The sequence below is a fragment of the Mobula hypostoma genome, chromosome 12, assembly GCF_963921235.1.
Source record: "Mobula hypostoma chromosome 12, sMobHyp1.1, whole genome shotgun sequence".
Taxonomy (NCBI): Eukaryota; Metazoa; Chordata; class Chondrichthyes; order Myliobatiformes; family Myliobatidae; genus Mobula; species Mobula hypostoma.
In genome coordinates this window covers 17,167,697-17,239,785 of record NC_086108.1, presented here as the reverse complement: position 1 = coordinate 17,239,785, position 72,089 = coordinate 17,167,697, and the positions used below count along the sequence as shown (strand labels likewise).

The following is a 72,089-nucleotide window of genomic DNA, read 5'->3' as shown; positions in this document are numbered from 1 at the left end:
AGGGAGGCAAAAGGCAGAAAATCATAGACTGTCTTTCTCGTGGTTGGTAAAATGTTAGAGCCCATTATTAAGGACGAGGTTTTAGGGTACTTGGTGGTACAATAGAATAAACAAAAGTCAGCATAGTTTCCTTAAGAGATGTTGATGATAAATCTGTTGAAATTCTTTGAGGAAGTTACAGGCAGGAGTAAAAGGATGTTATTTATTTGAATTTTCAGAAGCCCTTTAACAGAGTGGCACACATGAGACTGCTAAACAAGTAAGCAGCCTCCAGTATTACACAAGATATAACCATAATTCTTTAAGTGTGATTTTAAATACATTTCATTATGTAATATTGTGATATAACAATGTGATGTGATCATGTGATAATTCATAAGATCATAAACTACATTTCACATGGTAAATCCCCAGAAGAAGGCCTGAATACAGTGGATGTGGAGAGAATGTTTCCAGTAGTGGGGAAAGTCTAGGATAAGAGGGCATAGACTCAGAATAAAATAATGCCCCTCCAAGAGGAGAATGGCAAATCTGTGGAATTCATTGCCACCAACAGCTGTGGAGACCAGTCATTGTGTATATTTAAAGCAATGGCTGACAAGTTATAATGCAGTAAGCGTTAAAGGTTACAAGGCAAGAGAATGGTGTTGAGAGTGAATAATAAATTGGCTGCCTGGCCATCTCTGGCCCCCTCCTTGTGCACATTTCTCCCAATACAAGTGCAGGGCAATCAACAAGATACGTTGCAGCAACACTTAAACAGTACACACAAACATGCAAACTCCACTAGCGCCAGGAAGTACAGAGAACTACCCATTTCAAATTCCCTTACTGTGCTGACTTGAAAAGAGACTTTAGACTGGAACCCTGGAATTTCTTACCGAATAGTGTTGAGTTTATCTGCACTGTAACCACTTCTGTAACTCTCCACCAGCACCAAAAGGGGAATTAATACTGACTTTGCAATGTCCACAGTCATATACAAATAATCAGAGCTACCTGTATCTAGCTGACTCCCCACATGTATGAACCTGATCAGAGACTGGATGGGCAGGAGAATATGAATCCTCAGCCATTCCTGACAGCAGTTAGTCATAGTAAACAAGTCCCAACAGTGGTATTGAGCACCACAGAGCCTCGGCAAAACTTGAGCCTTTGACCAGCCGCCAAAATTGGAAAATAGGATCTCAGTTTTTACTGCTAGAACTGGGCATAGTCAAGTGTCAGATGTTCCCTCTCTTGACACACATAGGGGCACGGTGGTTTGGGGGGGAATCCCAATTACTTTGATCCTGCTGAATAAACCTGTGTCATTGAGTAGGTTATGGACAGCAGATGTAGTCCCCATCCAGGGAATGAAGTGCACAGTCCTGACTGAAACCTGGAGCAGAGGGAACCAGTGGCTGAGACAAACCTTCAGAAACCCCCACTTGCCAGCATGGTTGTCACCAACACTGGTAGGAACTTTCTTTGAGTACTCAAATCAGCTGATTTCCTCCCACTGCAAGGCAGTAAGTGATAATATAAAATTGGGAAAACCAGGATTTACAGTACAACCCCCCCCCCCAACCAAGCATCAAGGAAATCTGATCACTTCTCAGTGCTGTCAGAATTACACTATGTCAAAATTAGCTAACTTATTTCCTTGTGTGAAATACAATTCACATATTTTATTGATCTCATGTCTAGGGCATACCAAGATCAATTATAACCCAGAGAGAAATACAGTGCAGAAATAGACCAGTCAATTCATCAAATCTATGCTAACTATCAAATATCCATTTATAATAGGGGTCCATGGCATGAAATAAGTTGGGAACCTGATTTACACAAATTCTACATTGCCATCATCTGCTCTCACACCTCACCACACTCCCCCCCCCCCCCGAAATTAGGCTCACCAGCACACTGGGAGACTATTTACAGTGTGCAATTAATTTCCACATCTCTGGCATGTGGGAAAGAAACCAGAGCATCTATCAGAAACCCATGAGCTCACCAGAAGATGATGCAAGCTCCCACAAACCACCATTTGTTCTCCTGCCACCCACATACACCCTGTAGCTCCAAGTTGCCAAGCCTGTTAACTGATTGGATGCAAATCCTGGGGTAAGTTCAGTTACATGTGAACTCCAGATAGTGCCAAGGTCAGTATCTTGATTGGTTGGAATAGAAACACCAATGCCCAAAAACAGAAAAACAGTGGCCGATACAGCCAAGTTAATCACAGAAAACCATCCCCGCCATTGAGCACATCCACAATAAAGTAGCATCCATCCAAGAACCCCTACTGTCCCAACTAGCTTTCTTCTCACTGCAGCCATCGGGAAGGAGGTACAGGAGCCTTAGGTACACACCACCAGGTTCAAGAAGTTATGTCCTACCCTTCAATTGTCAGGCTCCTGAATCAGCATGGACATATTCACTTAACACAAAACTGAGTCAATCATTGAACAGAACCTCTTGACTAACTTTTAAAGATTTTACAACTCACATTGTGTTATTTATTTATTATTATTTAATTCTGCATTTGCACAATTTCTCAGTCTGTGTGGTTTTTCTATTAATTCATTGCACTCTGTTCCACCATGAATACCTGCAAGAAAATGAATCTCAGGGTAGTATTTAGTGACATATACATACTTGGAGAGTAAACTTACTTTGAACCTTCAAGTTTATTGTAGAAGTGAGGCAGCAGGTCTAACAGCTATACCACTCTGCTGCCCTAATCTAGATACCCTTTCACCAGAGGTCAGGATTAAACCCCAGTTTGCTGAAAAGTGAGGAAACGCAGCTCCCCTCAAAGCAGAAACATGTTATTTCATTGAATTACTCCAGCTCATTCACATCCACTTAGCCTCATTTCTGTCTGTTCAAATAATCAACTCTAAGCCAGGGCAGATTCTGCCCAGGTTTTATTACAAAAAAAAGGCATACTTAACTCCTAAATGGACAGCCTCCAACTCTTGCTCTTCTGAACAATTTACACTTAACTCAACTTTCAGGCTCACCAACCCAAAGGCTGATTTACATCTTCGAAACACCAAGCCCTGAACACATTTGACAATACAAAAACAAAATGGTGGAATCTTGGATTCAGGAGGATAATCAGTTGGAAATATGGGCTGTGGTCATCCTGCAATTTGAGAGGGAGAAGCTAAAGTAGTCAGATGTATCAGTATTACAGTGGAGCAAGGGAATTATTGAGACCAGCCAAAGTTGATTGGAAGGGGACACTAGCAGGGATGATGGCAGAGCAGCAAAGGCTGGAATTTCTGGGAGAAATTCAAAGGCTGCAGGATACATACATCCCAACATAGTATTCCAAAGGCAAGATAACATAGGCTGACAAGTTAAAGCCAACATGCAAGCAGAAGATGGAATATAATAGAGCAAAATTTGGAGGGAAGTTAGAATATTGGAAACATGAAAACCAACTAAAAAAGCCATAATGGGGGTGGGAGTTGAAATATGAAGGTAAGCTAGCCAACAATAGCAAGGGAATACCAAAAGTTTTGTTTCAGATATTAAGAATAAAAGTAGTGAGAGCAGATATTAAGACTGCAAAAATGACACTGGAGAGATAATAGTTTTGGATAGTAATGACAGTCAAACTGAATAAGTATTTTGTACCACTGTGGAAGACACCAGTGTTGGAGAGTGTATGCCAGAAGTTTGAGTATGTCAGGGGGCAGAGTGCTTGCAATTGCTATTACTAGGGAGGAGGTGCTTGAAAAGCAGGTGTAAAGAGAAACAAATCACCTGGACCAGATGAACCCCCAGAGCTCTGAAGTAAGTACCTGAAGAAATTGTGGAGGCATTAGTATTGATCTTTCAAGTACTAGATCCTGGCATGGTTCTAGAAAACTGCAAATGTCATTACACTGAGACACAGAAGGAAGAAAATTGTAGGCCATTTAGCCTGACCTCAGTGGTTGAGAAGATGTTGGAGTCGATTGTTAAGGATGTGGTTTCAGGGTACTTGGAGGTACATAATAAAATAGGCCAAGTTCAGCATGGCTATCTTGAGAAAATCTTGCCCAACAAATCTGATAGAATTCTTTGAGAAAATAAGCACGATAGACTAAGTAGAATTGGTAGATGGCTGCTTTGATTTTCGGGGCTTTGACAAGGTGCCACACAAGCTTCTAAATAATAGAGCACTGATTGGCAGGAGACAAATGTGAATAAAGGGAGCCTTTTCTGATTGTCTGCTGGTGAACTAGCAGAGTCAGTGCTGGGACCACTTTTTATGTTTTATATCAATGATTTGGATGACAGAATGGCTTTGTAGCAAAGTTTGTGAACAATACAAAGATGGGTGGGTGGAGGGGCAAATAGTGTTGAAGCAGGAAGGATGCAGAAGGACTTGGATTAGGAGAAAGGGCAAAGATGGAATACAGTGTAGGGATGTATGGTCATACAACTTAGTAGAATAAAAGTATAGACTATTTCCTAAATGGGGAGAAAATTCAAAAATCTTAAGTGCAAAATGACTTGCGAGACCTTGTGCAAGATTTCCCAAAAGTTAATTTACAGGTTGAGTCATTGGTGAGCAAGTAAATGCAATGCTAGCATTCTTTTCGAGGGGACTAAAATATAACAGCAAGGATATAATAGACTTTACAAGGCACTGTTGATGCCTCACTTGGAGTATTGAGTGTATTTTGGGCCCGTTAGTTCATGAAGGATGTGCTGACATTTGAGAGAGTTATTAGATGAGGAGTGATGATGGCTTTGGGCATGTACTCTCTGGAATTTAGAATAATAAGGGGAGATCTCATTAAAAGCCATCAAATGTTGAAGGCCTCAATAGAGTGAATGTGGTGGTGTTTCCTATGGTAGGGAGTTTAGGAACAGAAGACAGCTTCAGAATAGGGCTGTACTGAGAGAACAATAGAGAAAGGTATTGTCAACATTTCAGGTCAAAACCTGCATTGGGATTGAGGTGGAAAGCCATTTGTAGCTGTACAAAGCTTGGTTAGGCCACGTTTGGAAGATCAAAATTTAATCAGCCTGGTCATTTCCCTTTTACAATTTGTTCCTTGTATTTTTCTTGGTTCCACACAAACTACTGATTTTGAATTTTTTTTTACCCTTAGAAAAGATGTTTTCAAAATCATGTAATCACCTTACACTGTATTTAGAACAGAATCAAAATTATCTACAATTTCCCCAATGTGTAAAAAACTATAGCCACATTATTTGCAGGGCAAAGACCCCCCCCCATAAACTTTAAAATACCCAAAGCCACTGGAGCATGTATGGTGGTTAACTAGTCCTACTGCTGCAAACTCCATTTAAACAAGCCAGCATTTACAATTGATCCAGCAGGAAAATTATCACTAACCAACAAACCAAGGATCAGAACTAAAAAGGTAGCCATCATAAAAGTCAGGATTTTCACTTACAGAAAAGGGGCAACTTAGTGAAATTCTACACGGGTCTGAGGCTCCCCCACTATAGGAAACATCCTCTCCACATCCACTTTATCTAGGCCTTTCAATAGATTTGTGAGATCCCCTCATTCTTCTGAACTCCAGCGACTTCAAGCCCAGAGCCAGCAAACACACATATCACGAAGCCAGTGATCTGAGGGGGAGAAGGCAAGAGAAACAAATTCAACTGAGTGCCCGGCTTTCACCTGGAATGCATTACACAAGCATCAGGCACCAGCGAAAACCCCCTGCTTGCTTGCTCTTGCTCTTCTCGGCATCCGCTCAGCCACCAAGCACTGCCCTCTTACTTCAGTTCTCCCCCCACACACCCCACCCCCGCACAACTCGAGGCTAAACAGCAAAGATTAAAGTAAACTAGCAGCTTTTTCTTGGAGAGGGGTGGTGGCGGGAAATATGTTGGACCGCCCTGCTCCTGATCACTTAGGCAGGATATAGTTTCAACTCGACACTGACGGAATGGAAAAGTCGGCCAACTTTTGGTGGGGGCGGGGTTGGAGAGTACAAAATGAAGGAAGTAAGTGGTTACACTTAAACCTCCATAGAAAAGTCACTCAAGAGCCAAACACGCCAACTCTGGGCGGGTGGCTGTGTTTAAAATACAGTTGCGGTTGGAACTGGGTGAACTTTACCCTACTTAGCACAGACAAAAGCAGCACTGTCTCTTTAAAAGAGCCCAATGCATTCCTCCCAACAATAGCCACAAAGGAAACGCCCCTCCCCCAACCGGCACAACGGCAGCGGAGTTAACCCATCGAGGTCCAGCGCGTAAAAACAAGCCAAAAGACCAAGATTAAATTAAAATAACTTTTAATTCGTGTAAATTATACCATTAATACAATGAAAACAGTATTACAAAAACGGATAATCGAACACATTTGATGTCTTTATAAAACAAAGACGTTAAATAACCCGCACAGCAATCTAAACTGCTCAGTACGAATGCAATGCATATTAATATCTGCGAAAGGGCGCAGAACAGACGGGAAAAAGGCAACTTAATCAGCAAGTTGTATCTGGTTTCGATATACTGAAAAACTTTGAAATACTCTTGCTACCTTTTCAACATTTACCCAGGTCGCACTATTAAACCAGAAACAAAATCCACAGGAACTCCCAACTCGAAGAAATGTCCTCCACCCGAGACTGAACACGCCTGTCAGAGGCCACCTATCCTCGCCATTTCCTCATTGAGAGGTGGTGAATGAAGCTGCTCTCCACGTGATGCTGAGGGCGCCTTTTGAGAGGTGCAGGATGATACGAACCAAACCTCCCCAGTCGTGGCACATGCTCCAGAAATGAGAACCAGTCAAAGCCGACAAAGTCCTGGTCTCCATCTCTACTGTCCCAAAGGGCGAAGCTTTCAGAAAGCGACAATCGCCCTGTTCCAGGAACCCATGTTCCCCAGTACTTGATCGCAACAGATCTGCCCGCTCTCGCCGTCACTCTCCTCCTTACTCAGGAGCCCTGAGAAACTGGAGCCAAAGATGTTGATGAGGCTGGAGACATTGGAGGTCTCCATTTCCTCTTCCTCTTGTGGGGTGGCAGTCGAGATGATCAAATGCTTCTCGGTTCTGGGCCTTTTGAACAGACTTTCAGGCTCGGCTTCCCCTTGCTCTCCGCTCCTCTTTTTACGGACGCAGCCCGGCTCTCGAGTCCCCCTAGCCTCCAGCTGCTGGGTACAAGTCGCAGGGGGCTGGCGGGGAACACGCTGTTCCTGCGGGGCCTTTGTCTCCGACCCTTGCTCATTGGAGGGCGGGCATAAAGTCCTTTCCGCCTCCGCCCAACTTGGCGCCTGTTCTTGAGGTTCAGTCCTTTCCGCCGCCTCCGCCCGGGCAGGCCCGTGTTCCCCGAGGCCCTCGCCAGCAATCCTCGCCTCCATCTCGGCCCAGCTGGGAGGCTGCTGGCCGCCCATTGCCGCCGCCACCGGCTGGAACTGGCCTTGCGCCCGTAGGTAGGACTCTTCCTGCTCGTTCAGGTAGACCTGCCGGGCGCTCCTGAGCACCAACGACACCAGCAAGTTCTTGTGTAGTTTGATGCCACCGCGCTGGACCCGGGACGAGTAGATCTTGCCGAGGGAGATGGTCATAATGCGGTGCGCCTCCACCTTAAACTCCATGATCCGGCTTGCAAACTTTCACTCCCGGGAATCGAACGGGGATTTGCCAAGGAAGCAGACAAACCACCCAGTGGGAAGCTACGTGCAGTTGGATGAGGGATTTTCCCCCGACTAACTGGTACCAGCAAGGAGCTTGCGAGCTCTATCTCCCAGCCACACAAAACCACCACGCCGCTTCGGGATAATAGTAACCGTTTAAAAATAGCAGTACTTTATACCGCCCAGCCGACTCAACACTGTCCAATCACCATCGCCACAGGCGTTCCAAAGAAAACGCAGACCAACACATCTCAGCCAATAGGCGTCCAGGCCCACCTCAGCTTTATTTGAATAAGAGCCGTCACCAAACCGCTCTTAAAGCGGCATGATCTACATTTTCCTCAGCATATTGTACTGAATTTCAGGTGCACACCTTAAAATACAATGAATCCCGAAGAGAAGAAAGGCGATTACCTCCCTTTTTCGTTTGTTTGTCTCCATTATGGGAACAGACATTATTCAGTTTGCTACAATGTCCAAAAATAATTGTGTGTTTAATTTCAATTTCAAACTGGGTATCTTTCTTTGTGGCTTCTCACTTTCAATTATAGACTCAAACCCTGTAAAAATCAGTACAGATTCTGACTCTCCTTGTTTGCATTGAGGTAATATCTTTACCACTGTAAAAGAATTTGAGACCCAGGAACTTCTATCAAAGTGACCAAATCCTCAAATGCATGTGTACCTGCCCCTTGCTGAAGTCAATGACCAGCTTTTTCACTCTGCTGATATTGAGAGGAAAGTTGTCATGGCACCATGCCACTAGACTCTCTACTTCCTTTCTGTACTCTAACTCATCACTATAACCCACTACTGTGGTATCATCTGCAAACTCGTAGATGGAATTACAGTAGAATCTGGCCTTGTCAGATTCAGGGAGTAGAGTAGCGAGCTGAGAAGATAGATTTGTAGAGCACCACAGTTGCTTCCCATTTTATTTATATCTCAGTCCCACAATCCTGGTTTCCTAACAGTCAAAGGACACCCCCCCCCCCATCTGCCAAAGTATCCACTAACAGGAAATGGAAGCTCGCCATTTGGAATTCATTGATTCCCTTTGCCTCTCCCAAGGCTGTGTCAGCTCTCTGAGAGAGAGGTAGTACATCACTTAGCAAACTCCAGCTCTTCTATAATTGGTGAGCATCTGAGATACTCAATTGCAACAATTCGTAGAATATAAAGCTTTAATTTGTGTTTTAAAGCAGATATTAAGACAACATAAGAAGTGAAGAAGAGCACAGACCTATAATTTTTTATCCAGTAAACCATCATTTAGTCATGTGAAACTGCAGATGCTATAATCTGGAGCAACAGCCAAATAAGTTACATCCCAAATGCACAATAATTGAGATTTCCAATTTTAGATACCCCACCCCATTTTTCTTTTTTCCCCTTCTTTCTGTTGTTCCCTCATTTCTGATCCTCTTGTCCCCCCATTTTTTATCCCCTTTCACTCAGCCACTCCTTCACCCAGCTTCGTCTCCTTTCCCTTACTGGCTATATCCACCTACTTCACACACAGGTTTTCTATCCTTTCCTCCTTTCCTCCCACCACCCCCCTCCCATCTGATTACAACCCTCCTGATGAAAGGTCTCAGACTGTTGATGCCGTCTGACTTGATGAATTATGTGTGTGTTGCTAATGGTTCTCCGTCTCACCTCCTTTACTTATTGGAATCCAGTACTGGTGGTGCTTTGTATCCTTGTTATCTCCCTCTAGCGTCTTCACACTCCCACCTTGCTTGTTTTTTAAACTAATTCTTCTCTCTGTCTACCTCAATCCATCATTCACCCACTACAGTCTCCCAACTCCACCCAATCACCTCCCCTACTTGGTAATACCTGTCTGTTATCTTACAGCCCTCCTCAGTCCACCCCACCAATCGCCTTGGATTCTTTCGTGCCACTCCTCATCTCACTGGCTATCTTGCCTCTCCACTCTCTGACCTTTTGCAGGGTTTCGAACGTAAAGATTTCTTTCCTCCCACAGATGCTGCATGGCCCACTGCATCCTTCCTGCAAATTGTTTACTGATTGAAATAAGAAATATTGTTAAGCGTTTCAACATAAAATGAACTAAGACAGGGATGGGAGAGTTGTTGCGATGGAGGTGGGTGCAGTTCTACCTGGGAATATGGATCGTCTGAACCGGAAGTTCAACTCAGAATCCAAGACAATTCCAAAGTAGTGAGATGGCTGTGAAATATGGCAAAGAAAATAGCCAATTTGATATTATTTGAATGAAACTACTCTTCGTCTGAAAATGAGTTTCAGAAATACAGGTGATGAAACACAGGTAATGGAGGAATCATGAGTGGGAAGGTGCAAAAAGATTTAAAGAGAATAGTTGGAGGATTTCTTGGGTCAAATGTGTTGTCTGAGGATATTTCTCCCCAAAATAGAGACATAAGATTTCATAGAAATGTACAAAATCATAAGACCATAACCATAAGACATAGGAGCAGAATTATGACATTTGGCCCATCGAGTCTACTCTGCCATTTCATCCTGGCTGATCCATTTCCCCCTCCGCACCAATCACCTGCCTTCTCCCTGTAGCCTTCCATGCCCTGACGAATCAAGAATCTATCAGCCTCCACCTTAAATACATCCAATGACTTGGCCTCCACTGCTGCTTGTGACAATGAATTCCACAGACTCACCACTCTCTGGCTAAAGAAATTCCTCCTCATCTCTGTTCTAAATGTGCATCTATTTATTCTGAGGTTGTGTCCTCTGGTGGGCACATTATAAAATCATGATGGGTTCAAAAAATACAGAGAAACTGCCCTAACACTTGGTCATTCATAGATCAGGGGACATAGATTTAAAATGACAGGCAAAAGGTACACAGGGATGTAAAAAGTATTGTGGTTTCACCCATAAAGATGTTAAAGAAAGTTTCAATCTGAGCTTTCTAAAAGGAGTGTAGGAGCTGAGGGGAGAATAGAAGGGGAGTGGACTTGACTGGCAAGGACTGGACAGTTCAAATGACCTTCTTGATTGCCCTGCTGATGGAATGGGATCATCAGTGGAACCCACAGTGTGAATTCAAATGATGCTACCAAGGATCAGCAGGGTCGATAAACACTAGGCAGGAGTCAAGGACACATCCTAGGTGGATCCATATAGAAAGCGGATTGGAATGAAAATCAGGCACAAATTTGAAAGGTGATAAGGAAAGCTGTAGTCAAGATGTTCCATTGATTGTCACCACATGGTCCGTGAAGTGTAGTGAGAAAGAGTTGGAAGCCAGGTTACTATGAGTTGAATGAGGCATTTTACATTTTTAGAAGTTGATCCAGTGTCCCAGCAAATATTTATGCTTCGGCAAATGCCATTGTCATCATCTTACCTTCTGGGATCTTGCTGTGTAGAAATTAGCTATTGTGTTTCCAACATTGCAACGGCGAGCTTACTTAAAATTCACTTCATTTTGTTGTAAAACTTTTTTAAATGCATTGAGATTGTGAGAGGGATCATGTAATCATGTCCAGAATGCTGCCTGGATTAGAGGGCGTGTGCTATAAGGAAAGGCTGAAAAAACTGGGTTTGTTTTCCCTGGAGCAGCAGAAGCTGTGGGGGACTTTATAAGACTACCAGAAGCCAGTATCTTTTTCCTAGGATTGAAGTGTATCATACCAGAGGACATGCATATTAAGGTGAAAAGAGAAAGTTCAGAGATGATGTGTGGTGCAAGTTTATTTTGTTTATGTTTACATACAGCAATGTGTTGCTGGAGGGGGGAGGTGTACACAGATGATAAAGGTGTTTAAGAGGCTTTGAGATAGGCATATGAATATGCAGAAAATGGAGTGAAAGGCAGAGGGGCTTCACCTCTGTAAATTAATTACTGTATGGCACAGCATTGTGGGTAGAAGGGTTCTCAATGTAATTTGGTGAGCTATTGTCAAAGGAATTAGTTAATCTTAAATCTGAATTAACTTATTTTTATAACGAAAGATAAAGGAATTCGAGGGAAAATAAGTTGCACGTGCAATCAGATATGATACTAGCGGATAGTTTGAAGGCCTAACTGAGTGGTTCCTGTTCCTGCAGACACACGAGGCTATGGACAGTGGCGTCTGGAGCATCGTGTTCCTAACTTTCTAAAATAAAGGAGCTACTTTCGAGTTAGGTCTTTACACCGTCTACTAAACAAAAATCTTACTTGTGCGTGTGTGTGTGTACCCTTCTCCTCTACCCACGATGCCCCCCTTTAAGAGTAGTGTTTTGATAAGGAATTTCCGCTGATGTAATGTTTATTGTCAGTTTCGGTCAGTCATGTGCTAAGGAAGAGGAGGGGCCTATTCAACATTTTTAATTAATTAAAAATAAAATTATTTATTGTAGTTTTTAAAAGGTTGATCGAAGTATAACACTTGGGCTCAAAATTTCATGGTACGTGAACGAGCGGGATAACACAGGAGATCAGATTTGAAATTTTTGCCGCAGTACTTTTCATTCCGGATAGTTTACCGCAAAACAAATTTACAAACTTGGCGCCGCCGAAGTCAACCAACTTTTAACTTGCATCACTGTTTTAAAAAAAGTCCTGGACAGCTGAAGATCGTCTTAATATTCCTGTCTACAACCGTTTTAACTCTGGCAAAAAGCAATACCTATGTTGTTTGTTGTTTACCTATTCAATTTATTTCGATTTGCTTGTGTGTGTGCGGGGGGAGGTAGAAGTGTGCAGGGAAGAGGGGCGTATTAATCAAGGGGTGCATCAAGGTGTATAATCCATTGAAACTAAACTGGGCGTATCCTGTCTGGCACCACATCACCTGACAATATTAACGAAATGACAAACACGATGTGAGGCCAGAGGCTGGTTTCTGTAGTCCCTACGTCATGATTCGTGTTGAAAGGCGTAACTTTCCATTATTTACAATGCAGGAGTGCCAGAACGCATTTGGGAAATGGAAGCGAGTATCTTTATTCACTGACGCATATGCAACGGCAGCCGAATATTATTTTTTTTGCCATCCTAAATCGTAATGTACACGTTAGGAATTTCATTTTTAACTGGGAAAGCCTATGGCTGAGGTTTACCTATGGTGCAGGGTTGAAATTATCGTATCATTGGAACCTCTTCTGGGACAGGATGCACTTTAACTGGAGGGGAACGCTACTATTACTGGAGAAGGTTTAAACTACCTTGTCGGGGATGGGAACCACAGCAACACGTCAGAAAGTGGGGAGATTGAGAAGAACGTTCATATCATAGGCAGGGGCAGGGTAATGGAGAAAACTGGAAATGTTTAAAAGTCGAAGGATGTGTACGTTAATGATAGGAATATTACGGGTCAGGGTGATGAACTTGAAGCATGAATCAGTATATGGAACCGGCCTTATGTTGTGACCATAACAGAGACAGAGAGACAGGAATGGTACTTAATATTCCAGGGTTTCCATGTTTTAGGAAAGATAGAGAAGAAGGTAAAACATTGAAGGGGAGGCGAGTTGTACTATCAATCAGCTACAATTTCACAGCTGCACGCAGAGGGGATGTAATGGAGGGCTTATCTGCTGTGTCTATGTGGGTAAAATTCAAAAATAAGAAAGGTCTAGTCACTCAGTTGGGATTATACAACAGGATCCCCTCTCCCTTCTGAGTTCCTGCTGAATTTCTCCAGCAGTTTGTGTGTTTTAAGCATCTGCAGAATTTCTTGTGTTTATGATTCTGTGATGTACTCTGCTCGCAGACCTTTACAAGCTTCAAAAACAAGTAAGAGAACTTTAAAATCAATTCTAAAAGATACAGGAAGCCAATGCAGAGTAGCAAGAATGGAAGTAGCAAGAATGTCCCCTCACACTGGTTTTGGATAAACGCCTACCAGCGGTGTTCTGAATAAATTGAAGTGATCAATGAAAGACCAGTAACAAGTTCATAGCAGTACTGTAATCTAGTCTGTTTGGTATAAAGACATGAATTAGTTGTTTTGCATCATTATGTGACAGAAATAAACATACATTTGCAGTATTTCTTAAATATAGAAATGCTGCTCTGGTGGGATTTAAAATTCAAATCTGAATCAAGGATAACACAAGTTTATTACTTCTGACTTTACAAGGGGAGCTAAGTTCCCAGGTTTATCAAGACATTTATCTTTTTTAACTTTGAGACAATCCAAAACTATTTCAGGTGTGTGTAAGGTTTAGGAAGCTAAAATCAACATAGCCCTTGAGGATTATAAAGAAGGCAGGAAAGAGCTCAAGTGGGAAATTGGGAAAGTGAAAAGTCCTTGGTAAGTAGGATTAAAGAGAACCTCAAGGCATTCTATACATACATCAAGAGCAAGCATCTACTAGGGAGTAGATAGGACCACTCAGGGATAAATGTCAAACATACGTTTGGAGGCAGAAGATGTAAATGAGGTCCTACCATCAGCAATTACTGAAGAAAAGGACATGGAGGAGAGAGAAATCAGTGTGGGGCATACTAATTTATAAGAGCATTTTGGGATAAAGAAAGAGTTATGTAGGGTCACAAGGTAGATGAATCCTCAGGGTATATGGGATACACTTCAAATTATTGAGAGAGGTAGAGGATGAGGTTGCTGGGGTCTTGACCGATATCTTCATCTCTACTCTAGCCACAGGTGAGGTCCCAGAGGACTGGTGAGTAGCTAATGCTGTTCTATTGTTTAGAAAAGAAACGGGGATAACACTGGGGACTGGTGCACAGGACCAAAAGAAGCTGCAGGGAGTTGTAAATTTGGTTGGCTCCATCTTGGATACTCGCCTACAAAGTACCCAGGACACCTTCAAGAAGCAGTGTCTCAGAAAGGCTGCGTCCATTATTAAGGACCTCCAGCACCCAGGGCATGCCCTTGTCTCACTGTTACCATCAGGTACAGAAGCCTGAAGGCACATACTCAGTGATTCAGGAACAGCTTCTTCCACTCTGCTATCCAATTCCTAAATGGACATTGAACCCATGAACACTACCTCACCTTTTGAACATATATTCTGTTTTTTGCGTGATTTCTAATCTATTCAATATACGTATGCTGTAATTGGTTTATTTATTTATTATTATTCTTTGTTCTTCTGCATTATGTATTGCATTGAGCTGCTGCTGCTAAGTTAACAAATTTCACAACACATGCCGGTGATAACAAACCTGATTCTGAATCTGATTCTGATTCTGCTGAGTCTCATGTCAGTGGTAGGGAAGCAACTGAAGAGAATTATTAGGACCATCACATTGACAACAATGAATATGCAAGATCTGTGACTGGCCATGTGGAGAAAAGCATTGAAGACATTGTCATTATTAAACACATCTCTGTGAGGGTAAGTTAGAAGTCATGGCTGACAGCAGAGATACAGGCACGGCTGAGAGATTGGAATGCTACCTTTGATTGGGGGATAAGACGGCTCTGAGGTCAGCAGGATCTGCATCATCAGGAAGACAAAACGAGATTATTCACAGAGAATATACAGCCATTTTTGGGACACCAGAGATATGAAGCATAATGTGGTAAGGAATTCAGACCATAATGGACCACGTCCACCCTGTGCATCAATGATAATGAAGGACATCCATTTAGAACTGAGATGCAGAGAAATTACTTTAGTTAGAGGGTGGTAAATCAGTGGAATTTGTTACCACGAGCAGCTGTGGGGACCAAGTCATTGGATTTATTTAAGGCAGAGATAGATAGGTTCTTGATTAGCCAGGGCATCAAAGGGTATGGGGTGAAGGTAGGGGAGTGGGGATGACTGGAAAAATTGGATCAGCCCATGATTGAATGGTGGAGCAGACTCAATGGGCTGGATGCCTACTTCTGCTCCTGTATCTTATGGTCTTATGGACAATGCGCCTTTCTTCCTGATAGTCTGAACGTCTTTTACACTCGGTCTGATGGGCAGAATGATGTGCCAGTGAGGAAGGCCTCCTTTCCCCCAAACAGCAGAAACTCTGGCCACATCTGATGTGAGGAAAACCCTAGCCAGGTAAAGCTGCAGGGTCTGATAACATACCCTGGTCTGTTGCTGAGGTACTGTGCAGCAATGTTAACAGAGGTTCTAACAGATACCTTCAACATCTGTCTGGAATAGCCCACTGTCCTCTCAGGTTTCAAGGTGGCCACCATCGTCCCGGTGTCCAAGAGGGTGACAGTAACCTATTTCAACAACTATTGCCCAGTGGCATTACCCTCAACAATAATGAAATGCTTTGAGCGATTGGTTATGGATCGTATTAAACCCCATCTCTCTGCTACATTGGGTCCTTTCTAGATGTCCTATCACTCTAATTGGTCCACTGATGATGCCATAGCCTCTGCACTCCACTCTGTCTTGTCCCATCTGGAAAATAGTGCCTCATAGCCAGGATGCTCTGTATTGACTTTAGCTTAGCATTTAATACGATAATTTCTCAGAAGCTGCTGGATAAACTGACCTTGTTAGGTCTTAACATCACTCTCTGTAACTGGATCTTGGACTTCTTGACAGGATACTGTCAGTACATATTAGCGGAAACATCTCTATTTCCATCATGCTGAGCACCAACGACTCCTGCACCAGCACTGCTGTTCATGCTGCTGACACACAACTGTAGTAATAGATCCAGTTCAAACCAAATCATCAGGTTCACTAATGACACTGTAGTGGTTGGCCTTATCAACAATGACGATGAGGCAGTGTACAGAGAGGAGGTAGAGTGGCTGGTAGAATGCTGTGAGTACAACAACTTGAGTTTCAACATGGACAAGATCAAAGCGATGATTGTGAATTTCAGGAAGATGCAGGCTGACCACTTCTCCCTGCACATGCATGGTTCCTCCATGGAAAGAGTTAGGAGCACCAAGTTTCTGACAGTGCACATAACGAACATTATCACCTGGTCCTCAACGCCACTTCTTTGGTCAAGAAAGCACAGATGCATCTCCACTTCTTGAGGAGTTGGAGGTGAGCAAGGCTCCCTCCCCTGCCCCATTCTAAACAATTTTTACAGGAGCACCACTGAGAGTGTCCTGACCAGCTGTATCACTGTCTGGTACAGGAATTACAAGGCATCTGACCACAAGTTCCTACAAAGGATCATGAGGACTGCTCAGAGAATCATCCACCCAACACAGATATTTATCCAGAACACCGCGTACACAGGGCCCTTGGCTCTGTCAGTGATTCCTCACACCTGTCCCATAATCTTTTTGACCCCCTACCATCAGACAGGAGGTACCGTAGCGTTAGGATAACAACTGTTAGTATGGAAAACAGCTTCTTCTGTGTATGTGCAGTGAAAAGTGGCCAGCCTGCATCTTTCCAAAATCCACAATCAATTCTTTGGTCTTGTCCATGTTGAAGCTGAAGTTGTTGTACTTGTACTGTTATACCTCCTCTCTGTATACTGTCTTGTCAGTAAGACTACTGAACTCTCTGCCATTGCCCAGGTTTCATCATGTATGAAGTGCCAGTAGTGTTTTACTGTTTACTTCTTAACTCGTATCATAAGTGCACTTCTTATTTATCCATTCCCATTCTGACATGTCTATCCACGGCCTCCTCTACTGTAAAGATGAAGCCACACTCAGATTGGAGGAACAACACCTTATGTTCCGTCTGGGTAGCCTCCAACCTGATGGCATGAACATCGACTTCTCTAACTTCCGCTAAGGCCCCACCTCCCCCTCGTACCCCATCTGTTACTTATTTTTATGCACACATTCTTTCTCTCACTCTCCTTTTTCTCCCTCTGTCCCTCTGAATATACCTCTTGCCCATCCTCTGGGTCCCCCCCCCCTTGTCTTTCTTCCCAGACCTCCTGTCCCATGATCCTCTCGTATCCCCTTTTGCCTATCACCTGTCCAGCTCTCGGCTCCATCCCTCCCCCTCCTGTCTTCTCCTGTCATTTTGGATCTCCCCCTCCCCCTCCAACTTTCAAATCCCTTACTCACTCTTCCTTCAGTTAGTCCTGACGAAGGGTCTCGGCCTGAAACGTCGACTGCACCTCTTCCTACGGATGCTGCCTGGCCTGCTGCGTTCACCAGCAACTTTGATGTGTGTTTGAATTTCCAGCATCTGCAGAATTCCTGTTGTTTGCACTTCTTATTTGTTAATTTATTTGTGGTAATATTACTTTATGCATTTTGTGTGTGTGTATTGTGCACCTTGGTCCGGAGGAATGTTGTTTGGCAGTATGTGTGTGCACAGTTGGATTACAATAAACTGAATTTGAACTTGATGGGATTAATGATATTTGGAAAATCGCCACCTAATTAAGGACAGACAGCTTGGCTTTATGTGGGGCAATGACTTGGCCATTTGGGTTCAGAATTGGCTTGCTCTTTGTTGATGGGTATAGATGATGTGACTTATCCAGCTGGAGGTCTGTGACTAATGGTGTTCCACAGGAACCTCCGCTGTTTGTGATATAGATAAATTACCTGGATGAAAACTTAAATGGATGGGTTAGTAAGTTTGCAGACAATACAAGACTGGTGGATCATGGATAGCACAGAAGCTGGGAAAGAATACAACGGGTTATAGATCAGTTGCAGATGTAGGTGGAGAAATGGCAGATGGAGTTTAATCTGACGGAATGAGAAGTGTTGCATTTAGGGGAACAAATGTAAAGGGACAGGACATTGTTAAAAGCAAGACCCTTAACAGAGTTAATGTGCAGAGGGATCTTAGGTTCTCAGTCCAGAGCTCCCTGAGAATGACTACACAAATTGATGGAGTGGTAAACAAGTGATATGGCATATTCAATGAACTGAGTTAGTCAGAACTTGTGATGCAGCTTTATAAACCTCTAGCTAGACCTCATCTGGAGTTTTGCATTCAGCTTTTTGCCTCATTATTGGAAGGATGTCAAGGTTTATGAAGAGGTTTATGAGGATGCTGGCAGGATTAGAGGGCAGGTACTATAATGAGAGGTTAGACAAACATGGGTTGTTTTATCTGGAGCACCAGAGGCTGAGGAGAGATTGGAAAAAGACTTAAAAAATTATGGGAGGCAGAGATGCAGTTGAAAGCCTCTATCTTTTCCCTGGGTTGAAATGGCTAATACCAGAGGTCATGCATTTAAGATGAGAGGAGTTAAGTTCAAATGAGATATGTATGGGACAAGTTTGTGTTTACACAGAGAGTGGTGGGTGCCTGGAATGTGCTGCCTGGGGTGGAGAGAAGGCTAAATCATTAAGAGATGTCCAAGAAGCTCTTAGATAGGCACACAAATAGACAGGAAGTGGAAAGACATGGATGTTGTGTAGGCAGAAGGTATTAGTTTAGTTGGGCACTTGATTACTAATTTATTTATTTCAGCATAATATTTTAGGCCAAAGGGCCTGTTCCTGTGCTGTATTCTACAGGAGTCAATCGAGGTCACTGCTAGCGGGCAGTAGTTTTTGTACGAGGGGTGATTGATAAGTTCGTGGCCTAAGGTAGAAGGAGATGGATTATTAACTTCAACCTTTCTGCATAATCACTGAAAGAGTTGACCTGAATGTGCATGTAACGAGAGCTGTATAACTCATCTCCTTCTATATTAGGCCACGAACTTATCAATCACCCTGCTGTGGACCACTTTCTGGAGGTCCAAGATCCGTATGCTCCACAACCGCTGGACTAAGTGTGTAAATGTAGGAGGGGACTATGTTGAAAAATAAATGTGCTAGGTTTTCTAAAATTGACTCCTTCTACCTTAGGTCACGAACATGTCAATCACCCCTTATAATTAGATGTTGTTCTACACACACACACACACACAAATACACACGAATGCAATCACTGTCCATAGCAAGAGTACCTGCCTCCTCTGTTTACTCATTGTAATTACCCTGAAAGCACAATCAGTTTCTGAATGAAAAGATTCTATCCCTACTCTGGATTTCAAAACCTTAAACATTAAAAGATTTACAACCATATGTTTTTAATCTCATTTTTAATGCTTTTAATATTAGTGAGAAAAAATATTTGAAATGGGTGAAAATGTATAATACTAGAGGACACGCAGTAAGTTTAAAGGAGATGTGTGGTGACAAGTGTTTTTTTTACACACTGAGTGGTGGATACCTGGCACCGTCAAGGACATTAGTGGAGGCAGATAAGATGGAGGTATTTAAATAGTGCCTAGACTGGCCCGTGAATGTGCAGAGAATACACCACGAAAGAAGTGTTTTCATTTACGTAGGTGTTTAATTAATTAGTTCAGCAAAAGATGGAGGACAAAAGGTGCTGTACTGTTCTATGTTTTATATGGGGGAATAGCTGATTGGTAAAAGTTGGGAGGATAGAGATACAGAAATTTGTTTGGGTTCTTTGAAAAATTGTACCAACATTAGCAGGACAAGGAGGAATTATATATTCAATCCGCTTCTGTTGAATGATTTGAAGAACCCCCCACAAAGACACGCCGTTATGGTGTTGATCACAGGGTCATGGAGAGGGAAAAGGCTTGTTAATGACAGAGGAATAGGTCTGCAATCAAGAGAAAATCTGCAGATGCTGGAAATCCGAGCAACACACACCAGATACTGGAGGAACTCAGCAGGCCAGGCAGCACCTATGGAGAAAAAAGTACAGCCGACGTTTCGGGCCGAAAGCCTTCGGCAAGACTGAAGAAAAAGGAAGCTGAGTAGATTTAAGAGGGAGAGAGAACCATCAGGTGATAGGTGAAACCTGGAAGAGGAGGAGGGATGAAATAAAGAGCTGGGAGGTTGATTAGTGAGATGAGGTGGGGGGGGGGGCGGGGAGCATTACCGGAAGTTCGAGAAATCGATATTCATGCCATCAGGTTGGAGGCTACCCAGACGGAATATAATGTAAACAACAGGAATTCTGCAGATGCTGGAAATTCAAGCAACATACATCAAAGTTGCTGGTGAACGCAGCAGGCCAAGCAGCATCTATAGGAAGAGGCGCAGTCGACGTTTCAGGCCGAGACCCTTCGTCAGGACTAACTGAAGGAAGAGTGAGTAAGGGATTTGAAAGCTGGAGGGGGAGGGGGAGATGCAAAATGATAGGAGAAGACAGGAGGGGGAGGGATAGAGCCGAGAGCTGGACAGGTGATAGGCAAAAGCGGATACGAGAGGTTCATGGGACAGGAGGTCCGGGAAGAAAGACAAGGGGGGTGTGACCCAGAGGATGGGCAAGAGGTATATTCAGAGGGACAGACGGAGAAAAAGGAGAGTGAGAGAAAGAATGTGTGCATAAAAAGGAGTAACAGCTGGGGTACGAGGGGGAGGTGGGGCCTAGCGGAAGTTAGAGAAGTCAATGTTCATGCCATCAGGTTGGAGGCTACCCAGACAGAATATAAGGTGTTGTTCCTCCAACCTGAGTGTGGCTTCATCTCTACAGTAGAGGAGGCCGTGGATAGACATGTCAGAATGGGAATGGGATGTGGAATTAAAATGTGTGGCCACTGGGAGATACCGGAATATAATGTGTTGTGCCTAAGTGTGGCCTCATCACGACAGTGGAGAAGGCCATGGATGGACATACCGGAATGGGAATGAGAAGTGGAATTAAAATGGGTGACCACTGGGTGATCTCGCTTGTTCTGGCGAACGGAGCGTAGATGCTCGACGAAGCGGTCTCCCAATCTATGTCGGGTCTCACTGATGTACAGGAGGCCACACCGGGAACACCGGCCACAGAGTCAAATCCGCTAACAGTCAAGTGTCGCCTTGCCTGGAAGGACTGTTTAGGGCCCTGGATGGTAGTGAAGGAGGAGGTGTAGGGGCACTTGTTCCGCTTGCAAGGGTAACAAGAGGAAAATCAGTGGGGAGGGACGAATGGACGAGGGAGTCGCATAGGGAACGATCTTTGCCGAAAGCACAAAGTGAGGGGGGAGGGAAATATGTGCTTGGTGGTGGGAGCCTGTTAGAGGTGGCGGAAGTTTCGGAGAATTATGTGCTGGACGCGGAGGCGGTGAGGACAAGAGGAACCCCATCCCTGGTAGGGTGGCGGGATGATGGGGTAAGAGCAGACATGCGTGAAATGGATGAGATACGGTTGAGGGCAGCGTGGACGATGGAGGAAGGGAAGCCCCTTTCTTTGAAAAAGGAAGACATATCCTTCGTTCCAGAATGAAAAGCCTCATCCGGAGAGCAGATGCGGCGGAGACGGAGGAATTGAGAAAAGGGGATGGCGTAGTAGGGTGGGATGAAGTGTAGTCTAGGTAGCTGTGAGAGTCCATGGGTTTGCAGTAGACATCAATGGATACGCTGTCTCCGGAGATAGGGACAGTAAGATCGAGAAAGGGGCGGGAGGTGTCAGAAATAGACCAGGTAAATTTGAGGGCAGAGTGTAAGTTGAAGGCAAAGTGGATGAAGTCGACGAGTTCAGCACGGATGCAGGAAACAGCACCAATGTAGCGCATGAAAAGTACAGGACGATCACCTGTGCAGGCTTGGGACACAGACTGTTCCACGTAGCCAACGAACCAACAGGCATAGCAGGGACCCATGTGAGTGCCCATGGCTACATCTTTTGTTAGAAGGAAATGGGAGAACCCAACGGAGAAATTATTGAGAGTGAGGACAAATTCCGCTAGGTGAAGGAGAGTGGAACTGGAGGGGAACTGGTTCGGTCTGGTGTCCAGGGAAAAAAAACGGAGAGCTTTGAGGCCTTCCTACAGGGGGATGGAGGTGATTAGGGACTGGACATCCATAGTAAAAATGAGATGATGGGGGCCCGGGAACTTGAAATCGTTGAAAAGATCAAGAGCGTGTGAGGTGTCACAGCTAGGGAGGGTCAGAACGAAGGGGGATAAAACAGAGTCGAGGTAAGCCGATATGAGTTCAGTGGGGCAGGAACAAGCTGAAACAATGGTTCTACCTGGACAAGCGGGTTTATGGATCTTGGGTAGGAGGTAGAAACAGGAGGTGCAGTCTGCGGGAACTATGAGGTTGTTGGCGATGGATGGGAGATCCCCAGAGTCAATAAGGTTGGCGATGGTGTGGGCGACGATGACCTGCTGTTCCTTAGTGGAGTCCTGTTCGAGAGGGAAGAGAGTTGACGTTGGGCCTCCGCTAGGTAGGGATCAGGACAGCACCTCCCTTATCTGCGGGTTTGATGGTGAGTTTAGGATTAGTGTGGACGGAATGGAGAGCAGAGCCTCGGAAGGAGTGAGGTTGGAAAAGGACTGCGGCAGGCCAATCAGAGGGCGCTTCCCCTCGTAACCAGGGCAACGCGCACCCTCTGACCCGGTAGTGCTTGTTGGCGGCCGGAGGTGGCAAGATGGTGCTGACGGGCAAGTACTGAGCGGAGATCGGCCGTGGGAGAGGCGGAGCCCAGCCATCAGTCGTCGACATGTCGTTGGAAGATCCCTTCTTCGTTGTGAAAGGGTTAGCAACGCCGTCTGCTGAAGCGGATGGAGCTCGAACCGGCCTCAAAGACCCCAGCACCCTTCCTTCATCCCTCATCCCTAACCACGTCCCTACCCACAACAACCCCAACCTTCCTTCTCCCGCAACAATCCGTTTCCTCACACCATCGCTCCCTTCGTGATATCCTTCATCGGTAATCTCCTACCCGTCCAACACCGCGATCCACACCCTCACACCGTGATTGTCGCTGATACCCTCCCCCACCGCACCCCGCCTGTGATCCCCTCCCCTATTATCCATTCCCCCGTGATCAACCCACCCCCGTGACGCCCTAGCACCCCCTTCTCCCCTAGTCCACTCCGAAAGTGCCCTCATTCCCAACAGCTCTCCCAACTTCCCCACCCTCCCCAAATAGTTTCTTCCTAGCCAGTCTCCTTCTCCTGACAGTCTTTTCCCTACCAGTGTACTCAACTCTCCACCTAAGTTTCCCCGAAATCCTCCCTCCCCTCAAATGCCCTATCTCCCTCTCCCATGGACTCCTCTCCCCTTATGTAGACTTTACTGTTTGATAGGTGCCAAAACGTATCAGTTTACTAATGTATCCTTGCAGTGAGGTACAAAAAGCAGTGAATACGTCCCAAGGACTGTACCAACGATGGACTGAACTCCTTACTGATCCCTCTTCAGCCAGCAAGGAAGAGTGTGACTGGACAACCAATGAGCTGAGGAACAGTCTTCGTAGTATTGAGTGGGACTTGGAGGATCTTGACGAGACCATTAATATCCTTTAACTGCAGGTGCACTGTTTTTGATATTCCCTTTAGTCACTTATAACATCATTCTGTCAGTTTTGATTAATTAACTAAATCCGCTAATGACCAGTAAGAGTGTTTGTGTCAAATCCATGTGTTTCTACCATAGACCCCAGGTTGGGAACCCCTGCCCTAAGGTCCATGGAGTTGTTGCCTGTCAAAGCCTCTTCAAAGGCTGCTGATGTAACTTGCCACAGAAATGCAAATGATTTCAGGTAGCAAGATTTTCACTATAGTTTATAATTCATTGAAACATCTCAAATTTATTGCTTTGTGGTTTCCATTCAGCTGGGAAAAAAAATTGCCATTTCAGTGAATTCCTCTTCTCAGTTATTAACCTGTAGATGACATTGCATCAAATGCAAATCCAAGAATATTTCATATGTGCCAGGAGTTTCTCTTTGGATAAGGAAGGTAACCAAGCTCTGAGTTAATTTTTTTTCCTAGATTGTGCACTAGTTCCACCATTTACCTCAAAACTACAATACTGTACAAAAATTATATAGCTAGGGTGCTGAAGACTTTTGCACAATACGGTGCTAATTTTATGCATTGCACAGTACAGCTGCAAAAAAAAAATTCATGACATATACAAGTAAATGCTAATAAGTCCCCTCCTTTATTCCCTGTATACCCATGACAGTTTTAATCTGCTAATTAAGAAGAGACGACACTACATTGATCAGCCTAATCTCAAACAATAACGAGGTGGCCTACAGGGAAGAAGTCATCTCTCTGAAACAGTGGTGTCAAGAAAACAACCTCTCCCTCAATGTCACAAAACAAAGGAGCTGGTTGTGGATTACAGGAGGAATGGAGATGGGGGTGAGAGGGTAAACAGCTCTAACCTCAGCATCCACATCACCGAGGACCTCATGTGGTCTGTACACACCAGCTGTGTGGTGAAAAAGGCACAACAGCACCTCTTTCCCCTCAGACGGTTGAGGAAGTTCGGCATGGGCCCCCAATTCCTAAGAACTTTCTACAGGAGCACAATTGAGAGCTGCATCACTGCCTGGTATGGGAACTGTTACTCCCTTAATCACAGAATTTTGCAGAGAGTGGTGCGGGCAGCCCAGTGCATTTGTAGTTTTGAACTTCCCATGATTCAGGACATTTACAAAGACAGGTATGTAAAAAGGTGTGTAGGGTCACTGGGGACCCGAGTCACCCCAATCACAATCTATTCCAGCTGCTACCATCCGGGAAACGGTACCATAGCATAAAAGCCTGGACCATGTTACATTGACTGAGAACAATTGAAAATAGAAATTTATTATAAATTACTATGATTGCACATTACACATTTAGATGGAGACATAATGTAAAGATTTTTACTCATGTATGTGAAAGATGTAAGAAATACAGTCAATTCGATTCAATAATGACCCTGACTCTGATGTGCGTCTCTATTGGTCGTGGGAGGTGGGGGGGGGGCAGGTGATTGAGGGCATCATAGTTGGGAAAAGGGAAAGGGGGTGGGAAGCACCAGAGGGACATTCTGTAATGATCAATAAACCAATTGTTTAGAATCAAATGACCTTGCCTGGTGTTTCAGGGGTGGATGTGTCTGCACTCCTTCCCTGCCACCTGTCCCACACCCCTCCCACACACTCCACCCTCACCATTCCCAACACTTTTTGCTCCCGGCAGATTTATAAACTCACGCTCCACTCCACATTGCACTACTATGCAAATGTCCTAGGCATCCCAGCTGTATGTGCCTAAGACTTGTACTGTACTGTATGTCCTCTCGTTGTTAAGCATTCTGCACAGCCCTTACTGTTGATGCCACCTGGGTGTCCTATATTGTTAAATAACTTAAGTTTAAGTAAGGCTATTATCATTCAAGTTACTGAATTGGCATAAGTCCCTTCGCAGCAGGCGGACGGAAAAAAAAGTCTGATAACTAGATTGCTATTGAAAGAAAAAGAATAATCTGGTTTATTCTTACCCCAGGCCCATCTCTGAACTATTTTCTCATTTCAGAGGCAGATTGGGATGGACAGTAAATGCTATGCTGGCAGCACCTTTGCATCTCATGAACAAATAAGAAAGCATCTCATTTGTCTCTTTCCCAAAGCAAACTAACCTCAGCCAATTATAGTATAAATTAATTTTTCCAACACTGTGAACATTTTCATAGATCTTCACAGTATTTGTATTGTGCAAAAGTCTGACATATATATTTTATAGCTAGGGAACTTAAGACTTTATAAATGTAGAGTGGAGATTGAGTTTAAAATCTGGTGGGAGCAAAGGATGTTGGGAATGGTGAGGGTGGAGTGCCATGGATGGGATGTGGGACAGGTGGCAGAGAGTGCAGATACACCCAAGTTTGAAACACCAGGCAAGGTCATTTGATTCCATACAATTGTTTTATTGATCATTACAGAATATCTTTCTGGTGTTCCCCACTCCCTTCCCCTTCTCCCAAACATGATTTCCATCTGCCTGCCCCCTTCCCACTCAGTCCACAATAGAGATCCATATCAGAATCAGGTTTTTCATCATTCACATATGCCATAAAATTTGTTTTTTGTCGCTGCAGCAGTACAGTGCAATACGAAAAATTACTATAGTACTATGCAAATGGCTTAAGCACAGTATTGTAGTATACCATAGTGCTAGAAAGTTTGTGAACCCTGTATAATTTTCTCTACTTCTGCTAAGTATGACCTAAAATGTGATTAGGTCTTCACATAAGTCGGAAAACTAGATAAAGAGAAGCCAATTAAATAAATAACACAAAACATTATACTTGTTCATTTAGTTATTGAGAAAAATGACCCAATATTACATGTATGTGTTGAAAAAAGTATGTGAGCTTTTGCTTTCAGTAACTGGTGTGATCCCGTTGTTCAGCAATAACTTCAACCAAACGCTTCCAGTAACTGTTGATCAGTCATGCACATCGGCTTGGAGGAATTGTAGGCCATTCTTCATTACAAAACTGCTTCAACTCTGGGATGATGGTGGGCTTTTTTGCATGAAGTTCTTGTTTCAGGTCCTTCCACAACGTTTCTATAGGATTAAGGTCAGGACTTTGATTTGGCCTTCCAAATTATAAATTTTCTTCTTCTTAAACCATTCTGTTGTTTATTTACTGTTGTCTTTTGGATTATTGTCTTGTTGCATTATCCAACTTCTATTACGCTTCAGGTGACGGACTGCTACTCTGACATTCTCCTGTAAAATATCTTGATACAATTTTGAATTCATTGTCCCCTCGATGATTGCAAGCTGTCCAAGCCCTGAGGCAGCAAAGTAGCCCAAACCATGTTGCTCCTTCCACCATGTTTCACAGTTGGGATGAGGTTATGGTGTTGGTGTTTGTGTGCAGTGCCTTTTTTTCTCCAAACGTAGCAATGAGCATTTCTGCCAAAAGTTCAACTTCTGTTTCATCTGTCCACAGAATATTGTCCCAGAAGCATTATAGAACATCCAGGTGGTCTTTTGCAAACTTCAGAAGTGCAGCAGTGTTTTTTTGCCAAGAGCAGTGGTTTCCTCTGTGGTGTCCTTCCATGAACACTAGTCTTGTTATGTGTTTTTCTTATAGTGGATGCACAAACAGATACTTTAGTAAGTTCTCAAGAATTTTGCAGGTCTTTTGCTGTTACCTTTCGGTTCCTTCTCACCTACTTCAGTATTGTACATTGTGCTCTTGGTGTGATCTTTGTAGGATGCCCACTCCTAGGGAGAGTAGCAACTGTACTGAGTTTCCTCCATTTGTAGACAATTTCTCTTGCTGTGGGCTGATGAACATTCAGGTCTTTCAAAATGCTCTTGTAGCTTTTTCCAGCTATAAATGTACAATTCTATTAACATCCTCTGAAAGTTGTTTTGATCGAGGCATGGTGCACATAAACAGATATTTCTTGAGAAGAGCAGGCTCTGTCAATAGCCTGACTTTGTGTGTCTCTTTAATAGGGCAGGGCAGCTCTACAACCCACACCTCCAATCTCATTTTATTGATTGAAACAGCTGACTCCAAATAGATTTTGTAGAAGGCATTACTTCAGAGGTTCGCTTACTTTTTCCAACAAATACATGTAATATTGGATAATTTTTCTCAATAAATAAATAAATGAGCAAGTATAATTTTTAATTTAATTTGATTCTCTTTATCAAGGGGGAGCAATATCCTTGCAGGCAGGTTTGCTAGCATGGTTCAGGAGGGTTTAAACTAATTTGCAAGGGGGATGGGACCCAGAGCAATAGAGCAGTGGAAGAAGTGCATGGAGTAAAGCCAGATCTAACATATAAAGAGGCTTTGAGGAAAGAGAAGCAGAATAAAGGGTGTAAAGGTAGTAAGGTAGAAGGGCTAAAGTGCAAGAAGCATCAGGAACAAAGGTGATGAACTGAGAGCTTGGATACATACATGGAATTATGATGTAGTGGCCATTACAGAGAATTGGCTGGCACCAGGGCAGGAATGGATTCTCAATATTCCTGGATTTCAGTGTTTTAAAAGGGATGGGGGGGAGGGGAGGAGGGGTGGAATTACTGGTCAGGGATACTATTACAGCTACAGAAAGGGTAGGTAATGTAGCAGGATCCTCTTTTGAGTCAGTATGGGTAGAAGTCAGGAATAGGAAGGGAGCAGTTACTCTGTTGGGGGTATTCTATAGGCCCCCTGGTAGCATGGGAAGCAGATTTTGGAAAGGTGCAAAAATAACAGTGTTGTTATCATGGGTGACTTTAACTTCCCTAATACCGATTGGCACCTGATCAGTTCCAATGGTTTAGACAGGGCAGAGTTTGTTAAGTGTGTCCAGGACAAATTCCTGTCACAGTATGTTGACAGGCCGACTAGGGGAAATGCAATATTAGGTAACAAACCAGGTCAGGTCACAGATCTCTCAGTGGGTGAGCATCTGGGGGACAGTGACCACCGCTCCCTGGCCTTTAGCATTATCATGGAAAAGGATAGAATCAGAGAGGACAGGAAAATTTTTAATTGAGGAAGGACAAATTATGAGGCTATAAGGCTAGAAGTTGCAGGTGTGAATTGGGATGATTTTTTTGCAGGGAAATGTACAATGGACATGTGGTCGATGTTCAGGGATCTCTTGCAGGATGTTAGGGATAAATTTGTCCCGGTGAGGAAGATAAAGAATGGTAGGGTGAAGGAACCATGGGTGACAAGTGAGGTGGAAAATCTAGTCAGGTGGAAGAAGGCAGCATACATGAGGTTTAGGAAGCAAGGATCAGATGGGTCTATTGAGGAATATAGGGTAGGAAGAAAGGAGCTTGAGAAGGGGCTGAGGACAGCAAGAAGGGGGTATGAAAAGGCCTTGGTGAGTAGGGTAAAGAAAAACCCCAAGGCATTCTTCAATTATGTGAAGGACAAAAGGATGACAGGAGTGAAGATAGGACTGATTAGAGACAAAGGTTGGAGGCTGTGGAAGTGAGCGAGGTCCTCAATGAATACTTCTCTTCGGTATTCATCAATGAGAGGGAACTTGATGAAGGTGAGGACAATATGAGTGAGGTTAATGTTCTGGAGCATGTTGCTATTAAGGGAGAGGAGGTGTTGGAGTTGTTAAAATACATTAGGACGGGTAAGTCCCTGGGGCCTGACGAAATATTCCCCTGCTGCTCCACGAGGCAAGGGAAGAGATTGCGAGCCTCTGGCTAAGATCTTTATGTCCTCGTTGTCCACGGGAATGGTACCGGAGGATTGGAGGGAGGCGAATGTTGCCCCCTTGTTCAAAAAGGGTAGTAGGGATAGTCAGGGTAATTATAGACCAATGTGCCTTACGTCTGTGATGGGAAAGCTGTTGGAAAAGATTCTTAGAGATAGGATCTCTGGGCATTTAGAGAATCATGGTCTGATCAGGGACAGTCAGCATGGCTTTGTGAAGGGCGGATCGTGTCTAACAAGCCTGATAGAGTTCTTTGAGGTGGTGACCAGACATATAGATGAGGATAGTGCAGTGGATGTGATCTACATGGATTTTAGTAAGGCATTTGACAAGGTTCCACATGGTAGGGTTATTCAGGAAGTCAGAAGGCATGGGATCCAGGGAAGTTTGGCCAGGTGGATTCAGAATTGGCTTGCCTGCAGAAGGCGGAGGGTGGTGGTGGAGGGAGTACATTCAGATTGGAGGATTGTGACTAGTGGTGTCCCACAAGGATCTGTTCTGGGACCTCTACTTTTCGTGATTTTTATTAACGACCTGGACGTGGGGGTAGAAGGGTGGGTTGGCAAGTTTGCAGATGACACAAAGGTTGGTGGTGTTGTGGAGAGTGTAGAGGATTGTCGAAGATTGCAGAGAGACATTGATAGGATGCAGAAGGGGCTGAGTTGTGGCAGATGGAGTTCAACCTGCAGAAGTGTGAGGTGGTACACTTTCGAAGGACAAACTCCAAAGCAGAGTACAAAGTAAATGGCAGGATATTTGATAGTGTGGAGGAGCAGAGGGATCTGGGCGTACATGTCCATAGATCCCTGAAAGTTGCCTCCAGGTAGATAGGGTAGTTAAGAAAGCTTATGGGGTGTTAGCTTTCATAAGTCGAGGGATAGCGTTTAAGAGTCGCGGGATAATGATGCAGCTCTATAAAACTCTGGTTAGGCCACACTTGGAGTACTGTGTCTAGTTCTGGTCGCCTCACTATAGGAAGGATGTAGAAGCATTGGAAAGGGTACAGAGGAGATTTACCAGGATGCTGCCTGGTTTAGAGAGTATGCATTGTGATCAGAGATTAAGGGAGCTAGGGCTTTACTCTTCGGAGAGAAGGAGGATGAGAGGAGACATGATTGAGGATAGACAAGATATTAAGAGGAATAGATGGAGTGGACAGCCAGCGCCTCTTCCCCAGGGCATCACTGCTCAATACAAGAGGACAAAGCTTTAAGGTAAGGGGTGGGAAGTTCAAGGGGGATATTAGAGGAAGGTTTTTTACTCAGAGTGGTTCAAATTTAAGAGACTACTGGACAGGTATATGGAGGAATTTAAGGTGGGGGGGGTTATATGGGAGGCAGGGTTTAAGGGTCAGCACAACATTGTGGGTTGAAGGGCTTGTACTGTGCTGTACTGTTCTATGTTCTGTCTTGTTTTAGGACTTGTGTGAAGATCTGATCACATTTTAGGTCATATTTATGAAGAAATAAAGAAAATTCTACAGCGTTCACAAACTTCCTAGCACCACTGTATGTGCCTAAATCTTTTCCACGTAGATGTCACCACGTCTGTTCTGAAATTTAGTGAACAGAGCTACAGTAAGCCAGCTACGTGTTATCCTGCAATGATTAAAACTGGAGGTGAAATTCACTGTCCAACTTACAACCAACATTAATACTGAAAGTAAGTTCCCCCTTAATGGAATTTCCAATGGCTAATATTTGAGTAACTGGAATAATTTCCCAAAGTAAATGTTAAAGTAGTTGTGCTTAGTAGCAAATTGAATTTGGTGACAGTATTGTTAAATCAAGTTGTAATATTTTAATAGAAGTAGAAAATGCTGGAAACTAGGTCAAGTGGTGTTGATGGAGAGAGAAACCAGAGAATTGAACTGAACATTTTCAGAACTGAAAAAATGGAAATTAAGTTGCAGAGAAGAAAGAGGATTGTTGAGTACACGAATGGTTGTGACAGGATGGCGACCAAGAGCTGAAACTAAATTGCAAAAGCAGGAAATCAGAAATTGAAACAGAAAATAAAAGTTGAATAGTAACTTAGCAGTATTTTCTGTTTTTATTTCAGGATTTCATTTTCTGTGGTTCTTGCTTTTAGACTACAATAATCCATCATCGTTTGAGAAGGGAATTAGATTCAGCCAAGTTACGAAACACAAGAATCAATTGTTAGGTGAAAGTATATGTGGAAACAGAGCAGAACTTGGCATCTTTATAACAACAGTAATGTTGGGATGGCATCAAAAGGAGGTTGTGGAATTTACCCTATTGCCTACAGATGTAAAGTATATTTTAAAGTGAGTAATATTTGTGTCCTAAGTTGGGGTGATGTGGGAAAGAGTGAGAGCAAAAGATGGGATTTTGAAATGTTCCATGGCAAGGGCATTTTTTTTCCCCAGAGTATATAAAGGCAATTAAAGCTAAAAAAAAATGCTACAATCTGAGTAATTTTTAACTGGATTTGATTATGTTTCTGCAAAGCACATAATTCATTATGTTAAAGACAATATAATTTGTTTGTTGAGTTCACACCTACCATACATGCATCAGTTAGTTTGCCTCAACTGCACATTACGCATCGTGGAGACAAACCCTCGCAAGTTTAACCTCGATCCAGCAGAATTGAGTAAAAGGAAAGCGTTCATTACCAGTACAAAACAAATCGTAAAGGTAAGCCTTGATGCATGTGAAAGTGAGTGCTTCATGTGAGTTGTGGTAGTGTATGGGAAGTTGAGAATCAGTGTCTCCTGTTGTTGGGCAAGGACGCAGTGGGACTTGAGAGAATAACATGGAAGATTATGAGGAGAGGGAGAACAAAATACGCTATTGTCCTCTTTTGTGACTAATGCCATTGCTAAAACTGTATTTGTGTCTGGAGTTACTTTGGTGCAAGGTATTAGTTATATTGTTTGCCGGTGTGGAAGATGAATGGATAATCCAGAAAATGGTTTCAAGTCTCAAACAGTTTAAAGTCAATGTCCTGCTGTCAGATTGTAATTGAAAACTCAACTGATGTCCTAATACTCTTTCAGGAGGGAACAAAGTGTCATTTCCCTGTTATAGTCATACCAAAAAATCTTTAGGGAAGGGAAGGCCAGGTTTAGTACACAGCAAAGCTCCCTCTGCAATCTTTCCCATAAGTACATTGGACTGTAAAGTGCCCTCTGGCTTATTCCAGCATTTCCATGAGGAAACGATAAATGGTAATCAAAGTCAAAGGTATTAACTATAAAAGATCTTAGAATACTGATGTGTTTTGTTATTCATATTCTTCTTATTGCTGATACCTTATGGGAAGAAGATGCAGAACAAATCATGGAGAGATAATTCCTGCAGATGTGGTTTTCATGTGTTATTTTACAAGTATATATTTTCTACACTGTGTTTGTAGCTCCGTAATCTGAGGCCATTTAGGCAGCCTGCACATCAACTAAACAATTTGACTGACCACCTTGGCTTGGGGTGTTTGAGGGAGCATTAGAATCCTGTTGGTCATGTGGAACCCAGTACCAGTGTCTAGTGTGGGAAATGCAAAAAGCATGTTGGAAGCCGTTGGATCCGACTGTTTGATTGTTATTTTCCTCGCAGTTTAACAATTATCTGCTTATATTTAAGTAGTTCTAACAGTTTAATATGCATCTAGTGGCTATACAAGGTATAATTCTGAAAAGCCCTGGAAGTTTCTTTGTTCTGTATTAAGTGAGTAAGTGCTTTCCCACTGGTTAACTGGACCCGCCATATAAATATAACTGCAAAAAAAGCACGACAGTGCCTCTATTTCCTCAGGAGTCTGCAGAGATTTATCATGTCATCAAAAACCTTCTGTAGATGTGTAGTGGAAGGAGTGCTGACTTGGCTGCATTATGGCTTGGTATGGGAACACCAATGCCTTGAGTGGAAAATCCTGCAAAAGGTAGTGGATTGGGCCCTGTACATCATGGGTAAAGCCCTCCCAACATTAAGCATATCTACATGAAATGTTGTCATAGAAAAGCAGCATCCATCATCAAAGATCCTCCCCACCCAGGCCATGCCCTTTTCTCGCTGCTGCCATCAGGTTTTGTGCCTCTTGAGAGAACCTTGGATTAAACACCAGAATCTAACAGAGTTGCTGAAGGATTGGAGAAGGAGCTTTGCTATGTATTTAACCTACCTCTACCTTTCCTTCCTTCATGATTTTTAGAACATTAGTTGTGTTTGGGTTAGTCCAGAGTTTGAAATGCAAATTTATTTCTACTCAGTTACACTAATATATGCAGTAGTGGAACAAAATAGATGGTTAAAAGAAGCACAGTCAGTACCTTGGTTAACACTCCTATCTGGTGAGATATGTAGTTACCCGAATCTGTTGTACTTACAGGAAATGAAAGATCACATGTCCAGTTCTTCGATGCAAGCATTAGTGGAACAGAGAAACCGACAGGTGTGTGGCTTTTATTGACGCTTGTTTATTATTGATTCAGAAACCTTGTGCGTAATGGGCACCACAGCTGAGATTTCTTATGGCCCTTTGGATAACGTCAAGGTAAACACGACATAATCTCTCAGTGGATTTCTCTGATGTGATTATTTTATTTTTGAGATACATTAGACCTATGAGCTGTGCCATCCAGCAGCTCCAATTTAGCCCAAGCCTAATCACAGGACAATTTGGAATAATTTGAGTCATGAAGCAGACCCCAAGGGCAAAGTGGCCTAATTCTTACAATTTTGCCTTTAAAACGACTGATCTGGTTATTACCATGTTTTCTTAGAAACTTATTTGCTTGATTTCTTATGTACAGCTTTGGAATTTTCTATGTTAACACAAGTTCTTTTATCCTGGTATATGTGGGATTTGCTGTGTGGAGAATAGCTCTGGCTCTTTGATGTTTGTGCAGGCACTGCTAAGCGCTAGGGGAAGCCAGAGACCAAGCTTCACTTCAGACAAATACAGCCGACTTGATCAAGAACTGCAAGCAGTGAATTCTCAGTTCATTGAGGACCAAAACATGCAACAGCAGGTAACCAAGCAAACTGACAGCACAGTTGCTGCAAGTTGATTGCAGTGGGTGGGGAAATGGAAGTGTAGAATATCTTTTAGCATGTGGCTATGATGGGAGAATGAGGCCCAGACTTCAGACATGACACCGTCTCAGAAAGTCTTGTGTAGGGAGAGAAGGAGGCACAACCAGTTGATAGGATTACCCTGTCCTTCACCAGATTACAGATCTGATCCAAGGCTGGGCTGAGTGTGATTGAAATTAGGAAACACATTGTTAAACTGGACAGGAAGAAACGGGAATTGTGATTGACATCAGCTTGGGTTCCTGCTTTCGCTGTGTCCTGCAGTGTACAAGCTTGTAGGTACAAGCAAGGCACAAAGCTAGGCTGTGAAGTCTATCAATGACAGCGACCTTTTGCATCCAGTGTCACAGTGAAAACAAAGACTCAAGGAACCACATCCAGCAAAAAGAGGAAAACAAGTTGAGCAAAGAAGGGAGGAACACTAGAGAGCAAAAAAACTATCATCTACTAGAAAATAGCTAAGGTCAAGTGAGGTATCTTTGTGCAGATAAAGGAAGAAGAGTTTATGGAGAACACAAAGAACTCACCATCCTCAGTTATAGAAATCTACCAGTCCTGTGTTGGTGTTTATTTAAGGAGCGGAGGACCAAGGGACTTTGGGTTTTTGTTAGCCTATTTTTATGCCATTCGTCCCACATAGTTGATCGTGGAGCAGCAGGATGATCAGCTGGAGCTGGTTTCAGGCAGCATCGGAGTTTTGAAGAACATGTCGCAGAAGATCGGCCATGAATTGGATGAGCAAGCAGTGTGAGTGTTACTTCAGATGTATGCTTTCCTTAAGTTTCACTTTTGTCCTGTTGTGCAGTCATTGCTCTGTTTGGCCCCAAAGTTAAAAAGCAATAAGGAGAGAAAAGATGAAATATGAAGGTGAGCTAGCCAATACTATAAAAGATACCAGTATTTTTCAGATATATAAAGCATAAAAGGGAGTTAAGAGTGGATATCAAACTGCTGGAAAATGATACTGGAGAGGTAGTAATGGGGAACAAAGATATAGCAGTCAAAATTAGTAAGTATTTGCATCAGTCTTCACAGTGGAAGACACCCAGCAGTATGTTAGAAATGCAAGAAAGTCAGGGGGCGGAAGTGAATGTTGTTGCTATTACTAGGGAGAAGGTACTTGGGATGCTGAAAGATCTGAAAGTAGATAAGTCACTTGGACAAGATGGACTACACCTCAGGGTTCTGAAAGAAGTAGTTGAGGAGATTATGGAGGCATTAGTAATGATTTTTCAAGAATCTCAAGATTCTAGAATGGTTCCGGAGGACCGGACAATTGCAAATGTCCCTGCTCTCTTTAAAAAGGGAAGGGGGCAAAAGACAGGAAATTATAGTGACCTGAAGTTAGCCACACTTCAGTGGTTGGGAAGATGTTGGAGTCCATTATTAAGGATGAGGTTTTGGGGTACTTGAAGGAATATGATGAAATAGGCCAAAGTCAGCATGGTTTCCTTGAGAGGTGATCTTGCCTAACAAATCTGTTGGAGTTTTTTGAGGAAATAGCAGACAGGGTAAACAAAGGAGAGACAATGGATGTTGTTCATATGGATTTTCAGAAGGCCTTTAACAAGGCGTCACACATGAGGCTGCTTAATAAGATAAGAGCCCATGATGTTACAGGAAAGATACTAGCACGGATAGAAGATTGGCTGACTGGCAGAAGGCAAAGATTGGGAATAAAGGGGACCTTTTCTGGTTGACTGCTAGTGACTAGTGATGTACCTCAGGGGTCAGTGTTAGGACCACTACTTTTGATATTATATGTCAGTGATGTAGATGATGGAAGTGATTGCTTTCTGGCCAGGGTTGCAGACAGTACAAAGGTAGGTGCAGGGGCAAGTAGTGTTGGGGAGGAAGTGAGTCTGCAGAAGGACTTAGATTAGGAGAATGGGCAAAGTGTGAGGTGGAATACAGTGAAGTGAAATGAAGGGAAGTATATGGTCATGCAGTTTGGTAGAAGGAATAAAGGCATAGACTATTTTCTAAACAGGTGCAAATTCAGAAATCAGAACTGCAAGGGGCTCGGGAGTCCTCGTGCAGGATTCCCTAAGGTTAACTTGCAGATTGAGTTGGTGGGTAAGGAAGGCAAATGCAATGTTAGCATTCATTTCAAGAAGACTAGCATATAAAAGGATGTAGTACTGAGGCTTTATAAGTCATTGGTTACACTTCACTTGGGGTATTGTGAGCAGTTGTGGGTCCCTTATCCGTGAAAGAAAGTGCTGGCATTGGAGAGAGTCCAGAGGAGGTTCATGAGAATGATCCCTGGAATGAAAGGATTAACGTATGAGTTGCGTTTGATGGCTCTGGGCCTATACTCGCTGGAGTTTAAAAGAATGAAGGGGAATCTCATTGAAACCTTTCAAATATTGGAAGGCCTAGATAGAGTAAATGTGGAGAGGATGTTTCCTGTAGTGGAGGAGTCTAGGACTAAAGGCACAGCCTCAGAATACAAGGACAGAGTTGAGGAGGAAATCCTTTAGCCAGTGGTTGGTGAATCTGTGGAGTTTATTGCCACAGATGGCTGGGGAGGCTAAGTCACTGGTAGATTTGAAGTGGAGGTTGATAGGTTGTTGATTAGTAAAGGCGTTGTTTAAGGTTTTGTGGAGAAGGTAGGAGAACAGGATTGAGAAGAATAATGGAAGAGGAACATGGCCTAATTTTGCTCCTATGTCCTTTGGGTTTATGGAAGTAAGCTTTGCTGTTCAATCCTTTGTTTTCCATGTCCTTAATTTTCACTGGTGTGTTGTAGTTCTAGAAGCTGCAACAGCCTTTAGCAGAGTGTCCACTATAGCTAGATTTGACAGATTCCACCACCTAACCTCACCCTATTGTTATTCAGCACTTGGTAAGAACAGCAGGTTGACTGTCGTCAACCCTGAAGTTTTGGACGCAGATGACGAGGGTTCTGACAACTGAAGGAGATGATCTTTGCACAAAGATAATGAGTTTGATGCTTGTGCTTTTCCAAAAGCTGTTGATGCAAGGGATAAATTGGGAATTTCAAACCTTTGATTCATTTTTATTTGACAGCAAATCAGACCAAGATGTATGGATGGAGCTGTGATACAAGAGACTCATGATTTGATTGCATGGTGGTGGAAACAAGGGGCTGAATGTCATTGTTCTGTTCTTATGGAGGTTGACAGAAGTACTACGAATAAAAGAAGTTAATAGCTAGTTAATGATTTTGCAAACATAGGACTAGGAGAGAAGGTGAAAGGGAGTTAGTGACACTGGCTTTAGCATCGAACTGTTGAACAGAATGGGGGTTGTTCTCTTCCTGAGCTATTTTCCCAAGCTCAATAAAACAATTGCTAATGTTCAATGGAGATTTCCTGCTTTTTCACTGCTCTGTTTTTTAGCTTTGGGGATGATGTCATTCATTTGGATGACAGACAAGCAGGAATAGCATCGTAGCTGAATAACGTGTGTGCTGTAGTCTGAGAACTGGATTATAATTTTTAAAATACATAGAATCAATAATACGGTGTATTCTGGTAAAGTGCGACACATCAGGAAAAGTACATTTTGTTCCAATTAAGCAGCTGTCCCAACTAGCCGAAGTTTCTGGGAAACAGTTAAATGTATATAAAAGACGAACTGTCATTTAACTGGGTAACAAATGATGTATCTAAACGAAATACAGAAAAGATAGAACCAATACTACAACAGTACTATAAAATTGTATATTAGTTTCTAAAAGTTATTGACAGAGGTATGCTGTTCCTTAAGGTTGTCATAGCTGGGGAGTGGTAGTAGTGATAAGCGCCCACTTCCTATTAAATGTTACCAATGGTGTACATCCCTAATAGTCTCTGTCAGCCAAGACTAGCTCCTCCCTTTGTGTGTGGCCTAGCTACTAAGCCCAGTGGAACCATTTCTACAGACAGGTGGAAAACCAGTCACTTTGGGCAGATGGGGCTCGTCAGGCATGGTTGACAGCTCATCTAGAAGGAAAACTCCGCTGCTTGCAGCTATACAGACTCATGGGAAAGACTGTGGAAGTAAACCCTGAGGAAGAAGTCTGGAGCTGGAATTCCTAAGGCTGTCCTATGTTGAGTTCAATGCTGACTGGCAACACCTGCGGAACCACTGGTGCCAAACTGTCAGTCTCTGCCATTCGTTTCGATTCATCAGCTGCTTGAAGAGATGATGCCTGCTGCATGGGCAACAGCTTGCTCTCCCTGGCTTGAGTATCAGAGGGTCAAATGCTGATGTGTTCTTTTGATTGACTGTAAGTAAACAAAATTGACATGGACATCTAGTGCATATAATCGATCCATTATGCGATCCTTTGCTCTCTTGGAACCTGATAGTGTTGCATATTTGTAGCCAAGGGAACCATCCAGCATGGCAGAATAAAAAAGTCCTGTTTCATCAGCATTGTAGGTATCTACACAAAATTTTTGAAGCAAGTCAGGAAATTTTGTAGATTTCCGTGTTTCTCCATTTACAGCATCAGCACTATCTTTCTCACCATGTGCTCTCTTGAATTTAATGTGGTGCCAACATTTCCATTGAGACAACCAACCATTTGTTGCTTTAAAATCTTTGTGACCCAGCTTCTTAGCTACCTTCACTGACTTATTTTTTAACATTAATTTACTGATACGCACACCTTGTCCAGTTATGATAGAAAACCATTGATTGAGGGCCTCTTCAACATCTGGGTCCTTACCTTTACACTTTCGTTGTTGGGAAGTTCCCTGTTGTCCCTTGCATAATGCCCATTCTTCTCGCAAATTTATCTTGCTGATGTATTAAGTGTGCAATTGTAGATTTCAACACTCCAGTTATCTCTGCTGGCTGACGATTAGTGGTGTTAGGTAGATGGCTTTTAATTTGGTCCAGCAGGGTAATTTTTTCAGCTGGTGTCAAATATTTTTGAGGCATCTTGGCAAGGATCTGAACTTTTTAAAAATCAAAATGATCAAAAATCACTGCTTTTTGAATCAGCGTCCATTGGTACAAAAGGACAACATAACAGCAACTGATGCTGTTTAAAAACTGTTTGCTCGAAGCAGGGGTGTAATGTCTAACGGCTGCACTAGTGTATGTGACTGATGCTAGTTAGAAACTGTTCAGCAGCGGTCTCTCATTCCAATTAAGCAGCATGGTAGCCCAAATAAATGAAGAGGATCCCCTCTATCTTTTTGATTAGTTTTTGTTCTTTCAGAGTTGTCTCAAACATGCAGCTGCCCTGATTAACTGATGGCCCAATTAAGTGGAATCCACTGTATATACTGATGAAATTGACAGCGAGAGTTTTATATATTTGTGAAGAACAAGAGTGTGCAGGGGGAGCCATGGGGCAACTTATTTTATCTCATACTTGAGAGCGAAGGTGTTTCTGTCTTCATGTATGTTTTGAGGGGATGTGGATATGATAGGGTTTATTTGTAGGTGTTGGAATGCTATGCATTTATAAGGAGGTGAGATATTTGTTGGTGAAGGAGAATGGCTATTTTCTGCATGTATTTGGAGGTAAAGGTAAGGAAGGTGTATACTGGTGGGGCTATTACTAAGGATGAAGTCTAAGTAGCTTTGTTTTTAGAACAATCATGGCAAGGCATTGTAACTGAGGGAGAAGTGGAAAATCTCATATAAAGTGGAGTCAGTAACAAGTTCTATAAATTATTTAGTGTGTGTGGAGGGTAAAATTGGACCCCACTCCTCAGTTTAAGGTTTCACTGTACGCTCTAATCTCCCACAGTATGCTTGACGAGTTCTCCTATGAGTTGGATAGCACACAGTCACGGATGGATAATGTAATGAAGAAGCTGGCCAAAGTGTCCCACATGACCAGTGGTAAGTTTGAGGAGTTAAGCTTTCTTAGACCAAAATGCATGAATCTAATTAAGCTCTTTGAATCTAATTCTCTTTGAACCAAAGCCTAAGAGAATAACTCAGGAATGTTTGCCTTCCCTAGGTTTTTCTTCTCTTGAAGAGAAACTGAGAGTGGAATTATTTAATATGTCGGAAGTTCCTGACTAATCACATCTAAGTAAACTTGTTTACTGTGAAAAGAATTAAAACTTACAGATATTTCATCAATCAATACAACAACAAACGCTGATAATCATGTGACAGAAATATTGTTAATTCTATAAATCTGAAAAAAAAATGCTGCTCAGTATCAGACAACAGGAATTCTGCAGATGCTGGAAATTCAAGCAACACACATCAAAGTTGCTGGTCACCTCTTCCTAGAGATGCTGCCTGGCCTGCTGCGTTCACTTGCAACTTTGATGTGTGTTGCTCAGTATCAGAGTTATTATTTCAGATAGAAAGTGTCACTGTACATGGAAGGCCATTTCACACTTTGTTTAGCACTTTAAAATTGTATTTAGTTAGAACCACAGAACATTACAGCACAGAAACAGGCCTTTTGGCTCTTCTTGGCTGTGCCGAACCATTTTTCTGCCTAGTCCCACTGACCTGCACCTGCACCATATCCTTCCATACACCTCTCATCCATGTACCTGTCCAAGTTTTTCTTAAATGTTAAAAGCATTTACCGCTTTATCTGGCAGCTCATTCCACACTCCCACCACTCTCTGTGTGAAGAAGCCCCCTCTAATGTTCCCTTTAAACTTTTCCCCCTTCACCCTTAACCCATGTCCTCTGGTTTTTTTCTCTCCCTGCCTCAGTGGAAAAAGCCTGCTTGCATTCACTCTATCTATACCAATCATAATTTTATATACCTCTATCAAATCTCCCCTCATTCTTCTATGCTCCAGGGAATAAAGTCCTAACCTATTCAATCTTTCTCTGTAACTCACTTTTTCAAGTCCTGGCAACATCCTTGTAAAACTTCTCTGCATTCTTTCAACCTTATTAATATCCTTCCTGTAATTTGGTGACCAAAACTGCACACAATACTCCAAATCGGCTCCACCAATGCCTTATACAACCTCACCATAACATTCCAACTCTTACACTCAGTACACGAGGAAATCTGCAGATGCTGGAATTTCAAGCAACACACATAACACTCCAGTTGGTCCTGACGAAGGGTCTCGGCCGGAAACGTCAACTGTACCTCTTCCTAGAGATGCTGCCTGGCCTGCTGCGTTCACCAGCAACTTTTATGTGTGTTTCTTATACTCAATACTTTGATTTATAAAGGCCAATGTACCGAAAGCTCTCTTTACGACCCTATCTACCTGTGACGCCACTTTTAGGGAATTTTGTATCTGTATTCCAAGATCCTACTGCACTCCTCAGTGCCCTACCATTTACCTTGTACATTCTACTTTGGTTTGTCCTTCCAAAGTGCAATACCTCACACTTGTCTGTATTAAACTCCATCTGCCATTTTTCAGCCCATTTTTCCAGCTGGTCCAAATCCCTCTGTAAGCTTTGAAAACCTTCCTCACTGTCCACTACACCTCCAATGTTTGTATCATCAGCAAATTTACAGATCCAACTTACCACATTATCATCCAGATCATTGATATAGATGACAAATAACAATGGACCCAGCACTGATCCCTGTGGCACACCACTAGTCACAGGCCTCCATTCAGAGAAGCAATCCTCCATTACCACTCTCTGGCTTCTTCCAATGTGTAATCCAATTTACTACCTCTCCATGTATACCTAGCGACTGAATCTTCCGAACTAACCTCCCATGCAGGACCTTGTCAAAGGCCTTACTGAAGTCCATGTAGACAACATCCGCTGCCTTCCCTTCATCCACTTTCTTGGTAACCTCCTTGAAATACTCTAATAGATTTGTTAAGCATGACCTACCACGTACAAAGCCATGTTGACTCTCCCTAATAAATCCCTGTCTATCCAAATACTTGTAGGGCCTATCTCTTAGTACTCCTTCCAATAATTTACCTACTACCGACGTCAAACTTACTGGCCTATAATTTCCCGGATTACTTTTAGAGCCTTTTTTAAACAACGGAACAACATGAACTATCCTCCAATCCTCTGGCACCTCACCCGTAGATACTGACATTTTAAATACATCTGCCAGGGCCCCTGCAATTTCAACACTAGTCTCCTTCAAGGTCTGAGGGAATACCCTGTCAGGTCCTGGGGATTTACCTACTCTGATTTGCCTCAAGATGGCAAGCACCTCCTCCTCTTCAATCTGTATAGGTTCCATGACCTCACTACTTGTTTGCTTTATTTCCATTGACTCCATGCCAGTTTCCTTAGTAAATACAGACGCAAAAAAACCATTTAAGATCTTCCCCATTTCTTTTGGTTCCATACATAGCCGATCAGTCTGATCTTCAAGAGGACCAATTTTATCCCTTACTATCCTTTTGCTCTTAGATAGAAAGATAGAAAATAGGTGCAGAAGTAGGCCTTTCGGCCCTTCGAGCCTGCACCGCCATTCATTACGATCATGGCTGATCATCCAACTCAGAACCCTATACCTGCCTTCTCTCCATACCCCCGATCCCTTTAGCCACAAGGGCCTTATTTAATTCCCTCTTAAATATAGCCAATGAACTGGCCTCAACTGTTTCCTGTGGCAGAGAATTCCACAGATTCACCACTCTCTGTGTGAAGAAGTTTTTCCTCATCTCGGTCCTAAAAGGCTTCCCCTTTATTTTCTTAATATACCTGTAGAAGCTCTTTGGATTATCCTTCACCTTGACTGCCAATGCAACCTCTTGTCTTCTTTTAGTCCTCCTGATTTCTTTCTTAAGTATTTTTTTGCACTTTTTATACTCCTCAAGCACCTTATTTGCTCCCTGTTTCCTATACATGTCATACATCTCTCTTTTCTTCTTTTCAGAGTTCCAATATCCCTTGAAAACGAAGGCTCCTTATTCTGATTCACTTTGCCTGTAATCCTGACAGGAACATACAAACTCTGCACTCTCAAAATTTCTCCTTTGAAGGCCTCCCACTTACCAATCACATCTTTGCCAGAGAGCAACCTATCCCAATCCACGCTTTTTAGATCCTTTCTCATTTCTTCAAATTTGGCCTTTTTCCAGTTTAGAACCTCAACCCGAGGACCAGATCTATCCTTGTCCATGATCAAGTTGAAACTAATGGTGTTATGATCACTGGAACTAAAGTGTTCCCCTACACACACTTCCGTCACCTGTCCTAACTCGTTTCCTAATAGGAGATCTAATATTGCATCCTTTCCGGTTGGTACCTCTATATATTGATTTAGAAAACATTCCTGAACACGTTTTACAAACTCTAACCCATCTAGACTTTTAACAATATGGGAATCCCAATCAATATGTGGAAAATTAAAATCCCCTACTATCACAACTTTATGCTTCCTGCCATCTCTCTGCAGATTTGCTCCTCCAGTTCTCACTGACTATTGGGTGGTCTATAATACATCTCAGCTCCACCTATATGGCCTCAGTAGACAAGCCCTCTAATCTGTCCTGCCTGAGCACTGCTGTAGCATTTTTCCTGACTAGCAATGCCACCCTTCATTCCTCTGCCTCTATCATGTTGAAACATCAAAACCCTGGAATATTAAGCTGCCAGTCCTGCCCCTCCTGTAGCCGAGCTTCACTAATGGCTATAATGTCGTAATTCCATGTGTCAATCCACACTCTCAGCTCGTCAGCCTTCCTCACAATACTCCTGCATTGAAATAGACACACCTCAGAAGATTATTACCACCACACACAACCCTTCTATTTGTGACTTTGCGTGAACTTTTAACATCATTTATTTTCACCCCGCTCCACTATCTGCTCTGGCACTCTGGTTCCCATCCCCCTGCAAATCTAGTTTAAACCCTCCGAAGGTAGAGAGTTCCTATGAAATCGTAAGCCAAAATGGCGTAAAGTGAAGAAGGAATTACCATTAATTTATATGGGAAAAATTTTTGAGCATTCCCAGACCCAAAAAATAACGAACCAAATCATACCACGCTATTGCACATAAAATCTAAAATAACACTAACATATAGTAAAAGCAGGAATGATGATAAATACACAGCCTATATAAAGTAGAAATAATGTATGTACGGTGTAGTTTCACTTAGCAGAATCGGGAAGATTGAGCCAAAACCGATTTATAGAAAAAAATCTGCACGTACACGCATGTGCACACACCTGCCCGCGCAAGGCTTCATGGTCATGGTAGTCTTTCTTGGGGTAAACACAAATTTAAAGCTGGCATCTTTTTTCGTAAAAGTGAAAATCCTCTCGGTTAGCGAAAACAGGTACTAATGTAGGTCTTTTGTAAAAGCGAAGTGGCGTAAAGCGAAAGTTCGGAAAGCAGGGGACACCTGTAACTGCTTAACTAAGCAACACACACAAAATGCTGGAGGAACTCAGCAGGCCAGACAGCATCTATGGGAAAAAAAGTACTGACAACACTTCGGGCTGAGTCCCTTCGACAGGAAGCCGATACTGATTGAACTTCTGGACATTTGCCCTAGTAGCACCTTGTATGTCCCAATGTCTAGTTTTGTGTTACTGCCCCAGTGAAATGCTCTTGCTAATTTTTCCTCCATTGCTGTTACTTGTGACATTAGGTTGGGAATCGGGGGGGGGGAACAAGAATAGTTAAGTACCAAATGAGATGGCCCAACACGAAAGGTGGTTAAAAAGTCAAGTTTAGAAGAAATAATGGTTATAGAACAATATCTGTATATAAATAGGGTGGCATGAATAGTTCAAACAGAGATTCAGCGATCGATGGCCCTTCATCATAATGGGAAAATGAGGAAATAAGCACGCTAAAGAGGAGGAGGGTGGAGAGAGCAGAAGGAATGGCTAGTAGTATGAAGGTCACAATAGTCTGTGATAATTGCTTTTGGTGCTATTGGTTGAGGGAAGTACTTGTAAATTGTGGTCGATCTGTCTGAAAGAGTGTAGAACAAGCAGTAGAGAGTGATGAATAAAAATGCATTGACAACATGCTGGAACTGATTTCCAGAATCAAGCTTAATACACTGGCATATTTTGGGAAATTTGTTAATTTTGTGGTAGCAGTACAATGCAATAGTTAAGTATAGAAAAGAAACCAGGATTACAGTAAGTAAATTAAATATATTAAATAGTTAAGTTAAGATAAGTGGTGCAAAAGCAGAAATAAAAAAAAAGGTAGTGAGGTAGTGTTCATGGTTTCAATGTCCATTCAGAAATCGGATGGCAGAGGGGAGGAAGTTGTTCCTGAATCACTGAGTGTGTGCCTTCAGGCTTCTGTACCCCCTTCTTGACAGATAACAATGAGAAGAGGGCTTCCAAGTTTGAAAAGCGCGATCCGTAAAAGAGGGAGGAAAAAATATGTTACCTAAAATAGGAATCGCTAACCCGAATTGATTAAGATCAAAAAATTTTCTGAATTGAAACCAAATACGCAAAGCATATTTAACTATCGGGTTAGAGACCTGCTTAAGGCGTTTCGAATCAAAAGGAAGAGAGGAACCTAAAATAGAACCAAGTGTATAACCCTGAACAGATTGTAATTCCAATGCTACCCATTTAGGAATAGATAATATGTCCCGGTCAAGTAACCAAAATTTCATATGTCGAATATTAATAGCCCAATAATAAAATCTAAAGTTAGGTAATGCTAAACCTCCATCTCTCTTAGCTTTCTGTAAATGTATTTTACCCAGTCTCGGATTCTTATTCTGCCAAATAAATGAAGAAATTTTAGAGTCAACTTTATCAAAAAAAGATTTAGGAATGAAAATTGGTAATGCCTGAAACACATATAAAAATTTTGGCAAAAAAAACATCTTAACTGCATTAATACGACCAATCAAAGTTAAATATAAGGGAAACCATTTAGATGAAAGTTGAGTAATATGGTCTATTAATGGTAAAAAGTTAGTCTTAAATAAATCTTTATGTTTACAAGTAATTTTAATCCCAAGATATGAAAAGTAATTATTAATCAATTTAAATGGAAATTTATAATATAAGGGAAGATGTTTATTAATCGGAAAAAGTTCACTCTTACTAAGATTTAATTTATAACCTGAGAAAAGACCAAATTGTGCTAATAACTCTAAAACAGCAGGAATGGATCTCTCAGGATTAGAAATATATAAAAGTAAATCATCAGCATAGAGTGATAATTTATGGGACTTTAATCCCCGAGTTATCCCAGTAATATTTGAAGATTCTCGAATAGCAATTGCAAGAGGTTCTAATGCAATATCAAATAATAGGGGACTAAGAGGACAGCCTTGTCGAGTACCACGAAAGAGAGGAAAAAAAGGTAAGTTTAAAGAGTTAGTACGAACCGAGGCTACAGGGGAGTGATATAACAGTTAAATCCAGGATATAAATTTCAAGCTAAAATTAAACATTTCAAGCACCTTAAATAAATAAGGCCATTCTACTCTATCAAAAGCTTTCTCGGCATCTAAAGAAATAACACACTCAGGAACATTTTGTGAGGGAGTATAAACGATATTTAACAATGTACGAATATTATAAAAAGAGTAACGACCTTTAATAAAACCCGTTTGGTCTTCCGAAATAATAGAAGGAAGTACTTTTTCTAGTCTATTTGCTAATAATTTAGAAAAAACTTTAGAATCAACATTTAATAAAGATATTGGTCTATAAGATGCACATTGAGCAGGGTCTTTATCCTTCTTTAGTATTAAAGAAATTGATGCTCTATTAAAAGATTCCGGAAGTTTACCAAGTTTCAAAGAAGCCTCAAAAACCTTATAGAGCCAAGGAATCAATAAAGAAGCAAAACATTTATAAAATTCAACGGTAAACCCATCAGGGCCAGGAGCTTTCCCCAGATTCATAGAAAAAATAACATTCTTAATCTCATCCATTGTAATGGAAGTATCTAATAAAGAAGACATATCCTGTGAAATCTGAGGGAAGTCTAACTTATCTAAAAAATCATTCATATATTTAGAATCTCGAGGAGACTCTGATTGATATAAAGAAGAATAAAAATCACAAAAGGTTTGATTAATCCCCACATGATCCAATATCAATCGATCATTTTGGTTATAAATCTGATTGATTTGAGATTTAACATAATTAGATTTCAATTGATTAGCCAGCAGCTTGCCAATTTTATCACTGTGAACATAAAAATCACTTCTTGTTTTCTTTAATTGGTTTACAATCGAGGACGAGAGTAGTAAACTGTGTTCCATTTGAAGTTCAGTTCTTTGTTTGTATAGCTCCTCAGAAGGAGCCATAACATATTTCTTATCAATTTCTTTAATCTTGTCCACAATTGCCATCTCCTCCTGCTTCTGTTTCTTCCTCAAAGCAACGGAATACGAAATAATCTGACCCCGAATATAGGCTTTAAAAGTGTCCCAAAGAGTGTTAACCGAAATATCTTCTGTATGGTTAATTGTAAAAAAAAGCTCAATCTGTTCATTCATAAAATTAACAAAGTCCGAGTCCTGAAGCAACAGCGAATTAAAATGCCATTGTCTATTGTTTGGTATATTAGCCATAATTTTAATAGAAAGCTTAAGTGGAGCATGATCCGAAATGGTTATAGAATCATAATCACATTTAATCACTGAAGGAATGAGACGAGAATCAATGAAAAAATAATCAATTCTTGAATAGGAATGATGAACATGTGAAAAGAAGGAAAAATCTTTTTCCTGAGGATGCAGAAAACGCCAAATGTCCGTCGACCCAGAATCAGAAAGGAAAAAATTAATCAAATTTGCAGATTTATTAGGTAAAGTCCGTAAAGGAGCCGAACGGTCCAAAGCTGGAGATAAACAGGTATTAAGATCTCCGCTATAGAAAAGAAACCAGAATTACAGTAAGTAAATTAAATATATTAAATAGTTAAGTTAAGATAAGTGGTGCAAAAGCAGAAATAAAAAAAAAAGGTAGTGAGGTAGTGTTCATGGTTTCAATGTCCATTCAGAAATCGGATGGCAGAGGGGAGGAAGTTGTTCCTGAATCACTGAGTGTGTGCCTTCAGGCTTCTGTACCCCCTTCTTGACAGATAACAATGAGAAGAGGGCATGTCCTGGGTGGTGGGGGTCCTTAATGATGCATCCCACCTTCCTGAAGCACCACTCCTTGAAGATGTTTTGGATACTCCGGAAATTAGTACCCATGAAGGAGCTGCCTAAGTTTACAACTTTCTGCAACTTACTTCAGTCCTGTGTAGTAGCCCCTCATACCAGACGGTGATGCGGCCAGTCAGAATGCTCTCCATTTTACACCTGTAGAAGTTTATGTGTGTTTTAAGTGTCAACCAAATCTCTTCAAACTCCGAGTGCTGCCGCCTTGCCTTCTTTATAGCTGCATCAATATGTTAGGTCCTTAGAGATATTGACACCCAGGAACTTGAAATTGCTCACTCTCTCCACTTCTGATCCCTCTATGAGGATTGGTTTGTGTTCCCTCATCTTGCCCTTTCTGAAGTCCACAATCAGCTCTTTGGTCTGCTACGTTGAGTGCAAGGTTATTGCTACAACACAACTATGTTGAGGGCATACAGGAGCTGGTATATCTCGCTCCTGTATGCCTTCTTGTCACCATCTGAGATTCTACCAACAATGGTATCATCAGCAAATTTATAAATGGCATTTGAGCTATGCCTAGCCATACAGTCATGGGTATAGAGGGAGTAGAGTAGTGAGCTAAGCACATACCCCTGAGGTGCGCCAGTGATAATATTGGTGAGGTGGAGATGTTATTTGCCATCCACACAGATTTTGGTCTTCCGGTTAGGAAGCCAAGCACCCAATTGCAGAGGGAGGTTCAGAGGCCCAGGTTCTAGAGCTTTTCGATCAGAACTGTAGGAATGATTGTGTTAAACACTAAACTGTAGTCAATAAACTGCATCTGATATAGATATTTGTATTATCCAGGTGATCCAAGACCGCATGGAGAGCCATTATGATCACATGTGCCATAGACCTATTGTGGTGATAGGCAAATTGCAGTGGGTCAGATCCTTACTGAGACAGGAGTTGATTCTAACCATGACCAACCTCTTAAAGCATTTCATCACCATAGATGTGAGTGCTACTGGATGATAGTCATTACAGCAGTTCACCCAGCTCTTCTTCGGCACTGGTATGATTGTTGCCCTTTTCAAGCAGGTGGGAACTTCCGACTGCAGCAATGAGAGATTGAAAATGTCTAAGTGTCCAAATTATTCAGAACAAAATGCTGCAAGTCTGAAATAAAGGAGAATGCTGGGAACACTAAGCAGAACAGTCTGCATCTGTGGAGATATGCATTACAAATGGATGCATTTGCGTGAGAGCTGGTTGGTTCTGACACAAACTGAAAGGGCTGCTTATCAGAAAGTGTTGATTTCAATATTGAGTCTGGCGGGGTGCTGCATGCCAAGAAGGAAGATGACATGCTGTTCTTTGCACCTGCTTTCGACTTTGTTGAGGCCACAGTGTGAGGGAGATTTAAAATGGTGACTGGAAACTCGGGGTCATCCCTGTGGACTGCATGGAGATGTTCAGCAAAGCAGTCACCCAATCCATTTGGATTCTCCAATGCAGGGGAGACTCATCATAACAATTGAATACAATACGCTAAATTTGAAGTGCAACTGAATAGTTGCTTCACTTGGAAGAGCTATTTTTGAGTCCCTGGATGGTGAAAAGGAAAGGTTTCCTATGCCTGTGAAAGGGTGAGTAGTTGGTGGAGATGTAATAGTGAACTGAAAGGTTGTGGAAGAAACAATGTTTTACAAGTGCTGGCAAGGGAGAGGAAGGAGTGATGTGTTTGGTTGTGGACAGTCATTGAGGGAACAGTAATTAAAGGATGAGCCACTAAATGCAGAGGTTAGTGGCTGAAGAGAGCCCTGTCTTTTTTCTGGCCGTAGAGAGAAGGTGTGAGGACAGAAATGTGTGTCACAGAGAAGGTGTGATTGAGATCTCTGTCAGTTATGAGAGGATGGCATCTGATAAGCACAAGCATGGAAAGTATGATTATCAGAACAACTGACCATAACAAAGGAATTTGAATGACGAGGATGGTGTCCTGGGAGGCGGTGTAATCAAGATAACTGGAAGTCATTGGTCTTGTAGTTGCTAACCTCTCCTCTCAATTGGAGACAGACATTAAGGAAGGGAAGAGTCAGATTTGGACCATGTGAAAGTGAGGGCAGGAGAGAAACTGGCAACCAGAAAGTAGCATTAATACAGACTCAAATAAGGTCTGGTCTAGAAATCCAAGAAAGAAATTGAGCAATTTCAGATAACCAGCTTTACTTTTTTTGTAGCAGAATTGGCCAGTTCTGGTATAGGATTATCCATCATTTTTTTCTCTGCATAGATATTATGTGACCTACTGAGTATTTACAAAATTTACATTTACTTGGATTTCCAACATCTGTTGTAATCTGCATCTCACAGGTTCAGACATCTGTCTCCAATTGAAAGGGTAAGTTAGCAACTAAAATCCACTGCTAGCCCAGTGACTCCTAGTTATGTTGGTTTTTTTTTTGACTCTCTGATCCTACCATTCATCATCCTCTTCACAGTCCCTCCAGACAGATCAACTGTAATTTACAGACTTCCATTTCCCTTTTGGAGATGGCTCTGATTGGTCCTCATGCTATCACAGATGTTCTTTTCACCCTTGCTCTCTTCCCAACTTAAAACACACACATTTTCTCAATTTTAAATTTCTGATGAAGCAGAATCTAAAATGCTAAATTTCTCTTCACAGGAGTTGTTTTACCCTATTCCTCATTAGGGAGTTTGTACCTTCAGGAAAAGGCAAGAGAAAACAGAAATAAAATCCTAGCATGAGTGTTGTTTATTGCTGAACAAGACAAGCAATCTCCTCCAACTAAAATAGCTCCTTTAATTTATGTAGGGCTCATGATCTGGGTGCATTCATGAATTGTTACATTTAAATCAGTGTCCTAGAAGCAAACTCATAAAGATGATTTTTAAGTTTATTGGGACTGCTCAGGCTTCTGATAGTGGAGTACTATACTGTATCGGTTTATCTCTTAGGAGGAAACTGGTTAGAAATACCCAAATATGACAAGGGGTTTTGATTTGCAGCAGGAAGTTGCAGAATGGAACAGGAAGTGTGAAGGGGATCTTGGCAGGAAATGACACCAGGATGTGAGTCGTTGGTTTCCTGCCTGGTCACTGACTCATTCATTATTAAATCCTTGAGAAACATGCAGAAAGTGGTACATTAACGGCACATCGTACCAGTAGTCTATGAAAACACAGGCTTGTAGCTTCAGACACTTATAACAAACACTGAGCGATATAGTTGCATTACTTACACTTAGCGACCGCTTTATTGGGTTCATCTGTACACCTGCTTGTTACGTAATCAACAAATCACATGGCAGCCACTCAATGCAGAAAACCATGCAAACATGTTCAGACCAAACATCAGAATGGGGTAGAAATGTGATCTTAGTGACTTTGACTGAGAAATGATTGTTGGTGCCAGACAGGGAGCTTTGAGTATCTCAGAAGCTGCTGATCTCCTGGGATTTTCAAGCACAGCCATAGAACCATAGTACACTACAGCACAGAAAACAGGCCATTCGGCCCTTCTAGTCTGTGCCGAAACATTATTCTGCTAGTCCCATTGACCTGCATCCACAACGTATCTAGAGTTTACAGAGAATAGTGTGAAAAACAAAATGTATACAGTGAATGGCAGTTATGTGGGTGGAAACATCTTCTTAATGAGAGAGATCAAAGGAGAATGGCCAAACTGGTTCAAATTCACAGGAAAGAGACAGTAACTCAAATAACGTAAACATCAGGAAATCTGCAGATGCTGGAATTTCAAGCAACACACATAAAAATTGCTGGTGAACGCCGCAGGCCAGACAGCATCCATAGGAAGAAGCGCAGTCGACGTTTCGGGCCGAGACCCTTCATCAGGACTAACTGAAAGAAGAGATGGTAAGAGATTTGAAAGTGGGAGGGGGAGGGGAGATCCGAAATGATAGGAGAAGACAGGAGGGGGAAGGGATGGAGCTAAGAGCTGGAAAGTTGATTGGCAAGGGGGATATGAGAGGATCGTGGGACAGGAGGCCTAGGGAGAAAGAAAGGGGGAGGGGGGAAGCTCAGAAGATGGACAAGGAGTATAGTGAGAGGGACAGAGGGAGAAAAAGGAGAGAGAGAGAGAAAAAATTAATAATAATAAATAAATAACAGATGGGGTACGATAGGGAGGTGGGGCATTAATGGAAGTTAGAGAAGTCGATGTTCATGCCATCAGGTTGGAGGCTACCCAGACGGAATATAAGGTGTTGTTCCTCCAACCTGAGGGTGGCTTCATCTTGACAGTAGAGGAGGCCGTGGGTAGACATATCAGAATGGGAACGGGATGATCCTGCTTTCTCTGGCGGACAGAGCGTAGGTGTTCAGCAAAACGGTCTCCCAGTCTGTGTTGGGTCTCGCCAATATATAGAAGGCCACATCGGGAGCACCGGACGCAGTATATCACCCCAGCCCACTCACAGGTGAAGTGTCGCCTCACCTAGAAGGACTGTCTGGGGCCCTGAATGGTGATGAGGGAGGGCATTCTCAAAGGCAACATACAGTGTAGCAATGTTATAGACTTGATCGCTTATAGAGAATGTGTAACTGAGATTCCACAAGCACCTGTGGATTTTCTTGTAATTGGTTTATTTTTGTCTCGTGTACTGAGATAACAGGATTATTCCATACATACCTCAAGGTACTATACATGGAAAACAAAACGGATTTAAAAATGTAGTGTTACAAATAAACTACAAACACCATGACAAGGTAGACTGAAAGATCAAGAGTTCATCTTTAGTGTACAAGGGATTTGTGTGACAGTGGAATAGAAGCTGTCCATGGGCCTGGTGGTACATGTTTTCAAACTTTTGGATGATGGGAAGGGGGAGAATAGAGAATGACGAAGTTAGGGGGTTTTACACAGGTATAACTTGTGGAGGGCTTTTTCAAGAGTGAAGAGACAATTTGTGTATTTGAAACAAGTTGTAAAATTAGTCATCTCCATGTTGGGTACCAGCCTCAATAGTGTCCAAGACATCTTCAAGGAGTGGTGCCTCAGAAAGGCAATGTCCATTCTTAACCCAGGGCATGCCCTCTTCATATTGTTATCTGTCAGGAAGGGGGTAAGGAATCCTGAAGGCACACAGGAACAGCTTCTTCCCCTCTGCCATCGGATTTCTAAATGGATATTGAACCATGAACACTACCTCACTTTTTTAAAAAATGTATATTATTTCTGTTTTTGCACTATTTTAATCTACTTACTATACATATATATACTTAGTTGATTTACTTATTTTATTGTTTTCTTTCTATATGGTCATGTATTGCATTGAACTGCTGCTGCTAAGTTAACAAATTTCACGACACATGCCGGTGATAATAAACCTGATTCTGATTCTGCTTTTGTGAGACGGTGAGAATGTAGACAGAGTCAATGGAACAAAAGCTGTTTTTTGTGATATGAATGCATCCCCATTCAACTCTCTGGAATTTCTTGCAATCCTGGGTACAGCAGTTGCAATACCAAGCAGGATGAATCAGGTAGGATGCTTTCTATAAAATTTGGTGAAAGTCATTGGGGGCATGCCAAATTTCCTTAAGGCTAAGAGTAGGTTGAAGCATTGGTGTACTTTATTGGGCCTACATGGTTGGTCCAGGATAAGTTGTTGCCGATGTTTACACCAAAGAATTTGAAGCTGTCACCTAATTCCACTTCAGCACCATTGATACAGACAGGGGCATGTACTCTGTTCTGTTTCCTGAAGTAGATTAGCAGCTCCTTCGTTGTGCTGATATTGAGAGAAAGCTTGTCTTGACACCAAGCCAGCTTGCTCTCTGTTTCCATCCTATGTTCTCTCTCATTATTGTTTTGAGGTCAGGCCTGCTACGGTGGTGTCATCCTCAACTTGAAAATGAGGTTTTAGCAGAATTTGATCACACTGTCCTGTGCTTCCTGGGTGCACAGTATTGATCACAGGATCAGTGATGATAGGCTATTGTCTAAACGGTTAGTTTAGAGCCATCCCTGCTGATGAATGATTACGGTTCACACATGTAACCCTGAGTGCCACCTATGCACAGAATGAATCATCAATTTCAGCAGATTGGTGGTCATTGCTGCCCACTGCAGGATATGAATTTCCTTCCCCTTGGGTAGCAAGTTTACTTGAAAGTGCTCATGCTGCAAGTTTTAGCATCAATATCTCCACTGCCTGGAAAATCCCTGAGACCACAAGATGCAGGAATTTTTGATGTCCACAGATGGAGCAGTCCAGGAATGGTGCTCAAAGATCTTTACTTCTGCACACAGTTGTCTTCAAACTCCTGCGGTGTGGTCAACACACACAAAAGTGCTGGAGGAACTCAGCAGACAAGGCAGCAACTATGGAAAAGAGTTAATAGCCAACATTTCAGGACAAGACCCTTCCTACAGTGTGGTGTTGTCTAGGTCAGAGGCATAACAATCATGTAATGCTGGTACATAGAGATCTTCACTAATGTCAGTCAATTTTTTTCATTTCTCACAGATTCAGATTCTGCTGTGCCTAAAAAAATTCTTCCAAATCTGGCTCCAGTAGACCCAAAAGTAATTAAGAATCCCTTTAATTAAGATGGGCTGCTTCCTGCTTTCAGCCCTGCCTTCCTGTGTATGAGCTTCATTGTGTGATAGGTGCATTCATGTGGTGGGTCAAGCATCAGCTAGAGTTATGCCAAGGCAACGTTCTTGGATCCTGACAAAGTGATGAGTCTAACAGTGAGTGTCCCAGGTATTCTGGCATGGATAGTTGTACACCCAGGCAAGCTCCATATAACCCTGAAAGGAAGGTAATTCCTACCAGAAGTTGCTTAGGAAATAACTAAGGTACATAACCCCTCTGGGAGTGACTTTCCTGACACCTCTCTCTAGTTCCCATGAGCAAATGAACCAGGCTTTTTTATGGTGCCTGTTTCAAGCCAGATGGTGCAGGCACACTTGAAGTAACTATAAGCCTGGTTGTATTTGAATGTTGAGAAAATGTAAACAGCTGATATTTCAGGCTGAGAAGGGTCTTGGTCCAAATTGTTGACTATTTACTTTTTTCCATAGATGCTACCTGGCCTGTTGAGTTTGTCAGCATTTTGTGTGTGTTGCTATGGATTTCCAGCATCTGTAGGTTTTCTTGTATACATGGAAAAAGTGTGTAATGGTTTTTTTTGGATGTAACTAATACCTGCTGTATGAGCATCGCTACAGGACAAACTAACCGGTGACTGCGCCGTGTAGTCTGCTGAGTGGAAGATTATTGTCACCATGGCACTGTTTACTTTCTCAGCCTTGTTCTCTCATAGAATAGGCGTCAATGTATCAGTACTTAGGAGGAGTACAGTATTCTTGTTGGTTTATTTAAAAGTACAGTGCAAAGTGTTTGCCTCACTTACCTTTGCTTTGTTGTGTTCTTTTTTTTCTGTTCACTCCTTGCATCTCCTCTCATCCTCATGTAACTACCCAAGAAGTAGTAGTCAGTTTTACATCACTGTTGATTCTGCCTTGACAGGTTACAAATCAGTGCCTTTCATTATCTTGAATTGGCCTCGTGCAAAAACCGTTCTAGAAATACACTAGGAAATACAGTAGCCAACTCAGGCAATTAGATCTTACCAACAACAATGTGTGAATATCGAGCAAGTTATTTTAAGGTGCTTGTTGAGAGATAAATATTAGCATCGGAGCACCTTTTTCCGTCTGAAATGGAGTTTTTTTTTGTCCGTGCCTCAGCCTACAGTCTAATCCCAGTGGTAGTATCTCCTTCATTGCAGATGTCCTTCCATGTTAGACAGCAATGCACAAACTTTGGACTTGTCTTTCACTTGGGCAAAATGTATCTATTACTGTGGATAAGATGGATCTTCATTTAATCTGACTACTTGCCTGGTTATAACAACTAAAAGACACATTTGAAGTTCTGTTTAAACAAGATTGGAAGATAAAGTTACAATGATGGAAGCTCACAAGGAGATACGTAGAACATCACAGCAAAGTAACAGACCCTTGAACCAACCATGTCCATGATGCCAATCAAACTAATCCCATCTGCCAGCATATGGCCCATACCCTCTATTCCCTTCATGTTCATGTGTCTGTCGTGACTGTTGCTATTGTGTCTACTTCTATCACCTTCCCAACGGTGAATTCCGCGCATCTACTGCTCTCAGTGTAAAATTTACTTCGTAAATCTTTAAACTTTCCCTCTCTCACTTTAAATCTGTCTCTCAAAACATTTGACATCTCTACCCTGAAAAAAGACTCTTATCTACCTTATCAATGCTTGTCATCATTCTATGTTCTTTGTCAGGTTACCCGTCACCTTCCAAACTTGGACATAACAGTCCAAGTTTGTCCAATCTCCTTATTACTAATATATCCAATCAGGGCAATATTCTGGTAAACCTCGTTTGCATCCTCTCCAAAGCCTTCATGTCCATCTTGTGTGGCACCCAGAACCTTCAGCTAACCAAAAAATTATACAGCTGCGATATGTATTCCCAACTTTCATACTCAATGACACAACTGATAAAGGAACGCATGCTGTACAACTCCTAGCCCGTGGTGTTGCTACTTTCAGGGTGTAATGGACCTGCACCCCAAGTACATCAGTGCTCCTAAGGGCCCTGCCATTTACTCTATACTTGCATTTGAATTTAAGTTCCAACACTCGCTGTCATTTCTCTGCCCTAGTTTCCAACTGATCTATGTTCTGCTGTATCTTGTGACAACCTCGGTTCCTACAAGTCCATCAGTTTTCAGGTCATCTACAAGCTTACTGATCTGGCCAGCTGCATTTTCATCCAGATCATTTATTGTATTACAAGCAACTGATCCTGTGGAACACTAATTATTACAGGTGTCCCCTGCTTTTCAAACGTTCGCTTTACGAAACCTCGCTGTTACGAAAGACCTACATTAGTTACCTGTTTTCACTAACAGAAGGTGTTTTCACTGTTACGAAAAAAGCAGCCAAGTTCCTCCCCCAGAACTACATTCTAGCCAGCATTGCTTAAACACATGCCTGTGATCAACCATTAGCAAGATGAGTGCTACGGTATCGAAAAAGCCTAAACGAGCTCATAAGGGTGTTACACTTAGCGTAATACTAGACATAATTAAGCGTTTGGATCGTGGTGAACGAAGTAAGGACAAAGTGAGTTAGGCTTGTGGAAGTTGATGAAGATGATGTTGAAGAGATTTTGGCATCCCATGACCAAGAACTGATAGATGAAGAGCTGATGCAATTAGAAGAGGAAAGGATAACAATCAAAACTGAAAGCAGTAGCGAATGGACTGAAAGTGAAGTCGCCAGGAACTGAACGTGAAGCAACTACATGAGATTTTCGTTGCAATTATTGCAGAAAAGTACAGCTTTAATTTTGAAAGGGTACGTCGGTTTAGGGCATATTTGCAGGATGGTTTGAGTGCTTACAAAGAACTGTATGATAGAAAAATGCGCAAGGCTAAGCAGTCAAGCATACTGTCGTTTTTCAAGCCTTCCACATCAGTCACAGCAGACGACGAACCTCGACTTTTGACATCGAGGCAGGCAGACATAGAAGACGATGACCTGCCTGCCTTGATGGAAACAGACGATGATGAGATGACACCCCAGTGTCCCACCACCCCAACCCCCGGGCCGCGGACCGATACATTGCAGCGGTGACACACCCAGCACATCTTTAAGAAAAAAAGCCGAAATAAACGTGCTAGTTAATTAGGTGCTGCCCGGCACGTAAATGTTGGCCCAGATCAGAGGCGATTGCCAATTGCATCGTCTCTGATCTGGGCCGACATTTACATGCCGGACGGCACCTAATTAATTAGCTTGTTTATTTCGGCTTTTTTCTTAAAGATGTGCTGGGTGCATCCTGGCTACCGCTGCATTCTCCGCGGATCGGTATCGGTTCACTACCCAGAGGTTGGGGACCACTGCAGCACCCCAACCTCTGACGACTCAGCCTAACACACCATCATCAGTGTGCTCAGCACTGACTTCTTGATTCTGGTAAGTGATACTACACTGTACATACATTATTTCTACTTTATATAGTTTGTGTATTTTTATGTGTTATTTGGTATGATTTGGCAGCTTCATAGCTTAAATGTTACTGGAGAGAGTGTTTCTGCCTAGAGTGCTTCCGTGAGATTTTCGCTACGGAGAACAGTGCAGCAATGATTGTAGAAAAGTATTTCTACTTTATGTAGGCTGTGTATTTATCATATCATTCCTGCTTTTACTATATGTTACTGTTATTTTAGGTTTTATGTGTTTTTTGGCATGATTTGGTGGGTTATTTTTTGGGTCTGCGAACGCTCACAAATTTTTCCCATCTAAATAAGTGGTAATTGCTTCTTCACTTTATGACATTCCGGCTTACGAACCATTTCATAGGAACGCTCTATCTTCGGATGGCGGGGGAAACCTGTATAGATCTCTGGTTAGAAAAACACTCCTGCACCATTTCCCACAGTCTTCAATGACCAAGCTAATTTTGGATCCAATGTACCAACTCACTGTGGATCCTATGTACTCACTCTTCTGGTCCAGCCTGCCATGACAGATTTTGTAAAATGCTCACTGAAGACAATTTCATTGCCCTATTTTCATCCATCATCTTGGTCACCTCCTCAAAATATCTCAGATTACTGAGACATAACCTCTCTCTCACTCAAAGCCATGCTGATTATCCCTCGTAAGTCTATCCCTTTCCAAATGAGACTAAGTCCTGTCTCTACGGATCCTCTCCAGTAATTTCCTTACCACTGAAGTGAGGGTTTCTGACCTGTAATTTCCTGGTTTGCTCTTGTTGCCCTTTCTTAAACAAAGGAACAATATTGGCTATTTTCCAGTCTTCTCAGTGTGAGAGCTGGAGCATTGTGACCAAACACTTCCTTCCGTGCTTGGCTTTGTTTGGAATGAGCCAAATGACAACCCTAGGTTAATGAGGGTGGTGGGGGATAGTGTTAGGAAAGAGTTTGGAAGATCACTCACCATACAATCAAAACCAACTGAGAAAAGACTTCTGTATGATGCATTTTTTGTACCAATAAACCAGACCAACTTCCCTCCTAGTCAACAAGGAAAAGGAAAATAGATTTTTATTCATCTTTTCTTTTTGTTTCATCCTACAGATCGACGGCAATGGTGTGGAATCATCGTTCTACTAATCATCTTGGTTGTGGTGCTGATACTGTTATTTGCTCTCTAACCTGAACTGTTTGTGCAAGGAGTGAATAGAGGGGGAAGCAGTGGTAAGAGGGAGGACAGAAGAAGAACCTGCCGCTCTCTGGTGCTACTGTCTAGGTTGGCCAGGCCCTGGGCCTTTGGTTGCTGAGTATGAAAAGTTTGTGCCCCCCATCCATCTTCCTAGCAATCACTGTTATATTTTTTTACCTGCAGGGTCACAGCTGAATGTCTCGAATTAAATTGTTCATTCACAAAAATGCTGAGGGATTTACCCAAGGTCATGTGAACATTGGAAGTATAGGGTTGCACCCAGCGCTTTTCCCCACAGGATAGAAGAATATTGTTTTCCATGGATTTGGGAAGCGGGTTTTAGGGCCTCTGGCTTCCGAGTAAGTTCATATTTCTCCTAGAAGTAGTGCCCTTGATGGTTTGAGTGTATAGAGAAGGCTGTTGGGTACACTGCTGGCCAAGCAGACCACAAGACCCCAGTTTTAAGTATTGGTTTATGCAGAGTCAGCTACGTAATTGTAATTGGTCACAGAAGTAGTAAAATTAAGATCAAACTCCTGCTATTTGCTGTACTATGTGCAGATCAGAGGTATGGCCAGAATTGTGCTAGGCTGCGGTGCTTTCAATAATTAAACAACTTGTGCAGACAACAGCAGTTATTCATCAACTGAAAGCTATGATCACTGCTATCTCTGATTTCCGCAACCCCACCGCCTTTCAACAGAGGAGAGAGGAATCTGTGATTAGGTTTAGATCATGAATGACCATGTCCAGATATTCAGTGAGAATTCACAATGCAGAATCTCCTAGCATTAATTATTCCTCTTGGGAAATTGTTACTCAGGTGTTACGCAGGAACAAAATGTGTGATGGAGTCACAGGTAGCCTTTGAGGTGTTGCACTAGTATAGTGCAGTCCATTAGCCCCGTGTATCAGAAATAAAGAATCTGGAACTGTCTGCAACAATCTCAATGTTTCTGTTGTGGCTGACCCACCTCTGCTTGTCTTAACAGGCTGGGTAATGAGTTCACAAATGTGAAACCGCCTTGGGCTTGGAAAATGCTATTCACAGGTGGTATTAAATTTACTTCTTGTCCTCAGGTTTCTGTGCATTGTAGCATTTCTCTGCATTGGCATGTGATTGTGTTCAAATGTACTCTACCACCCCCATACATTTGAACAGCAACAGAATTCCCATAGTACACGATTTTTTTTAACATGATAGATGGAATGAAGTGAGGGGCTAGAGTATGGGGATTGAGGTGGAAGGTGTGAAGTCGTCCCCAGGTGGAGTATTCTGTACTCAGAGAAATTCAAGTAAATACAGTATTAATTTTCAATTAGTTGGTAACTCAACCAACTGTTTTTGTTGTCCTTCCTCACCCTGCCATAAAACCATCTTTCCTGCAAGTTCAAACAGACCATATAGTCCCCCGTTATTTCCCAGTCCACTTCTTTAAATTACAGAAGAAAATAGTTCAAAGTAAACTAGATGCTCTGAGGTTGTCACCATCAAGTTGTTCATACTATGTTTATCTCCGTGGCACATACACATCATACCTTCGATTAGCACTGACTACTCTGCAGTCTTTACTCCAAACAAAGCTGGTGTCTTTTGGCTGTCACACAGTTTTAGAGTCTCCTTTCTTCCCATAGGAGAGAGCCAAAGGTAACAGTTACACTGCCAGTAAATGGCACATAAAAAAAACTTATCAGAACCAGTTAGGTCCATAGGCTTCCCTTTCTCTCTCTCAAAATAATTTGTACCAAAAGTCTGAACAGCACTCCCCCTCCTGTGCATAGCTGAACTGCTGCAGGTTAGGCAGTGTTGGTGTTAGAACAGCTGACGTTTGCTTGAGCCCTGATACTTTGTGGGAAAGAGAGCCAGACAGGTTGCCAACTGCAGTACAGCAGGTGTGAATATACCTGGTTTTGTCTGTAAACCCAGTGGGATTGGGCTCACCCTGCACACATAATCACAAGCTGGGTGGCCACAGTAAAAAGGGCAATATTTGAAATTGGAGGGTGACTAGAAGATAAAGAATCTGAAGGGGGGTTATAATTAGTTAAATAGTTGAAGGATTTAATAGGAGGACACTGGCTGGAAATGCTTGTACACATGGCATAGCTACAAATCCATTTTGGATTTCAGTACTTCACACCACTGACCAGACATTTTCATTGCTGAATTGTTCATTTAAGGTCACTGTTGAAGAAGACTAGAGACACACCTTGGCCTCAACAGTTTGAGGTGGTTGAAAACACCATAACTGGTATTGGTAAAGAGCTGTGACATAATGTGGGTGGATGGTAAAGAAATGCTCAATAACTGTTGTCTAATTGAACACTGGAATTGACTCAAGGGCCTAACAGGCTCCTGCTGTTAATTATTTTTGTAAAACCAAGAACCAAATTAAATATTTTAATTTTTTCAATACAGTACCAGCATGAGATATACTCAGATGATTTTAAAAGAAAGACTTTAAGGTGGTTATGTGATAACAGAAATATTTAAATCATAACTATTTTGTTGTTCTAAACTGGCCAGTGTGATGTTAAAATGTTCCAGATGTCTTTGGGTCAAAAGTTTATATCAGACTATTGTACTTGTGGCTTGATGTTATCTTGCAGAATCTCATAGTTCAGGCATTGATGAAAGCTTCAGAGAAGTGAAGCACTGACCACTAACACCCAACTTCCATAAAATCCTAACACCTGTTGGAGTTGTGGTTGCTCATTTTGACAATGGGGTGGCAACATCTGCACACCCCACAGCACTTTGCATGAAAGGAATTTGACAGCAGATTGCCATCAGCCATTCTAATGTGTGTGCTTTAGGTCTGATCAATACTTACCCTCAACCAGATGCTTTTCTTGGGGGGTCTACTAACAATTCTCAAATCAACATCGTGCACTGGGGTTTGACTAATTTGTCAAATTGGCCTTCTCTGCCTCATTAGTGTCAGGTGTTGCTTACTGGCAAGGCCATGTATTTGAATTCCAATCCAGAGCCCTGAAACCAGTGCAGTACCTGGGGAGGGCTATGCTTTCCACAAGCCACCACCTTTCAGATGAAACGTCCAACTGAGGTCTTATTGGTTCTTTTGGATGGATAGAAAATAAAAGATCCCACTGCGCTATCCTAAAGAACAGGGCAGAAATGAACCATGGTAGTTTGGCCAGTTTTATTCTTTCATGTGCATTGGGAAACCCAGTTCTCTGGTTAATGTTAGATTACTGTTTGGGATCTTGGTGTGCACACATTGCATGTCATACTTCCTACATTACAGCAATTGCAGTTGAAAAGTATCTAATTGACCATAAAGTGTTTGGATTGTTTTGAAGTTGGTGAAAGGTGCTATATAAATGCAAATCTTTACAAGATTACTGTGTGTCTTTTTTCATATAAACGATGATGTGATTTACAAATAAATGATGCATGATAATACTCCTGTGTTTTCTTTTCTGGCTATTAGCTTATTTTGAGATTCTAATTGCTGACTGTAGACAGCCCAGCTGTCCCTACATCTACCCAAGTTTCATGAGAATTCCTTGTTTCAATGAGTTAACCTTATTCTCTAAGCTCCAGAGTTCAGGCGCAAATCTGCTTAATTACTGCTCATACAATAAGCCAACCATCGTAGAAATCAAATCAGGTAAATACCTTCATTGTAAGAACATTCTTAGAAAGAGAGACCAGATCTGTTCACAGTATTACAGGTGTGGCCTCAAAGGTCCAGAAGTAATTGGGGTGAGATAGCTCTTGTATTCAAATCCTGTCATCATGACTTACCATCTGCCTCCCTAATTGCATTCTGAGCCTGAATACTATCTTTTAGTGAAATGTGTTTAAGCATATCCAAATCCCTGTCAACACCAGCACTTTCCAATCTTCCACAATTTAAAAATTACTCGTAATTTTTCCGCATCATTTTTTGGAGCCCTTAATGATTTTAACATCTCACAACTTCCTCTGTTCCAAGAAGAACAACTCAGCTTCTTCAGTCTATCCACCTAATAATGTTTCTTTGTTTCTGGAATCATTCAAGTAAATGTCTTCTGCATTTTCTAAAGCCTTCACACCTTTCCCAGAGAGCAGTGTCGAAAACAATCCATTTTTTTTCCTTTTTCCTCTTTCTCTCTTTCTCTCCCCCCAATCTCTCCTTCTTCTTCTTCCCCCCTCTTTGGAGCTGTACACTTTATGTTGCTGCGCTTTATTGTTCCAAAGTGGTTGATTCATATTTTTAGCTGGTACATTTACCATTGTTTATCTCTAACCTCTTGGAAGTCCATTGCTATCCACTTGACAATTTGCTACAATTCCTCTGTTGCTGCACTAAAATCTGCCTTTCAGAAGGCAGTGCTCCTGGTAAAAAAAATCTCTGAGCTACTGTGTACATTTATCTTGGGTGTGAATAGAAGCTATCTATTGATTCTCAATTTCCTGCCACTTTACTGTGTTTTTGTATCAGTCCTGCTATTGCCTCTTATTCCATGGAATTCATTCAGAGAAGGCTCTCTGGAATGGGTGGGATATCAAATATAAAAAATTAGGTGTGATAGGTGCTGGTTTAGAAACATAAAATCCTGCAGAGTCTTGAGAGGATGTGGGAGGATCAGCAATGTGGGGCTGAATTGACAATCAGATCAATCACAATCTTATATTGAATGAAAGAGCTGTCTTAAGGGGTTCAGTGTTTAAATTTATATGCCCATATGAGGCTGATCAAAATAATTTTGAAAGTCCACATCAACCACATTTTCTTCACTGACCTTGAACTTGAAAGAATTTGTAAAGCTTCGGTTGATAATGGAGAGGGCAGGGAAAAAATCTAGAGCAGAACTGCAGAATTGAAGGAGGAATAACTATAATGGGATGTGAGAGGATCTGACTAGTGTACTGTAAAGTCAAGGACTTTTAGAACAGGAGATGTATCAGATACCAACTAGATATATTTCCACAGGAGAAAGACAGGGAAACCAAGGCCACAGCTCACTAATTGCAAAAGAATGATGGGAGTATAATAAAACAAGAGTAAATTATGTATGTTCAGTGAATAATTCAACTAAAGTTAACTGGGAAAGTAGACTGGTAAAAAAATGTGAGTACAAAGCCTAATTGAAAAGGGTCATTGACTGCATAAATAGAACGAAGTTTTATAAATACTCAGTAGATGTTAGTAAGGATTAAGATGGGATGGGGACTAATGAAGAAGGATGTACAGAAACAGAGTGCAAGGCTAAAACATTAATGAATGCTTAGTACCAACTTCATGGTGAGATACTGCCAAACTCTCACTGGCAGTGGTGGTACAGAAATAATTGAGAAAATGAAAATTGAAAAGGAGGAAGGGATGGCTATGCTTGAAGTAAGTATATCACCAAGACCAAATGTAATACAGTCCAAAGGAACTGGAGGTGGAGATTGTACAAGAGCTCACTAGAATCTTCCATTCTTTCTGAGGTGCAGGAAAGATACCATAGGATTGGAAAAGAGCAAAGGTAATATCCCAGATCAGACAGAGCTGTAAAGGTGTGCCAGGAAACAATGGGACCATCGATTAACCTCAGTGAAGGGAAGCTTTTAGAAATAAAGAAAAAATAATGGCTCTCTAGTATTACACATTTCAACTCGGGAAAAAGATGTTTCTCATAATCCTGCAAGCTTTTATCAGGTCTCTTCTCAGCTACTAAAGAGAAACCAATTCAAATTTGTCCAACCTCTCCTTATTCTCTAATCCAGGCAGCATTCCGGTAAAGGTCTTGCACCCTCTTCAAGCCTCCACTTCCTTCCTGCAATGGAGTGACAAGAATTGAATGCAGCCTAACCTCCAATTGCAGCCTAACCAGAGTTTCATAAAGCTGCAACATAACGTTATGACTCTTGAATCCAATGCTTTGACTAATAAAGGCAAACATACCATACGTCTACTTTATCTCCTAATTAATTGGTGCAGCCATTTTCAGGGAGCTATGGACTTGGACCCCATAATCCCTCTGTACATCACTACCATGAAGGGTATTGCCATTAATAGTGGACTGGCCTTTTACATTTGATCTCCCAAAGTGTAATATCTATCATACTATGATAGATCACCCTGCAGTTTGAAAAGAAGCAGCTAAGATCAGATGTATCAGAATGACGGTGGAGTAAAAGAAACTACGGAGGCACAAGAGAGGAGCTAGCCAAATTTGATTGGAAGGGGACACTGGCAGGGAAGACAGCAGAGCAGCAAATACTGAAGATCTGGGAGCAATTCAAAAGATGCAGGATAGAATGATCCCAAAGAAGTATTCTAAAGGGAGGATAGAACAACTGTGGCTGACAAGGGAAGTCAAATACAGCATAAGAACAAAATAGACTGGTTTACAATATAGCAAAATATAGAGCAAGTTTAGAAGATTAGGAAATTTTTAAAGGACTAACAGAAGAAAACCAAAAAATAATGAGAGAAAAGAAGAAATATGAAGGTAAGCTAGTCAATAATGTTACAAGGATCTTCCCCTTAGTAATAATGATCATGGGGGCACAAAGGGAATCTGTAATTCTCAACAAGTATGTTTATTGTCTCAACAGAAGAACAGGTGAATTTACACAATTGAGTACCAGTGTGTACACCTCCTAAGTTTTCCTGACCTTCCATGAACAGTTAAAGAATAGAAAAGATAATACCATTATAAAGGAGTCTTTGCTGGACACATGTTCCTCATAGTCCCGTTTCGAATCTCCACATCCATGGCGTACTTCACATCCACGATAGGCTGGTCCTGGACTTATTTCATAATTTACTGGCATAATTTACATATTACTATTTATGGTTCTGTTACTATTTATTATTTATGGTGCAACTGTAATGAAAACCAATTTCCCCCGGGATCAATAAAGTATGACTATGACTATGACTATGTGATGACTAGAGAGAGTCTTCACTGCCCTGCATCTGAAAACCTCTAGTTTTTATATTCATTCTTTACCAGTTCAAATGTTGCCTTTCAGTGTAATTGGCTATGGGTCATCTGACTGACCTTTAACACCTTCTTATTGACTCTGGTAATCTATGACACTTTGTTTAAAATCAGTTACCAAACCAGCAACCAGCTTGAATCTCTCAGGACAGACACAGACCCCAACATTCACAAACCTGGATGTTACACTGTACCAAAGAACACTTCACAAATAACTTCCGATTTGGATATGATCTCTAGACCAGCAGGTTACCTGCAACAACATTGTGTCTACTTAAAAACACTGATCAAGCCAAGAAACTTAATTTCACAAAATGGAAGGTGTACAGCAGTTCACAAAATGGCAGCCTCCATTTCTTCAAGCACTGAGCAAGAACAAAGACAATTGGTCTGTCTACTTCCAGTGTCCTTGATTCATGCAAATTCATTAATTTGTAGACAGCATTCATTCTGGCCAACAATAATATAAAAAAGTATAGCACAAGTTTTTTTCAGATATATAAAGAGTAAAAGAGTGGATATCAGACCACTGGAAAATGACATTGGTGAGGTGGTAATGGGAAACCAAAAAATGGTGAACAAACTCAATAAGTATTTTGTGCCAGTCTTCACTGTAGAATACACCAGCAGTATGCCTGAGATTCAAGAGTGTCAGAGTGGAAAAGTGAGTGTAGTCACTATTGATAAGGAGAAGGTGCTTGGGAAGCTGAAAGGTGTGAAGGTAGATAAGTCACCTGGACGAGATTGACTACACCAGTGTCCTGAAAGAGGTAGTTGAAGAGATTGTGGAGGCATTAGTAATGATTTTTCAAGGATCACTAGATTCTGGAATACTTCTGGAGAACTGGAAAACTGCAAATGTCACTCCACTCCACTGTTCCCTCTAAACTGTGTGGGTATGCGACCGCACAGTAACTGAAATGCTCCCGTTCACATAGCCTTTGTTGCTGGACAGCTGGAGTTTTCTCTTATAATGTTTCCTTAAAATGCCATGCAGTTTTCAGGCTGTGTAAAGCTTCTTGCTGAGAGCAATGGCTGGTCTGCACAGCTGTAAAAATATTAGAGGTAATATTGTTCCACTGTTTAAGAACAGAAGGAAGTTAAAGACAGGAAATCATAGGGAGTTAGCCTGACTTCGCTGGTTGGTAAGCTGTTGGACTCCATTACTAAGGATGAGGTTTCAGGGTACTTGGAGGCACATGATAAAATAAGCCAAAGTCAACATGGTTTCCTTAAGGGGAAACCTTGCCCGACAAATTTGTTGGAATTCTTTGTAGTAACACGGGATGAGAAGATGGTGGTGCAACACAGCTCGCAGTGGTCACTCCGGGGTGATATCTGTTATCTGTGCACAATCCTGATTTGATGGAGATAGACGTGAGAGTACGAAGATCTGGTGAAACTTCTGAAATGCCTGCTTCGCTGCTGCTGCTACTGTGTGATACAGAATCTCCGGAGGGGAAGGCCCCGAGTCCTCGGCTTTGCTTGCTGCTCAGCAGCAGGGGTGGGGTTGAAGCGTTCGGCAGAGGATGGCGTTCGGTGCTCAGTGTCAGAGGGCTGGTCGGAGGCTCAAAGTTTTCGGACGGACTCAGAGTCCGCTGCGGTCGGGTGCTTCCAGGGTGCTGCATTGGCAAGTTTGCGGCGCTTAGAGGTTCATGGCAGGGTGAGTTTCTTCCTTCTATCGTCTGCGTGAGATGATGAGGCAATCGGAATTTTGAGACTTTTTTTTACCGTGCCCAGGGTCTGTTCTTTATCAAATTATGGTATTGCTTTGCACTGCTGTAACTATATATTATAATTATGTGGTTTTGTCAGTTTTAGTCTTCGTTTGTCTTGTGTTTCTGTGATATCTCTCTGGAGGAATATTGTATCATTTTTTTTAATGCATGCATTTCTAAATGACAAACGAGGACTGAGTGTCCTCATAATCTAAAAAAAACTTGAATCACAAAGGATGCTCAACAGCTTTGACAATTTGAATGCTATTACCTTCTACAAATTCAAACCAAGCAAGAGAGTGGCTACACATTTTAATTCCATGTCCCATTCCCATTCTGATATGTCTATCCACAGCCTCCTCTATAGTAAAGATGAAGCCACACTCAGGCTGGAGGAACAACACCTTATATTCCATCTGGGTAGCCTCCAACCTGATGGCATGAACATTGATTTCTCTAACTTCTGCTAATGCCCCACCTCCCCCTTGTACCCCATCCGTTATTTATTTATATATACGTATTCTTTCTCTCTCCCTCTTTTTTCTCCCTCTGACCCTCTGACTATACCCCTTGCCGATCCTCTGGGTTCCCACCCCCCCCCGGCTTTTCCTTCTCCCTGGGCCTCCTGTCCCATGATCCTCTCATATCCCTTTTGCCAATCACCTGTCCACCTCTTGGCTCCATCCCTCCCCCTCCTGTCTTCTCCTATCATTTTGGATCTCCCCCTCCCCCTCCCACTTTCAAATCTCTTACTAGCTCTTCCTTCAGTTAGCCCTGACGAAGGGTCTCGGCCTGAAATGTCGACTGTACCTCTTCCTAGAGATGCTACCTGGCCTGCTGCGTTCACCAGCAACTTTGATGTGTGCTGCTTGAATTTGCAGCATCTGCAGAATGTTTGCCTACTCGTACTTCTGTCACCTGCCCTGTCTGATTCCCTAATAGGAGATCAAGTATTGCATCTTCTCTCATTGGTACCTCTATATATTGATTTAGAAAACTTACCTGAACACATTTGACAAACTCCACGCCATCTAACCCTTTCACAGTGTGGGAGTCCCAGTCAATATGTGGAAAGTTAAAATCCCCTACAATTACAGCTTTCTGTTTCTTACATCGGTCTGCTATCTCTCTACAGATTTACTCCTCCAATTCTCTCTGACTATTGGGCAGTCTATAATACAACCCCATTAGTGTGGTCACCCCTTTCCCATTCCTCAGCTCCACTCATATGGCCTCAGTAGACAAGCCCTCCAGGCTGTCCTGTCTATGCACAGCTATGATATCCTCCCTGACTAGTAATGCCACTCCTCCCCCTTTCATCCCTCCTCCTATGTCACGTCTGAAACAACGGAACTCCGGAACATTAAGCTGCCAGTCCTGCCGCTCCTGCAACCAAGTCTCACTAATAGCATTCATTGATTTATTAATCAAGTTTCTTCTTAAAATTGATTATCTTATACTTCCACCCATTAACCTGTAACTGCCACTATTATATCCTCCCACTCCCATCTCTCCTCAATCTTTCACAATCCTTGTTGCCTCTCAAGCTCTCCTATTTTCTATAACTAACAATTTTGGATATTGAACTTCCTGTACTCATCTCTACATCATGGACTGAACTATCAGTCATAGACTTCACTTATTTTAGAAGGGTTTAACTTGTGACCCCAATTAAGCAATCTCTTTGCTATTGGAATCCCTGAGCACCAGTTCTCAGAGGAGAACATTTTAGGGGGAAATGAGGGGAAAAGACTAGCAAGCAGAATGGATGTTCTGTTTCTTGAAATAAGTAACTGTCACCAGTGCTGTTAAATGAATAATAATTTTATTTCATGAATAATGTGTTTGTATTCCTAAACAATATTGCAAAGAAAACAGGCAAATTTTGAATTCAAAACTGTTTTATTATTAAAGAGCAGGGACTGAGGTTTATTTATTCATTGAGATATATAGCATGGTGACAGGCCTTTCTGTCCTACAGCCTGCAATGCCCAGTTATACTCATGTGTTCAATTAACTTACTAACCCGCACATCTTTGGAATGCAGGAGGAAACTGGAGCACCCACAGGAAACCCATGTGGTCACAAGGAGAACATTGTGTGTATGTCAGTAATATTTTCTAACAAATGATAGAGAAATGGTTTTTCAGTAACTCACTGTGCCTTTTCTGATAGAATGGCGATCGTACTTTGGTCTGGCTATAAAGCATCAATTCATTTTGTTAAAGAGCTTCAAGATGCTTGACGAAGAATAAAACCCAGTCAAAGCTGTACCCAAACTCACATTTCGTTGGTTCATTAATTTATCAAATACATATGTTTAATTTTACTTCAAATGCTAATCTCTTATAACATAAAGCTTGAGTGGCAAATGAAAGGGTCTGCCTGTGCCAATAAACACTCAAGTTCATTCAGAATGAGAGGGAATTGTACAGAAAGATACATTGGTACCTATGCAGACACTGAGCAGGGCTTCAGACAATGGGATATCAGGGAAAGGACTTATCAGTACTCTGCAGGATTGCAGGTTTTACAATTCAGTGAAGTTGTAACTGAGCAACAAGATAGAGTTTGATTAACAAAACTGTATGCACAAGGATACAAATTTGGATCCTGGCGTCTGATAAGACCACGAATCAGTTGTTGATGTTGTTGCCTTACACGTCTTAGACATGACAACTAAGGTACATAAAACACTGCAGTGCCCACTCCAGAGAACTTCTTAACTTTTTGAATATACTAAAAGTACTTTGACTGTGTGCATAAACCATGAGCCAGTGGCTGTTTCTACCAATATCCTTTTGTCGTGTGTTGGCATTATATTACAAATGGGAGAGCATTTTGGAGGTAGTGACCACAACTCTATCTCCTTCACCATAGCGCTGGAGAGGGATAGGAACAGACAATTTGGGAAAACATTTAATTGGGGTGGGGGAAATATGATGCTATTAGGCAGGAACTTGGGAGCATAAATTGGGAGCAGATGTTCTCAGGGAACATTTGCATGGAGTTCTGCATAAGTATGTTCATTGAGGCAGGACCATCGTGTACAAAGGATGTAGAAAATCTAGTTAAGAAGAAAGTAAAAGCTTGAGAAAGTAGGTACTGTTAGAGGTCCAGAAAACTACAAGATTGCTAAGGAGCTTAAGAATGGAATCAGGAGAGCCAGAAGGGGCCATGAGAAGGCCTTGATGAGCAGGATTAAGGAAAACCCCAAGGTATTCTACAAATATGTGAAGAGCAAGAGGACGAGCCGTGTGAGAATAGGACCAATCAGTTCTGATAGTGGAAGTATGTGCATGGAGTCAGAGGAGGTAGCAGAGGTACGTAATGAGTACTTTGCTTCAGTATTCACCAGAAAAAAAGACCTTGGCAGTTGTGGGTATGACTTACAGCTGACTGTAAGGGGTTTCTTCTTTGATGTTACTGCTAAAGCTAATAAAATGGCTTCTCTGTAATGTTAATTGCTGAGTTAACGGTAGCAGCTTGTTTGGATTATAATTACTGATAACGAGAATTGTATTCATTTGCTAACCAATTGGGATAGATGTTATTCTTTCTTGTGTGTCTGTAAGCTATTGTTTTTGTGGGCTTTGGGGAGAAGGCACGATGGGGACAGAGAGAGGAGACATGATGCTGTAAGCTGGGCGATGGAACGGACCCCGAGTGGGAGTTCAAGGCCCAGGGTCTTCAGCAAGGAGAGGAGACGAGGACAGACCCGTGGGGAGCGTTCGGCCGACCACCGAGGGTGGTCCCATTTAAGGGTTGGCAGAGTTCAGAGGACATCAACTGGAGGAAATAATGTTCTGTAAGAGCTCCAATGAACTATTTGTGTACA

The 72,089-nt window shown here is 42.1% G+C and overlaps 2 protein-coding genes across 5 annotated transcripts; one reads left to right on the top strand and one right to left on the bottom strand.

Annotated features, from left to right (window-relative positions):
• Positions 1-6,266: 6,266 nt before the first annotated feature.
• ier5 (immediate early response 5) lies at positions 6,267-7,765 on the bottom strand. Its single transcript, XM_063063684.1, has one exon. It carries the CDS (start codon positions 7,573-7,575, stop codon positions 6,820-6,822), a length of 756 nt encoding a protein of 251 aa, XP_062919754.1. The 5' UTR covers positions 7,576-7,765; the 3' UTR covers positions 6,267-6,819.
• A 15,021-nt stretch (positions 7,766-22,786) lies between these two features.
• Positions 22,787-63,006, top strand: LOC134354637 (syntaxin-6-like). 4 transcript variants are annotated; one of them, XM_063063681.1, is made up of 9 exons: positions 23,656-23,698; positions 23,823-23,928; positions 30,780-31,023; positions 31,423-31,651; positions 33,715-33,777; positions 34,235-34,357; positions 35,062-35,168; positions 40,138-40,232; positions 59,504-63,006. In XM_063063681.1, exons 4-9 carry the CDS (start codon positions 31,538-31,540, stop codon positions 59,578-59,580), a joined length of 579 nt encoding a protein of 192 aa, XP_062919751.1. In that variant the 5' UTR covers positions 23,656-23,698; positions 23,823-23,928; positions 30,780-31,023; positions 31,423-31,537; the 3' UTR covers positions 59,581-63,006. The 4 variants fall into 4 exon arrangements, with proteins under 4 accessions (XP_062919750.1, XP_062919753.1, XP_062919752.1 ...); XM_063063680.1 differs by lacking the exons at positions 23,823-23,928; positions 30,780-31,023; positions 31,423-31,651 and adding exons at positions 22,787-22,919; positions 31,930-32,024 and having other exon boundaries at positions 23,512-23,681; XM_063063683.1 differs by lacking the exons at positions 23,823-23,928; positions 30,780-31,023; positions 31,423-31,651; positions 59,504-63,006 and adding exons at positions 22,787-22,919; positions 31,930-32,024; positions 51,041-52,203 and having other exon boundaries at positions 23,512-23,681.
• The last annotated feature ends 9,083 nt before the right edge of the window (positions 63,007-72,089 follow it).

Excerpts from the sequence above, each read along its gene's own strand:
- ier5 (XM_063063684.1), bottom strand. The coding sequence starts at position 7,575 with ATGGAGTTTAAGGTGGAGGCGCACCGCATTATGACCATCTCCCTCGGC.
- LOC134354637 (XM_063063683.1), top strand. The coding sequence starts at position 22,885 with ATGTCGTTGGAAGATCCCTTCTTCGTTGTGAAAGG. Across the intron at positions 34,358-35,061 it reads ACCAAAACATGCAACAGCAG|TTGATCGTGGAGCAGCAGGA; the intron begins GTAACCAAGCAA and ends CGTCCCACATAG. Across the intron at positions 40,233-51,040 it reads AGTGTCCCACATGACCAGTG|GAGTTGTTTTACCCTATTCC; the intron begins GTAAGTTTGAGG and ends TTCTCTTCACAG.